This window comes from Dermacentor silvarum, chromosome 8 (genome assembly GCF_013339745.2).
Source record: "Dermacentor silvarum isolate Dsil-2018 chromosome 8, BIME_Dsil_1.4, whole genome shotgun sequence".
NCBI lineage: Eukaryota > Metazoa > Arthropoda > Arachnida > Ixodida > Ixodidae > Dermacentor > Dermacentor silvarum.
In genome coordinates this window covers 130,266,455-130,321,703 of record NC_051161.1, presented here as the reverse complement: position 1 = coordinate 130,321,703, position 55,249 = coordinate 130,266,455, and the positions used below count along the sequence as shown (strand labels likewise).

The 55,249-nt window shown below is 47.8% G+C and overlaps 1 protein-coding gene across 1 annotated transcript; it reads right to left on the bottom strand.

Moving 5' to 3' along the window:
- Window positions 1-14,795: 14,795 nt before the first annotated feature.
- LOC119462419 (uncharacterized) lies at window positions 14,796-41,101 on the bottom strand. The gene is made up of 6 exons (XM_037723766.2): window positions 41,053-41,101; window positions 32,416-32,742; window positions 26,958-27,056; window positions 21,641-21,788; window positions 18,868-19,113; window positions 14,796-15,259 (listed from the first exon to the last, which is right to left on the bottom strand). Exons 2-6 carry the CDS (start codon window positions 32,727-32,729, stop codon window positions 14,921-14,923), a joined length of 1,146 nt encoding a protein of 381 aa, XP_037579694.1. The 5' UTR covers window positions 32,730-32,742; window positions 41,053-41,101; the 3' UTR covers window positions 14,796-14,920.
- Window positions 41,102-55,249: the final 14,148 nt, after the last annotated feature.

Below are 55,249 nucleotides of genomic sequence, written 5' to 3'. Positions count from 1 at the left end.
TAGTGAATTTCTGTTAATTATTTGATTATGCATTTCAATTTTTGCGCAAGTAATGTCCGCCTCTTCGAGTGAACCAGCTCATTAACTAGAATTGGGCTATCTTCCACAGGCAACCTTAAATAAATTTTGAAAGTGTTGGCTGAAACACCTTGTATGTATGTATATATATATATATATATATATATATATATATATATATATATATATGGTATGGGTAGGCTTCCGAAAGCTGGTTGCCCCCCCCCCCCCCCCACGGAGAAATGAACACTTTCCGCTATATGCAGCTTTTGTGCAACGCGTCCTTACACGCTTCACAGTACAAAAGCCTTCTTGCGCAGGGTTCGAGGCTACTGCTGCGTAGCCCGGAAGTCGTCTATAGCGTGTATTATTTTCGCACCTGTCCGCGCCACTGGAGTACTTGAAATAGAGAGTAGGTAACTTCAGGGGGTCAATAATCTGGAACAGCGTGGCATTGCTGGCAGAGTCCGATAGGGCTGCCTCGGCGCACTGTCGTTGTTCGTTCTGACATTCCGTGTTCCGTGTCCGCGGCGGCAAACGTGACCACGTATTCGAGCGAAGGATTAGCGCTGCTCGCTTGATGCAATGTATCTCGCAAGTTAACCGAGGCCAGTTCAACCAGCTCCTGCTGGACTTGAGCAGTTGAAGCCAAGGGATCTCTCGCTCCTTCTACAAAGTCGACGACGCGACCGCCTCCTCCAATGGAGCACTGACACTGCCGTTTTTTTTTTTTGTGTGACATCTTGCTCGTGTGTGGTCTTGCTCATTCGGTTCAGTATTTCCCCCTCCTTTTTCTGTTTGGGACAAACTTTCGAATTGACCTGGCGTCGTCAATCGCTATGTGATCCTTTCGTTTCTTTTGCTGTGCATAAAGATATTTCATGGATGCCTGCACAGTGGAGGCATGCCAACTGGCCTGTGCCAACACCGCTGACATGGCCTAACATTAGGCGTTTGCGACATTGCAGTGCTCGGCACACATAAGGACGCGCCGGGCGCCTGATGTAGCTCACCTTGACATGTTCAGGTAGAGTGCCTCCCTCGAAGAGAAGCTTGACAGTCGTCGAGCGGCCAATCCAAAGAAAGTGGAGAACCTTCACTATTGAAGAAAGGATCCTTTGCGATTCTTCGTCGCTTCATTGTTAATGAACGACATCGGAAATGATGCCTGCCCCGGTGTGACCAGCGTGCACGATGAAAGAGCGGACTTCTTTCTGTATGCCCTATGTACGCGCACGGCTTTGAGTTTTTCCAGGGCGCCCTGCGTCATTACTTCTAGCGTAACGATGTGTTTTTTTATGTTGTTGAGCGGTACTTCGTTCATTCCTACAAGAGCCACGATACCAATATCGGTGTTCGGAATCTGTCTGTGCACCGAGTTTAAATTATTCGGTGCGTCTAGAGGCATACAGGCAATTGTGTAAGTCGGAGTAGGTGGTCCGGTAGGGCCTTGCTCACTCACGTCTTTCGTTGTCCTGCGCTGTATTTAGAACGCAGCTCTTAGGCGCCCGTTAATGCGGCGAGCGTCGGCGTTGTCCCTCGTAACCGAGCGAACAAGCGCAGTGAAAGATGAAAGCGAACGCGGAGCGCAGCGGAAGACAGAAGACGGCGATGGCGAAGATAGCGCGAGAAGACAAGCTGAAGAGGAGGGTATGGCGAAATCGTGAGAAGAAAAGCGTAGTGCTGCGCAAGACGGACTTTGTGGCGACGATGGCCACGAGATGGTGCCGCAGTAGCACGCGTGCTCTGTATGGAAACGAAGCGCTGCATGAGCGGATGTCTGTCTGAGGCGGCTGCTGTGAATCGCACCCACGCGTCCCCCCCGCGCTGCCTCTCGCGATCTCCAAATTAGAGAGGCTGTCGCGCGCCACACTTTGCTCCGCTTGCAAGTGCCGCACTAGACAGATTTTCCGCGCCAGCCAATCTATCGTTAAATGAAAACGCGTATGGAGCTGCGCTTAAAATTTGCATTAGGGAGTATCGTAATCGTCGGGGAATTTTTTCCTTCACTCCTTTGCCTTCCATGACTGTGTTGTCATTGTCGGAGCCCCTGGATTCGCTGTTGGAAAAACAGGAGCCTCACACCTCCGCGTCGACGGTGCGAGCCTTGAATTATAGTACTGAGGTCAGCGAGCGAAGAGACGGGCTCGACGCAAGAAGGTCCTCTGTCATCGCCTCGGACGGCTTCTCGTCCATGAAGCGCAAGTAGGCCTCCAATGTAACAAAAGCTATAGGAGCGAGCCAAGAAGCTACGTTTGCTCACTGTACTTCATCTTCCAGAAAAGGTACATTGGGTTATGAGGGGCACGCTCAGTGGAGGGCTCAGGATCAATTTGGACCACCTGAGAAGCGTTGAGGAGCATCAAAACCACGGTACACTGCCGCTCTTGCATTTCGCCCCCAGTAGAATGAGGCCACCACTGGCGGAATCGAACACCCAACCTTGCGTTCAGCAGGGCAATGCCATAGCGACTGAGCTACAAGGGCGGGTAACTCGTGACGCTTCGATCGCTCAACTACCATGAGAATGAGGGGTAGTCCCTAGGCTTGTCTAAACTCCGTGCCTGGGGCTTCAAACGTGCGTTCTTGTGACGGTATTTTTATTGCGATTTATCTTTCTCAATTCCCAAGCACTTATACTTTTCTCCACACGGCTAGCAATTAGTCTCCGCGCATATGCATAATTAACCCGGAAAGTTGCATTTAAAACGCTACATTTTCCTGGAACTAACCGACTTGCAATGTCATGAAACGGTTTGAAGTCATCAGGACCATCAATATCATTTTCATGATGACTGAACCACTACACTTGCAGCAGCCGAATTTCGCTTTGGGAACTTTTGTAGAAAGGAAATCAATGTTCCCGCGACGGAGATATTAGCCCAGGGCATGTCTTCGAAACTAACATATTTGAAGGATTGTGATGCCGCGTCCCAGCTATAAACTTTTGTTGGCGCTAGGGCTGGTTTGAAGCGCTAACTTTCTGTTTTCATTTGTGTAATGAACATGAGACTACTCGTCATTTCTTTTTTTCTTTTTTGGCTACCGACCATCATCGTTGCTCTTTGTCGATGACTACAGTCTACCGGCTTAAAAATATGGACCGTTCCTACTTGCGTAGACATCAAAGTATTAAAGCCCAAGCACTGCGTACATGCCTTGGTCAGTGGCGCAGCACGTCAATCAATGGCACGATACCTAAAGCACATACTTGCACCATTGAAGTTAATGTGTCATGTGAACCTCTACGCGTAGCTTACGAATGCTTACCTAACGTAGTCACATTTCCTTGTCACTGCTTCCTAACGAGAATACTGTGTTTCTCATCAGCTATGCGACGTCAGGAGAGGCCTTCAAGCTTCGTCTCTGCCAAGAAGAAGTAGTTCATTGATTTGAAAATGTAGGGAGGTCGGCCGGAATATATAGCATCTGGCCTGCTACTCTACGTAAGGGAAGGGGAAGAGGTAAGAAAGAGGGTCACAATGGGGGATCATAATGGGAAGAACTAGGTGAAAGGACACATTGCATAAATGTTATCACAAGCGTGTGTCCAGGCCCGTGTCGCCTAAGAAACGTGAAAAAGCACGCATTGCCTAGATCTATTGTCTGCCAACTCTGTGGCCCTGCGCCTAGGAAGAGGTCCTCCGACAGTGGTCTATTATATATAAATGCCTCAAGGTGGCTGCCAGTGTGAGTCTTTCGCGCGCATACTCAGGCACACCACGTCATCTCTGCCAAGATCTACAGAACGCCTGCATGGGTTTTGCCGAGGCCATGTACAAATACACAGTATTACAAACAAATCGCGTTTTTAATCTCCCGGCTTGAGGGCAGTTCACTTTGTGTCACATATCCACAGTGTACGGTGACACGTTAACCCATAGATATGCTATAGTTGCCATCGTGGAGGCAGTGAGATTCGTTCGTGATGACTTGCTTCGTGCGTGCACAGTGCTCAGCGACTCTAAGCCTGCGTTGCAAATCACTGCATGTCCTTTAAGAAGGGGCCTTTATTGCATTTTGGCCCTCGACATTCCAGAACTTATAGCCACCGCACAACAAAAGGGTAAAGAAATTTAGCTGCAGTGGCTACCTGAGCACTGTGATCTGGAAGGCAATGAACTTGCGGACACCGAGGCAAGAACTGCCTTGCATGATGACCCATTAGTATGCATTGCTTTTTTGAAGATCTGATACAAACTATCTGCTTGCTCACGTGATAGGTAGGTTTTATTGCGATAGCAATTATATATGGACACTCCAAGGTTATTTTAGCCGTCGCCGTTGACATCACTGTTGGCGTTGCCATGAGGCTCCGCATATATTAAGGTACTCACAATATGCTTACAATAATGGTCACAATATGTACACTATGTGCCAGGCTAGATTACATCCTGTATTTTCTGGTTATTTTGCCACACCATTCTATCACTAAAGTGCTTGACAAAATTATTACTCCACATTTTGAGAATGGCAGCCCACAAACATACTTGACAAAACATAACACTGATTTTTTATGCTGTGTTATGCTTTTTATCTTAAATCTTCTCAGACTATTAAATAATAAAAGTGTGAAACGTTATCAGAGCTCAAACCTGAAAGTGGTGTAATTTTACTGGGACGGCTCTTTTTTCGACTGCGCTATCTCTGGGATCGGCCTACGAAAGAGGTTTGAAACCTATCTGATGCGAAAAAGTGCTGGTCAGTCGCTAAGAAAGATTTTGTCTTTAATAAATACGCATAAATTAAATTCTGCGACGTTCTGATTCGAACACAGAACACATTTGCACAACAGCTCGATCCCCTAATCATTAGGCCATGGGCGCGTGCCTCAGTAAACGGAATAGAACATCCTGAATAATTTTCCGCGTGCTTGCCAGCGCATTAGGATGCTTGAAGCGTTTTATGAACACCCCACACGACTTTTCGCCGTCATCAATAATTACTCATAAAAATTTATTTATTTTAATATGTTTTCTGAAGGACATTACTCACGTTAAGAGTACGATTTCCCTTCGTGTCAGAATTTGGAGCCCAAATGGCGAAAGATGTCTAGGCGTATTCGTGTTCCAATCGCAGAGACTGATGCACAGAAGAATCTGTATTCCAAGACCTCAGGTTAGACAACTTTGCTTGCTGGAACGAATTGTAAGACAGCTTACGCAGACTATACAGTTCATGCGGACCCTGTCGGCTTGTGCCATCATTTTCCCTCACGTGGTAGCCAAGGTACGGTAGTTGGAATAGTACCTACCGGTGCGTGGTTTCGGCAGCGAAGCACCGCGTCCCTCACATATGCGCAAACATGCCTTCGCGTGTTGTCAGAGCGCTGGCCAAAAAACTTCAGCGAAACTCTAATCGCGATGAAGCAAGCGCATACGCATACGCGCAAAATTCACTACTCCGTCAGCTTGCATGCACAAACAAGGTTCTGATGCGTGCGCGGCGCACGCTGCAGCTCATTGCCGGAGGCGCCCAGACGTGGCGCTGCGGGAACAGGATGCCGAGCCTAAGCGACAACGCCAACAAAATCCTGGGGCGCTATAACGTAAAATGATCCCAAACTGTTTTGATTCCAATTTCTGCAATCAGCCTTCACGATTGGTCAAAACATTTTCAGGCCACTCCCACCTTCGCCTGTCTGTCAACCGACGTCACGAAAACCGCGATAGCTCCCCATCTGATATAACGTGTACACAGTGATTATGCATGATTAAACCGCACAAAAGAAAAAGAATCATTCCTTATTCGACGCCTTTTCACCATTAGTGCTCTGCTATTGGTCCAATGTTTTCTGGCTACGCGAACTTCGCCTGTCTGCAACGCGACCTCACAAAACCGCGAAAACTCACCTGGAACGTGTCCGCGAAAAAAAATGCATTAATATGCCGAACAAAGCTGACAATTTTTCTGAATAGCCACAGACTGCCCCGTTCCGAAAGTAATACAAGATAGCTGCCCGCCGATGACTCAGGCCCTCGCTACTCGCACCTGCCGGTGAGCATGTATTTATTTGCGCATGATAAACCTTGCGTGGCAGTAAAACGTTATCGAGCCCTTTCGGCATGCATACGACATCGCTCTGCCTACTCTTCCTTGCTGAGGATCCGTTTTAGCGGCATTCTTATCATTCCGTTGCACGCCGCCGCGATTTTCGACCAGCCACCGCAAGCTAAGTAGGGCGAAGCCGACCAATCGGAGAAGCCGGCACCACCCTCTTCATGCGGTTATCTATTTTCACTGTGCTGGCTCAGCGCCATCGAAACCCTCTCCACTAGAAAGTGCTCCTCGCCTCTTGTCAGCCAATTAGATAAGAAAAACCGCTGAGTGTAGACGATGTTATTGGTTTTGAGAGCGAACAAAGGGGACCTCCTATAAACGAGGAGAGTGTTTGATTGGGTTGTTCAGACAACGCTGTAGGTCATCGCCCGATGCTTGCGTCAGTGGTTACGTAAATTTGACGTCAGAGTTTGGAATCAAAACAGTTTGGAATCATTTTACGTTATAGCGCCCCTGCAGTTCAAAAGCGCGAAGAAGATGCACACATCGTGCCCGCCATGAGCATGCCGCAGTACGGGAAGACGAGGTCAACACAGGGTGACAACGCCGACAAGACCCTGTATAGTTCGAACCGATGCTACTCGCAGACATCGAGTTACCTCTGTTCATGTGCCTACAAACGCCGCACCACGCTTGTTTACTTAGTCAGCTTACGTTTACCGCAATTCATACTGCCACTACAGCTACAAGCCTTACACTTCGTGTGATATCCCAACATGTTGCTATCGCATTCACTTCTTCGCCCTTATGGTGAAACTGTGATTTTTTTATACAGTTACTGAGCACAATGAGGTCATTATCACCGATGACTGCAGAAGTTTGACACCGAGATGAAGTTTTGCATGCCACCGGGGCTCAAACACTGTGGCACAAGTTTTGTGAACAAAATTGGACGTGGTGTGGTATTCACACGGCTCTACGTGCATCTCATCGGTCGTGAGAGCAGGCCAAAGTGCAACCACTGCCACGTACCAGAGACATAAGCGCACATTTTCTTCATCAGCCCATACAGATAGATAGATAAACTTTAATCCAAAGATAGTTTTGTCTTGCCCCAATGGAGGCATCGCTAATGGTCGGGGCCCCTAGTCCAGGGCTCCGCTGGCTCTTGCCATCTTCTCTGCTCTCTGGATCAGCTTGAGCTGGTCGTCGAGGGCGACATACATGACCGAGCGACAAAATTTGCCTCTTCACTGGCAACCATCAGTGTAAGGTCATTTTCGCATTAACTTATTCTGGCTCCTTGGTCACACCCGATATGTGGTACACTATACCAGCACGGGCCATGATGCAATTTCCGCACGGTACAGGAGCGTACTCGTGGATGGAGGAAGAAATAACTTTACTGAGTCCTGATGAACACCTCCCCACCCACTCTTGGTTTAGTGGTCGGCAGGGGTCGCGGGCCACACCCACGTTGGGACGGGAAGCCCGAGAGCCTCCACCCTTTCGTGAGCCCTCTGGACGGCCGAAGCTAGGTCTGGTGGTTGTCGCTTCGCTGGGCGTCCTCCCAGTCTTCTTCTTTACTGAACACGGTGCCGCTTAACGCGGAGCATTGCCAGAGCATGTGCGCTAGCGAGCAGTACGATTCGCCAAAATCCGGACATTGCGGCTCTACCTCTGGTGAATAAAGGCTCAGTCTGCCTCTCGGGGCGAACGACCCTGTCTGAAGCATTCTGAATATCGATGACTGTAGTCTATTGAGTCTAGCGTGGGGGAGCGGGAAGGCCCTCCTCGATAGCTGATAGTGCGTTGTTATTTCGTTGAAGGTGAGCAGCGGGTCTCGGTGCTCCCCTCCCTCCCCGACACTTTGCTCGCCACGATCGCCGCGGTGCGTGGGTCCTCGCGCGCGGTCGTGCGCCAGCTCGTTGGCGTTGGGAAAGTCGGGGTGCACATAGGCCCCCATGTGGGCCAGAAACCATTTGACGATGTGATGACCCGCGGCTCCCTCGTTGCCGAGGACGGCCGCCGCTTCCCGCGATATCGAGTCCTAGGCGAATGCTCTGGCCGCTGATCGCGAATCTGTGTACACGTAAGGACGTTCGGGGTCCCTCATTGTCATGGCTATTGCCACCTGTTCGGCCACTTCGGACGTTACCCCCTTGACCGATGCCGCGTTAATGATCGTGCCATCCTAGCGTATTGATACGGCCGCGTACCGGTCGCTGCGCCCGTACTGGGCCGCGTCTACAAATGCCGCCAGTCGCGAGCAGTTGGCGGTCGATCTGAGCAGTGCTCGGGCCCTCGCCTTTCGGCGCCCCTCGTTGAATTGCGGGTGGACGTTTCCAGAAAGCGGTTCTACCTTGAAAGTGCCCCTGACCGCCGCGCTGAGCGCGACCTTGCATGCGTTGCACTCTGCCTCTGCATTTATGCCTGCTTCTTCTAGGATGCGTCTGCCGGTCCTTGTGATCGACAGCCGCACGACCTGCACCTTGGTCTGTGCTTCGATGATTTCTCCTAGCGAGTTGTGGACGCCTAACCGATCGAGCCGTTCTGTGCTTGTAGTGATCGGAAGACCTAGCACCCTTTTGATGCTCTTGCGCATCAGTGTCTCTATCTTGACCACGTCTCTCTTGGTCCATTTTAGCGCCGAGGCTACGTAATTTACGTGACTCATGAGGAATGCGTGGTAAAGTCTGATGAGATTGCTCTCGCTGAGCCCTCCCCTGCGGTTGGTCACCCTGAGGATCAGCCGGAGCATGTTCTCCGTTCTGGACGTGAGTGTCATGACCGTTTGCGTGTTGCCACCTTTAGCCTCAATTAGCAGCCCCAGGATTCTTATAGTGTCCACTCTTGGGATCGGCTGGCCGTCGCTCGTGTGCAATTTGATCAGGATTTGATCAATCAGCGTCAAATTCCTCATGCCCTGTTTCGAGGGCCTGTACAGCAACAGTTCCGATTTGCCGGGTGACAGGCGGAGTCCCGTTTCCTTCAGGTACTCTTCCGTTGTGTCCAGCGCCTCTTCGAGAGCCCGCTCGACTTCTGCGTCGGACCCTCCCATGCACCACACCATAATGTCGTCTGCGTACAGGGCGTGACTGACGTTGGTCACTCTCGTCAGCCAGTCCGAGAGCCCTTTCATTGCTAGATTGAATAATAGTTGGGAGAGCACCGCCCCTTGTGGGGTGCTTTTCGCGCCCAGCGTGTACCAATCGGACATGGCCTGTCCTATTTTGATGGTGGCCTTCCTGTCTCTGAGGAAGGAGCCTATGTAAGAGTGGAATTTCCGGCCGAGCCCCATCACCGAGATCGTTTCCAGTAGAAATCTGTGTTTGACCGTGTCGAACGCTTTCGTTAGGTCCAGGGCCAGTATGTCCCTGATGTCTCTGGTCATGCCGTCGATTATATGCTTCTTGAGTAGTAGCATTACGTCCTATGTGGAGAGGCTCTGTCTGAAGCCCGCCATGTTGTGTGGGAACAGGCCCTCTCTCTATGTACCGCGATACTCGGTTATGTATGGCATGTTCCGCCGTCTTTCCCACGCACGAGATTAGCGATATCGGCCGCATGTTCTCCGGCGCAAGTGGTTTACCGGGTTTTGGTATTAGTATGAGCGACGCCTCTTTCCAGACCTCGGGTACTCGTCCCGTGTCCAATGCTTTGTTGATTTCTTCGGTGAGCTTCTCGACCGACTTTCCGTCTAGATTTCTCAACAGTTTGTTCGAGACCCCATCCAGGCCCGTCGCCGAGCGTCCGTTGAGGCCTTGTAAGGCATCCCAGATTGCCGATTCCATGAAGGACGCGTCGAGTTCTTCGACCTCTGTGCCGGTGTGTTGTGGATAGTCGCCGTCGCCCGACGGGCCCAGTGGCAGATACGTTCTCCGTTGTTCTCCGTTCTCCGCTCTCCGTTTTGCCCTGCTCCTTTTGCTTGTGTAAAATCCTATCGATTGCCAGTCTCTAATTGCCTTTGGACTGCCTGTCGTCTTACAGTTTCTATAGGAGGTTCCATTTGCCTCCGGCTCTCATTAGTCCGTCTACCGACGCGCGCACCTAGTTCCACTGTTGCTTGGAAAGCTCGATTGAGTGCGCTTCGATTTCCCTGTTTAGTGCAGCTACTTTCTTTCGCAGTCTGCGATTAAGTCTCTGCGTTTTCCACCTGGCCGTGAAGGAAGTCTTTGGCTCCTATAGGTGTGCAAATCTCGCGTCCATCCTTTCCACGTTCATCCTTTCCAGCCCGTAATTATCCCGTAGAACTTGAACTTCTAAATATCACCCTTAGCCTGCCTCTTATTTTCAATAAAAATTGTAGCGATGGCTCTTTTATGTCACCGATGACACCAGAGAACCTACTAGGTGCCTCGTGGAAGCTATGAAGTTAGAAAGAAAGCGCGCATTCAGTACTTATAAGCAAAGTTCATAATTATTTCAGAAACATTAATATTAATGTACCTAACCCTTACCATTGCCCCTATTTCGACCTAATGTAATCTCGCCGCCACGTGCAGTTCTCGTATGACTCTGGAAGACATTAAGTATAATGGCCGTATAATGATTTCGAGCTCTTGCTTAAGAAGTTTTTGCAGATCCTGCGATTGCCTGACGCTCTTGAAATTTTGCCACTGATAACCGATGAGATGACCCCTATTCCATAAAAATGACATGATATTTGTGGCACGTTGAATTCTTTCAGGTCATAAGCTAAACTCCCTGCGAGGATCGTAAGCCACGCTGTAATCCCTTCAGCCACACGTTTTTATCCCAAAATCTGACCAAAAATGACCAAAATAGTTTAACACCCCGAATGCCAACATGTTTTACCTTGTCTTGGCTTGTTTCCTAAACTTTGGCGCATACCCACTACGGGGGATTGGCCAAGAAGCAGGCGTTTTCAACTATGCTTATGAGAAATTTAACAAAAGCTTAATCTGCATAGCAGTCGTTAGAAAAATACTATTAAGAATTTTGAGATAAAGCTATTTCCTTAGAAAGAACAATTTCACTTCTACTTCCTCTGTTCTACGGATTTCGTGCTGCCATCTACCAAAATCACGACCAAGCACTCAGACAAAACTAGGCTCGTCCATAGCATTGCTAGAAAGTGCCAAATGCCGGTGACGATCTCAGCTCACCCTTGGACGTTTTTGCCAGAAACGTGAGGACCAACCCAGCTCGTTCAGAAAGGCACCGAATACGTGAAGAAATTTTCTACAAAGGCTATATATAAAGTATTTTTGTGCTGTAAATACCACCTTACATCGGCGTTCTTCCTGTGTATAGGTCTCTGTCTCGTCTAAATTTGCATATTAAAATAATGTTGCATAATACTTATGGCCAACTAACCCACCTTACCTGCTTGAGTGTATGTATAGTTACGCTACAGAATTTATTTATTTCCTTCTTTTTTTGCATTACCCACCACCTACCGCCTTTGTCGCACGAGTCGAAGAAGAGGATTTCGGGCTACAAAAATGGAGCGAGGGTTGAAAGGAAGGGGCGTACGTGTAAATTGGTTCTATCTCAATATTTCCAGTTGCGAAATTTGTTTGAACTTAAGTTCCTCAATATTGATTTCACATTCTTGACCTTTCCAACGACCCTACTTTTGGCCGAACCCCTATAGAGCGGGATGCGTCATTACATTTAAGAGCAACCAATCAGCAATTGGGCTCTCTGAGCTTTGGACTACTTGTGTTGGACTGTGGCCCCCGGCCGGCTCGATAAGTCCAGCAAAGACGACGCAGTGGTCTGGCCCTTCACATTATTCCTGTTGAGCGACGTCCTGTGTACACGTGCGCGTGCTGGCCTCTGTTGAAAACAAAGACGTGAAAGGTCAGTAACGGCACGTACCATCGCAAGTATCCCCTCTACTCTACCTCTGCAATGAGCGGGAATCCAGCGATCACTTTACAAAAAACTGCACAGAACTTCAGCTGCAACTTTGTTTGCCTCGTTTGTTGGCTGAAGGAACAAACAGATTTATTTTTTGATAAAGCGAGTATTCAGGAAAACATGACAAACTCCAGGTACTGAAGCACTACAGCCTCTTCACAAAAATAAGCAGCAAGAACAAACATGTCTTAAATATTTCCTGCCGCCTTTGACGAAGATAGGTTCTCCTACCGAAACGTTGGCCAGCCTTCCGGAGGCACCTTATCCCTGTTTATAAGGCGGCACTCGGCCTGCCAGAAAACATGAGCACTAACCGTCTCAGTAACCTGGGCATGATGAACACATACGAAGAACTCGCCGCAGCCCCACTCATGGCCCAGCGCGAAAGACTAAACGCAACACCCCAGGGGCGCTCCGTGCTAACACGACTACGATACCCTCTAACGCCACAGTTCTGCGGAGACGAGACCATACTTATGCCACCTCATCTACGAACAAGAATTCATGTCAACCCCATCCCACGTCACATGAACCCTCACTACCACGTGAAACGGCGACAAGCCCGAGCAGCCATCCTGCGCAAAAGGCAGGAGGACGCAGACACATACTTTACTGACGCGGGCTTATACCCCAGAGGTGAGACAGCGACTCCTTATGTGGCTGTCGCGACAAACCGGGGGAGACCGATCGTAGCAGCGTCTGTACGCACGACTTCAAGCGCCACGGCGGAATCCGCGGCCATAGCCCTAGCCATCCGAGACCCTGAGGCCAAGCGCCAGTCGGCTTATATACTCACAGACTCGCAAGACGCCTGCCGGCTCTTCCTTCGGGGAGTTCTACCGGCCGGGGTCCTTCGCATACTAGGACCAAGCCTCCAAATGGACCACGGGATAAGCTGGTGTCCCGCGCACACCGGAGTGGAAGGCAACGATCGGGCGGATTGTCTGGCTCGAGGTATAACAGGTCGAGCCGCGATACATACCACTCGAACGGACGCCTCTCTGACACCCGGTAGCACACCGAGAGACATACTTGAGGCTCAACGACTACGAAGACGAACCAAAGCTCCACCTCACCCCAAGCTCAACAGGCGACAGGCAAGGGACTGGCGCCGAATACAGACAAACACCTACCCACATTTACATAGACTGCACAAAATACTTCCTAACAAACACAGCGACAGATGTCCATGGTGCGACTCCACCCCGACACTAGAACACATCACTTACCAATGCACGCAGCGTCCGGCAGATGCTGTCTCGCCGCTACTTAACGATACACTTAGCAATTGGTCGTGGGAGGCGTGACTCTCTGAACTGGACTTGGGAAGCCAACTGGCGACCCTCGACCAGGCCCGGCGCGCCGCAATAGCCAGTGGAGCCCTGGAAGAGGAGCTCCACCCACAGTGACCAAGCACGATCTTATTTAAATAAAGTTGTTTCTCTCTCTCTCCCTGTTTATAACCTTTATATCACGTGTGCTCCTTTTTTTTATTTTGGTCCTCCCTCTTTAGGTTATGTTCATGCAAGATTATAACAAACAAGTAACAGTTGTTCCACTGCAAGCTTGCTGCACTTGACGAATGGACACCGGAAAGGAACAAACACATGCAAAGTCTACAGAGCATGCCCCGCCCTCTGTAGACTACTCAAATAAAGAACAGGTGGGTCGGGGCAATGACGTTTAAGCATAGCACGGTCCGTTACTGCTGCGCGCTACCACAAGCCATCTCGGTCGAGTATGTGCGATTGGCACCTTGGTACCATGATATACCGCAGTGAGGCGCGCGTTACCTTTGCCTGCAAAGTATATAACAAAGCAGCGGTACAGTGTATGACAAGAGGCCACATATTTCTTCACAACCTGCAAATGCCATTTAGTGTCCAATGAAAGAACTGCAAGCTTCCGCAAACAAGTTCAACTTTGGAAGTAAATTTTAACCATGACATTACCGCTTACATTCACTGCTGCTGCCCTGGTCAGCCTTCGCCCGAGCAATATGCAAGCACGATATCTAAGGAGCCGTGGCACCGCTTCGCATGGGATGCCACGTTCACAGTTCGCAATTCCAACGGCGCTCTTGTTTGTTGCCTTTGGTTTGCCAACGGCTGTAAACTGATGCTATTTATTTTACTAGAGTCAAACGCCTATATAATGATGCACTTGCGACTTCACAACGAAGTGACTTTTAGAACGAACGCTGTTCAAAAATCGCACACCGTACCACTCGCAATAAACCGTACCAATGCACCCTACCACTCGGATAAGCAGGTTCAAAAAAAAGTTATTTGACGTGAAGTCAAAAACTGTACAGTGCAACAAGCCGCTAATTATTATCTGCACACTTAATCCTAAAGAATGTAAAACTGCAGCGAACGTTATCGCGTCTAGGTTTACTGCACATTGCGCGGTGAAACTTGGAACGACGCAAGACGAAGCTGCATAGCATCGAATGCCGCGATTTACCAGTGCTGGTAAATCGAAGATGGTTGACTGCATTTGCTCTCTCTAGCCACTCTAGTGCCTGCCACTTGTGAGTGCTCTCCTGCCCGACATACGCATACTTTTGTTTTCTTTTGTGCATTTGGTATGCGAAAAAAAGGGGGGAGTAATATATTTACTACCGAGTATTGACGCTGCCGTGTGGGCTGTTGTATCGCCCCGCTCAGATGAGCGACGGCTGCGGAGAGCAATGCGGCACCGCCACGTACATTCGCTGTAAAGCAATATCAGCCATAGGGGATGCCTTAACTCTGTTAATTGTACCGGCAAATATGTAGCGGTCTTCCCTGTAAAGAGATTACAATACATGTAAAACATAGGAATTCCCTCGGGACACACGCATTCCTTCATTATACAGGTTATTTCATTGTAGAACACTTCGTTTTAAAGGCGTTTATTGTAATAACTCTGTTTAGCACTTCTCATGATAGGCGAGCCCAGCATATGACCTATAACTGGCACGTGTCATGCTGAAACACCTGCCTCGAAGATGGCCAAGACAGCGGCAGGATCAGTTCTTCCAGGCACAAAATGCCTCCAAAGGTCGGGGATCCGCCCTTCTACGGGCGGAGGGGGCGGGGGTGGAGCTGGATGGAGGTTCATCCGGGTGGTCAGTCTCGGTGCTCCTTTGCCAGAAGGCGTTCCTGGCCAGATGCTCCTTGATGCTGGCCCACGGGCCTTGGACTGCAGCCGGGGACATCTGGAGTGGATTCCACGAGGAGCGCAGGCCATCCTTGCGATCTTTTATGCTCGGGTAGTTGATGTGTCGATCAGTTTCCTCGGGTGGCACCGACTGGGACTGCGCCGAATCTTGGCCAGCGGACCTTGCGTAGCCAACGGCGGGCTGCGCCTGCGCATTGTGCACGCATTGCCAGCCATTGATGTCGAGCATCAATTTATTTGCAGCGTATCCGTGCTGTAGATGCGGTACGCAGTACTGGCATTGGCAAGGCCGTGCAATGTAAAGAGTTTGCGTAGTAATAACTTAATTATTGTGTTGCAATTATTGGTGTATCAATGTATGGCAATAACCCAAAACGCGTCCTTAGGAAGTATGGATGGTCAGTTGCTAAGGGTAAAGTGCTATCAATGTGTCCATCGTTAACGAATATCAAGCGCGCCTTCTTCACACCATGGCAGCATGCCACCATCTTACTTGTGATCTAGAACACCGGCGCACATATACCCAAAAGCAACCCAGCCTAGCCTCAACCGAACGCTGGGAACCCTTGTCGGAAAACGAAGACCTTGACAAGTCACTTCACCCGACCTGTGGCACTTTCGACAGGTTTGAGCCGATCTCAGCGCGCCATACGTGTCCAGGCTTATTCACACTGTGAAACACCGCCCTCCGGGGGCTACCTATCTCAGTCATTACATTGAAAGACTGTCTGTCCCCAAGAGGGACCCCTGCGCTTCGGAAAGCCATATTTGACAGCGTGATGTTATACAGTAAAATCACGTTACCTTGAGCCTCGTTAATTCATACTAACCCTCTGCTTGCGGCAAGTGTATGCATTATTTAGGGCTACCAACGTGTCATCAATGCTATTCGACCGCACACCAATTAACTGTGTAATGCCAAGCCCATAAATTATGCCACGCTGAAATGAATACCCCAAAATCTTTAAGCACGGGAGACTTATCGCATAGTTTATACTAGCATTACTGATACACTATAGCGAGTTTTCCAGTTGTGGATAGTTCAACAAACCAATTGCTAAACAAGTATTATACTAATTAAGTTTTTACTCAAGCAAATTTTATTGTTTGCTGAACAAGTTGCTTTCATTTTCTTTAATGTGAAACGGCGTTCGGGCTTTATGGGGTTAATATGTACCCAATGCTTGCTACACCGAGCACTTTTTACATCTCACTCCCGTGGAGATGCGGCCACCAAAGCTGGGAATAGAATCTGTGAGCGTTTTCTCAGTGACATAACCTATATTGAAACGGCACTTTCAGTTCTTGAAAGTAGCTAAAAGAAAAATGTTTTGGAGTGATCTCCGTCTCCACAGACGATAATTTCGCTAAGCCACTACGGCAACTTCATGAGGAGAACCTCCACGCTTTTATTTAAATAAACATTTATGCTGCAGGGGCAAGCTTCATGAAAGGTATAATATAGACCTGACTCACTTGACGGACATCTGTAATGGCAATGACTCATGTGGCCCGTGAATACTGCTGATGACTTCTCTTCAGGAACTACGAATCAGTTGGCTGGTAAAGTACATTTATAAACCACTTTGCTAGAAGCACTTCTACTCAGCGAAACAAGGAACTGACTACTGCCATAAGCGGTCGCAAGAAATGCCGACACTATTTTATTACAGCTGGACGCCTGCTATTAACTAAGCAGCGGATGCTGCACAATCAGAATAGCGCAGAACACCTACGGTCATGTTCGCAGTTCTTGGCAAGGTACTCACATCGTGAAATCACATTCGATGCAATTCAAACTTTCTTTATATCTCAAAGAAAAAGGCGTAGGGCATAAAGCTGCTCCCAGAACACTGTGAGATAAGCGTATAGATGACATCAGCGTACAGCAAAAAAGTGAATAAAGTGGTCGCATAGAAAATAATGACAACACGAGAACATTTCACATACAGCTAACATATACGTACGTCCGTGAAAGCAATACGAAATCGTAAATAGTTTACACATATAAATTGCAGTATAGTATAAATTAATGAGAAGCAGTGAAGAGGTTGTGTGAAGTTACGGAGCCGCCAAAATAACACCCAAAGTAGTTTGACAAAAACTTCTAGCAAAGTAGAGCAAGAGGCGACAATTACAGACTGTGGGGTAGGTCAATTGCAATTGTTGGCAGTGTGCCTAGTGTCATTTTGTCTGTTTGATACTAAAATATAGATTCTTGCGCCTATATGAAAATGTTGCAGAACATAAATGCATTGCATCTTTGCCTTTGCTTGTTGCATGTAGACATGGTGCATAAACTGCAGGCTCAATTCAGCGGTACAATGAACAACAGCATGCTGCGCCAGCATTCAGCGCTCAAATTCGCTAGCGTGTCCGGTTGCAATCGACAAAGAATATGCTTTTATGGAGCAGACTGATATATTACTCTGATCACAGCCCTGCCAAAGAAGGCTAGACATCACCAATACCCACATTATTCTAATAATAATAACTACATGCTAAAGTGCATGTAGGCACCAAAAAAAATCAAGTTTGGTGCTCTAGTCAGCTTTCAGACATCTGAGTACGTCTATGCCATTAATGTAAGCCCAAAGACAAAATTTTTATTGAAAACAACAGACTCATGAGCTAGTTGGCATTGCGTGAGGTGTAGCTCAAATGGCGCACACATGACGACAGAGAAGACAAAGACGCGGTGCCATGTCTTCGTCTTCTTTGTCGTTCTGCAAGCCCTGTTTGCACAACAGTTCTCGTAAAAATGTAATTCATTTGTTTCAATTCTTATATATAAGTTATGGCTGGTGCAAAGCTTAATGTGACAATGCTTGATTGGGTAAACTTAAGAAACTTGAGGGCAGCGTGCTCTATCATGAATACTTGAAAGTGATTAACAGCCGGCGACCGAGGCATATCTCAAAGCTGCAGCCAATGTTTTGATAAAGGGACTAGGTAGGATGCACTGACAAAGACAACTCCCCTTGTTGAAACATTGGCTCCAGCACAAGGGATCCTTTGTGTGACCACTGTTGATCACTTCTCTCAAAACTGACCTTAAAAAATGGTGATGACAGTGCATTTGCCTGTTGGGTCCTGAGCAGCCACCAAAGTTCACCCTTCTAGATGCATCTTCAACTTGCTCAAGCCTTCCTATTGTAGCTCAATCAGAGCGATATCATCGTTACTGCTGCTCAAGAAAGCGCTTCGATGTTTAATGCTAGTAGCGGTGAGGAAGAGACGACATTGCTCTCTATTGACAGGCTCGTGCAAGGAGTACATAACATTGCCCAGAAACCACCCAGCTACCGTAAGAACCGCAAAGTATGCCAAAACTTAAGTGTCACTTAAAGCAAGTTCTCATGTCAATAAGTACACGCTTCTCATCTACTCGTATTTTGAGAGTTTGAAAGGCTGTGAAACAAGCTTTCTAACAGCGGTAGTGGCAGTGGTTGTCCCTTGCTCAACAAGCAGAGGTCAAAAACTGCACTCACGTCTATCAGGATTCATTGAGAAGCTGCAGCCAGTGAGCACACATTCCTTGTTTCCTAGAGCACCGATTAAATGTTTTCCTACCGAAAACTTGAATGATCAAAGAACTTCAAACTAGTCATTTGTGAAGTCCATTTTTGACCAAAAGCTGTTCTTGCGGTTTGTGGTCCCTGCTGCTTGTGCATGACTAAAGCATATTTCTGCCTCGTCTCGTCTGTTTTCTGCCGGTAACCAAGCACAGGAAGTGTGTGCCTGCATGTGTTCGTGTGAGACTGAACGAGGCAATGAGGCTAACGCAGCACTCACCGCAGCCCAGAGGAGAGCCTTCTGCAGCGCCTGCTTTGAAGCGTCCAGGTCAAACGTCCCGATCATGCTGTCAAGGGTCGCCAGCAGACGATGCAGAATCCAGAGCTCACAATCTCCCAGGGCGGCCGGCACGTGGTTCTCCATCAACTCCCGCATCAACTGGTAGAGGTCCTCGAACTGCGGCAACTCTCCAGTGGAATCGTCCGTGGGTTCCGGAAACGGCTGCCGCTCACATGCCGCCACGACCTACACACAGCCATCAGGAGAGAGGAAAGCCCAATGAGTCACGCAGTACCACAGCAACGTGGTGGACACATGCCACGCCACTGTGTGATCCAGTCACCGTGAATTCCCAGCCTTCTAACAGCCAAGGACAGCGCAGGGACCTTAATCGCTTCTGAGGTTGGTTTTAGTGCGAAAGCACTATTAGCTTACCAACGTGGATTTTGCCTCTCTATATGCAGCCTCTGCACACCTCTTAACACGCTGTTTTATGCTGTAAGCAGGAGAGGGCACAGAAATTTACATTTTATATTTTATTCGAAAGCGTCAAGAATAATTTTATCTTAAACACGACACTGCGCGACTAATTAGAAGAATAAAAAATTGTCGCAGTTTCCCCCGAAAGGCGAAGCATCAATTGCGATAGCAAATTAGTAGAGAGCTATACGGAGTAAAGATAGTATTTTTATCAGCTGTATAAACTTGGACATGCAGCAGCACCAGGAACGCACATAACTGTTGTCGACGCCGTCGGCGTCTTGCCCGCGTGCGCACCAAACGCGTGCGGCGTTTTTATATAAATACGCATTTGGTGTCACCGCTAAACGTCGCCTCCCCTCTCTCCCTCCCTCCCTCCCTTCCGTCCCCACAAATCCTTTCGCGCGACGGAAAAAGTCGCGTTTGCTCTCTATATATAGAAAGGAGGAAAGAGACGCTTAATTCTGCAGCCTTTCAGGGAGCACGGCGCAGAGCGCGCGTTTGCTCTCCGCCGTGCGTTCGCTCCCCATGAAAGCGCGTGTCCCTCGCGCCCTTTCACTCGCACATACAGCGTCCGGAGCGCTGCGACCATTTCAGCGCAGTTGACGTCATACGGAACCTCACGGCGACGGCGACGGCAGAAATCCGCTTTAGAGTGCTCATATAATTGTTATCGCAATAAATATGGGGAGCTTCAAACATAGCAATGTAAAACGAAAATAATATCTGACAACAAAAGGTATCTAAAGGGTGCAGACAACAATGAATTAACATAAAAACACTCTGCTTTCATAAATACATGTTAAGGGCATGTGAGAAGAATTTGCTTGTGACCGGTTAGCAAAGGCCTGAATCCACGCGCTTATATGGCTCACCAGGTATTTACCTCCAAGTGCCTACATTCTGAATCTGGATGATAAAAGCTATCACGGCAAAGGTTTAGCACAAATATGGACGCTTCGAAGCATCTCGTCACGTGCCATAAGCTTTAACACTGCCACTGCCTAAGATGGCCATATTTATGTGGATGACTACTGCAGATGTATCACACTAAATTTTGTTAATTGATATTCATGTAAAACAAATGTTCAATAGCCTGGCAAGAGAACAAGAATTCAGGATCGCCAGTCAGTCTCTAGAGTCTATAAAGGGGTACGTTTATCTAGGTCATTTACTCACAGGGAGCCCTAATCATGAAAAAGAAATTTACAGAAGAATAAAATTGGGTTGGAGTGCATACGGGAGGCATTAATAAATCCTGACTGGGAGCTTACCACTGTCGTTGAAAAGGAAAGTCTACAATCATTGCATTCTACCGGTGCTAACATGTGGGGCAGAAACTTGGAGGTTAACAAAGAAGCTGGAGACCAAGTTAACGACCGCACAAAGAGCGATGGAACGAAAAATGTTAGGCTTAACGTAAGAGACCGGAAGAGCGCGGTGTGTATCAGAGAGCAAACTGGGATAGCCGATATTCTAGTTGACATTAAGAGGGAAAAAATGGAGCTGGGCAGGCCATGTAATGCGTAGGATGGTTAACCGGTGGACCATTAGAGTTACAGAATGGATACCAAGAGAAGGGAAGCGCAGTCGAGGACGGCAGAAAACCAGGTGTGGTGATGAAGTTAGGAAATTTGCAGGCGCAAGTTGGAATCAGCTAGCGCAAGATAGGGATAATTGGAGATCACAGGGAGAGGCCTTCGTCCTGCAGTGGACATAAATATAGGATGATGATGATGATGATGATGATGATGATGATGATGATGATGATGATGATTCATGTAAAAATATCAATTGCTATCAGCCCTGTGCGCCAGGGTTTTCATTTATACCTCACCCTGAAAAAAACCTGCGCGTGTGGACAAGTGGGACAGCACTGCGTCAATGACACTAGGACAGGATAAAGGACACTGCGCAGAACCGGTTCGTGAACCAGTTCATTGTTACAACGTTTCGTGAACTAATTTACCATCTTTATCTGAACCGGAACTCAACAGGAACAAATTCAGAGCTGATTGAACCTGAACCCGATCCAGTGTTATTTTTTTTCACTTCTACACCTTTGTCATGACGCAAAACGCAAACAGCCAGATGTCACGAGGTTGTGCGCGTGTCATCCGCTACTGCTGCTACCCCGTTAACGAGCTTCCCGTCGTTTATGTTCGAACATTGCGTTGGAGCTGCGTTTATTGGTTATTCTTTCCTGCTGCATATGCTTTCCGGCAGATCTCCCAAAAAGCTTTTAAAAAATAAAATAGAACAAAACTGAAAAGAACTGCGCAGCTCATCTTACCTGTGGCAGCAATTTCGTGCGGTCGTAGCGACGCCTTACCGCATGCAGCGGCCTCCGCAGGACACGGCATGAGTACGCTGCACGGTCCCCGGCTGGGCCCTGGAGCACGATGCGATCCGTCAAGCGCCGGCGCTCCAACAGGTAGTGGCTGCGAGGATCACAAGAGCTTCACCACTACACACTCTATTGGAGCATTCACAGAAGCGGGAAACAAATGGTTCATTCAGAAATATACACACTACCGTTATACACAAGTCATCACCCACTCCACTACATTTCGCCGGAGATCATGGGTTAGACACAGCCTAAAAAAGCTGCATCAAAAAGGCGGCTGTTGAATGTAAAGATAGTTGAGTACTGAGATATTGCTGCACGTTAAAGAAACACTGTAGGCCAAATTTATATTACAGACCTCCAATACAAGTCTCATTGCTTCTGTTTACCTTCGGGATGGTAGAACCATCAATCAATTTGCCTGATTAGAGGCTGCATTATGTCTCGAGGAAAGAGCAGAAACAACATCAAATTATTGGGCTGCTACTTGGAAAAAGTAAAAAGTCATGCCACTCTTTCCAGAGCCTTTTTAACGGTGAATTTCAATGGCAGATTCAAAAGAGCACTTCCGGTGAAACACTTTTTCTCTATTTGTAGTGAGACTGTACCAATGACAGATCAAGAGCGCTGGCTGCGTGTTCCAAAGCAGACGTAGAGCTGCTTTGGAACATAGATCACTGGGGCTCCACCTACACCGCGTCCGCCAGAATAGACATAGCCGACCGGTGTTCTCTGGATGACGTGCTTCCTTGGAATGCGATATTTCTCTTCCCCACCTCGTCTGGTGGCCGTGCGGAACAGTTGTGGACGACGCATTTGCGTGTAATACTGGCATCCTGCGTGTTTCTCGGTAACCATGGCCATTCCGGTTGAACACACCAATACTGTGCTTTCTTATTACATGCCGCGACACGTTCGGAACACCATTTCTATTGTCGGACACTTGTCGCAATTGTGCGAACCCGCTCACATCTGAAAAAGTTTTGCACAATGAACGGAACAGCGGCATTCTGGCCGCATCTCCATGAAGCCTGTATTAAGGTACGAACACACCAGCGGCAAGCTTCCCGCAATCGTGTACCGGACATCGTCGCGCTGATGTCCTCGAGATGACCACACTATCGTACCCCTCTGCATGCCACTGCAAGATCAGTGCCGACGGCGAAAGTGAGGCAAGATATTCTTGCCTAAGCTGTGAGGTCCAATAAAGGTGAGCTGCCTTACACTGCATGCAAACAGCGTCCACACAGTGATTGCAAGAGTTTTCACCTATTTCGCAGCTCCCCCGTTTATGCTAGAAGTATGACAGTGGTTGTCGCATAACACGAAAGAAAATTCAGACATGGCACATTCACGTTTTCCTAATTTCGCGTGATTAACGTCTCGTAGTTGATGTTTGTGTCCGTTCCAGTGACGTGCTCGGACCCGCCGGCCTTTGCAGTGACGTCATTCAGTGACGTCAGTACACAGCACTGACCCATTCCAACTGGCAAAAAAAATTGCCATTTCGGGGGGAAACTACAGTTTGGCAGCCAGTATTCGGCGAACGGGAACGCGCCGTGCCGAAAGTGCATCACAGTGCCGGGAAACTAGGGAATCACGAGGGACAAAGGCGATGCTGAAACACTTCCAAGCCTGAGCGTTTCGTCGACGGCGCTTGCGCTTATAGACTTGGAGCCTTTGCTGTATTCCAGAACCAAGCGCTCCTTTAGGGTTGGCTAACCACTTCGAACCGGTCAAGTTCACCCTCAAATCACCCTTTCTTGAAGACGATGTATGGGGTTTTGAGGCGCAAGGGCCAACGACGGCCAAAGATCACAAAGAAGTGGTATAATGTAGTGATGCTCCGGTCAATATCAAAGGGTACTTGTCACATGGCTGGCCTAAAAATATTCGCTGTAAATAGCATAAAATATGGTACAGATGTATTAAAACTATGACTTGTGATGCTATGAGCACAAAACGTAAGCTACGAAGGGTGTACACTGAAAGATTAGCACCAGTAGCACTACTGCCTAGCCGCAGCCCCTAACCACACGGGCGGGGAGGCACTTGCTACACCAAGTGGTACTGTCGTAGCAGCAGCCGCTAGTGAGAGGTCGTGCTGCGATCTCACGAGCTGTTCTGTAATTCGCTAACGCCGTATAAAAAGCTTAAAACGGATAAAATGTCAAAAAGTGGGTCTGTACCAAGAAATATGGCTGAGCGAAGAGGAATGTGAGGGCTATACACTAAATGAAAGTATTTTTTACGATCAGGTTCTGCTTCCTGACATTCTATCAAAACATGAAACACCGTCAGCCTCTCACCACAATCCATTACGAGTTGGAGGATCAACACCAGTCAGCAATGTTACATCTCAACCTGGCAACGTGCATTCTTTAGGCGTTGTTCCCGAGGCAGCCCCTTTCATCAGCACCGTCCAGACGGCGACAGTGCCCGACACTGACCATGACAAGCTGATCATCACGGAGATGCCACTGATTGATGCGACGGGCCAACTTCGTGGAATTACAACCGTGAGAACGGCGACGATGTCGGTTTCCCAGATGGCCACGCAGTTGCGGCAAATGCAAAGGCGAGGGTGCAACATTGGAGGCGGAGTGCTGTGAACGATGCGACCCCTCTGATTGGCCTCACCAAGGTCATCAGATTCCCTAGTCGTGTCAACTAGGAAAGACGACTGTTTTATACGCGTACACCTTGGGTGCAGTGGTGTGTCCTGACGTGTTCTAATGTGTGCTCAGACATGTAGTCAGCTGAGACATTCAAAGTGCTCCCCCATATGGAGTGGGTTTCCATAGCTGGAGCCACTGTAAACATGTATAATATACCCTTTTAACACGAAAGTGTTTTATACCGGGTTTCACGACTGATTTTCGGCAACGGATGTAACGGATGTGATAGTCGCCATCTAGGAGCGGTGAAGCGAAGCACCGCATTGTGACACTAACGAGTGCCGACAGAGAGCGCTTCGGTAGTCACAGCACAGCGGAGGGTCCATCGCGGTGTAGCCATCGAATAAACCAAGTATAACCTCGTGCAAAGTTTCATACAATAATTATACAATAAAAAACATTAATATTGCCCGACGACAGGATTCGAACACAGGAACTCTGAAAGAGAAAGCCCAATGTTGAAACCATTACACCACGGACGAACGCTTCGACAAGCGACATAAAAACGCCCTATTGACTTTATCACGGGCAAACCAGTGCATTGAGACGCCCGGTGCGTTTCGATTCGGCCACCTCGCTAAGCTGAACCGTTGTAATTAGTAGCGATTTTGTGTGTTCGCAGGATCCTCTCAACTTCGAAAAGTATACATTGCTCAGAAATTTACGACAATAAAGGCATATGAAGCGCAATAAACAAAGTCACAAGAACGTCTAAATCCACAAACCCGAAGATCAGACAAATCCATGTACTTCTGTGGCCTCGTGTGGGCAGTTAGCGTCGGATTGGCCTGTGGCGCCTGGTCACCTGCGGATTGCGGCTTCAACGAGCAGCAGCAGTGCATCGCCTACTGCTTCGCTTGCGATGGCACCACCTAAGACAAGTGCTGCGCTAAAAGGCGTAGAAAGGCAACGACGTCGCCGGGCGAATCTCGCTTTGCTCCGGTGAGAGACACGCTAGCGCGAAGCAGAACGCCTTCGCGCGTTCGTCGTCTCGCAGTGCAAACTCTGCCAATGGCATTCTTGCAGCTATGCGCGTCGCAGCTCTACTGGCTGTTGTAGTCCACTACGGAGCCGGACCGGAATGCTTGCACCTTCGCCGAAGACACTCGCCAGCAGGACGGCGCTCGCCAACAGGTCGCCGCGCGCTAAGCCTACTTGCAACATGGTCACCAAACCGCAAATTCTGCGCCTTTCGCTGCAGTGGACCGTGAGTTCACGAATGAAAAATGCAACAGCTCCTGTGAAGACACGTTTCACTTTCTTCTTCTACCGATTTCTATGAAAGAGCGATCAACCATAACTTTTTTCTCTCGCTCTTACTCCCGGCCGTACTCATCCCTGTGGCTGGAAGGACCCCCGGCCTAAACGCTAACCCCGAAGTCCCAACAGCAAGCAATTCTGAGTGACATATGTATGCCCTATCCCGAGTGGGCAGAATAGGTCTTCGGTTTGTCGAAGCTTACTTGTGGAGGGCCAAAACTCATCCTTTCCTACAAAGCGCCCCGTGTTAGGCATTTATAGCCAACACATTCTGCCTCTCTTCTAGAACAGGGCTTTGAAAGAAAGCAAAAAAAAAACAGGACATATTTCATTCGGTAACATTCCCGGACCTGTTTCCTTCACAAATTAGGAATTACGCCAGACATGTGAAAAATAATTTTTACCGCGAGAACTTCTACCTGCTTTCCAAATCACTATAGGCAATGCCACAAAAGTGGCACGACGCCAAATCATCGCACCGTGCAGTTTCTTTAAACCATATCTTGTAGGTGCGAAGCTCCTTAGAGTGGGGGTCTATCCCTCCTCTGTAGTATGTAGTAGTAGTAGGCAGCCACGTCTACTTTTATGAAAAAAAAAAATTCCGAAAGTTGTGTCCGTAGCGCGGAATCGAACCAGGGACCCCTCGCGTCCAAACGCGTGGCGCTAACCACTACGCCACGAAGCGCACATGGACACACGCACCACGATGGCAATAAATACCCAACATTAACAAAAGACTGCGAGTTTCTAACGCGTTTGTGCTAGCGCGTTACGGCCCGTGTAAGGAGCTGGTGTAAGACGCTGTGGCCTCTCCGCCTTGCCCCCGCATTCATAAACGCTCCTCGACTTGAACTTGACTTGCCACCGCCTTGGGCAGCGCGTTCGAAACGCGTTGAAGGCGGTGGCAAATCAAGTTCAAGTCGAGGAGCGTTTATGAATACGTGGGTTTATACTCTCTCAGCAGTCATGTGATGGCGTCGGCAAACACGGTGCACGTTCCGGCATGTGTAAGCGGCTGCGTAAGACGCTGTGGCCTCTTCCCCTTACTAGAGAGTACTGCACGTTTCTAACGCGTTTGTGCTAGCGTCCCCTTAAGCGAGAGATGGTGCAATTATAATGAAAAGCGCTGTTATAAAATAGGAATGACGTCACATATGGCGCGTGTCATTGGTGGAAGTCAATCGTTCGATTTAGTGCGGCGAGACTGGGCGAATTACACGGAAGATTCACGGTTTACCGATGATTCCCTCCGGAGCTTCGCCCACTGATCATCATTCACCCCGTGGATATGCGGTGTTTTTTTTAGAGATCTATGGTCCACTCACTTGACTGCAGCAACACTCCGTGTGGGGACCGCTTCAGCCAGCTTGCTGACGTCGCTGCTTCCGTGTTGCTTCAGCGCGTTCAGCAGCTGCCTCCGTTCACTGCGGAGTAAGTCAGGTGGCGTCATTATGCAGTTCGTAAGCAACAGGATGAATACAGAACGTGTTTAGGGGCTGTCATCACTGCCACAAGGTGAAAAATAATTTGAGAAAATACTACCTTTAAAAAGGCCAAGAACGCTTTGTTGCAGGCAGTTGGTTTATACTAAACGGATAGCATAGTTTGCAAAAACACATGGAGGGAGGAAAGAGACAGGAGAGAACGCACTGTCAGCGTTCTGTCTCGTCATTATTTCCACTCCTGTTCGTGTATTTTGTACAGTATGTTACCCGTTCCGTTTAAAACGCCCATTGCAACAAAATTTGAGACCACGTCAACCACCTTGTTTCAGATATTGTAGACAGAGCAGATACTGAGCAGACAGAGATACAGAGCAGACAAAGCAGATATTGTAGACAGAGCTCCGTACAAAATTTTACGCTTAAAGTAAAAGTGGGTACACCACGAAGAAAGCGGCAGAACTCATAATGCGTTAGCATTGAATCAACGTATCCGCACAACGTATTGCCACCATCTAAATGAGTTATGTATAAGGCGTCTACTACCACGGGACTCCTCTTTCGCACTTCTCGTCCAGTTACTTTTCTACTTCAATGCATGATGAGCGTTTTCTTGAAGTCGAAGAACAGTCCTTATTTACGGCAATTTTGATGGTGCATATCTCCTAACTGGCGCCATTGTGCAAATTAATTCCAAGCGGATGCGCCTTGCAAACTCACTAGCTATAATTCGTAAATTGCAATATGTGCCGTGAAGTAATCAATGTAAGGTAATTGGTGGCTTTTTACTAAGTAGTTGAATATGTGTTTTGATTCTCCTGCAAGAAATGTCCGCCTCTCTGAATAATCCAGCTCAAGGACTAGAATTGTGTTATCTGCAACAGGCTATTTTCAATTCCACGAAACTTAAAAATTATCACCCTGGATATTTCCAAAGCTTTATAAACCCTATCGCACAGTTCTGGCACATAGGGCCATATTGCTTAGCAAAGAATAGAGGATTTCGTTTACTTTTTGTAATCTACGCTGCTCACATTTTTAAAGTCATAATGTGTGTACCGATGTCCCATTGTTGCTGTACGCATGTGTTGTGAGTGAAGACGGAGTGCAAACACATGATGAGAAGAGAACGACGACGAAGTTTGGTGGCGGGGTCTACCGTAATTAGACGACGTGTGCTGGTGACGTCAAATGAGCATTGGCCTCGTGGTACTCAGAAGGTGTGTGTGCTGTACTTGGGTCACGTGTGCAGCGCGGGGGCTCAATAAACGTGGCTTGAGACTCATCATCATCATGAGCCTATATTTATGTCCACTGCAAGATGAAGGCCTTTCCCTGCGATCTCTAATTGTCCCTGCCTTGCGCTAGCTGATTCCAACTTGCGCCTGCAAATTTCCTAACTTCATCATCCCATCTGGTTTTCTGCCGACCTCGACTGCGCTTCCCTTCTCTTGGTATCCATTCTGTAACCCTAATGGTCCACCAGTTATCCATCGTACGCATTACATGGCCTGCCCAGCTCCATTTTTTCCGCCTAATGTCAATTAGAATATCGGCTATCCACGTTTGCTCTCGGATCCACACCGCCCTCTTCCTGTCCCTTGACGTTAGGCCTAATATTTTTCGTTCCATTGCTCCTTGTGCGGTCCTTAACTTGTTTTCGAGCTTCTTTGTTAACCTCCAAGTTTCTGCCCCATTTATTCGCACCGGTAGAATGCAATGATTGTACACTTCTTTTCGACGACAATGGTAAGCTCCCAATCAGGATTTAGTAATTTCTGCCGTATGCACTCCAACCCGATTTTATTCTTCTGTAAATTTTCTTCTCATGATCAGGGTCCCCTGTGAGTAATTGAGCTAGATAAACCTAGACCTAGTATAATTTTGGCGTTCTTCCAACTCTCTGGTACTTCAAGTGTACCAGAGTGATGTAAAAACGCCAACATTATACTAATCCATAAGTAGGGAGACGTTAAAGAATTGAATAATTATAGACCCAGTAGCTAGCTTTCAGTATTCGATAAAATATTCAGGAAGATAATTTCCAATAGAATCCGGGCAACACGACTTAAGTTGAGCGAAGGTATGAAGTAACAGCGCGTAATGAACAAAGACGAGAAAGGAACGAAGACCACAGGACAAGCGCTGTACTGCCAAGAATGTTTATTACAGCGCTTGTCCTGTGGTCTTCGTTCCTTTCTCGTCTTTGTTCATTACCCGCTGTTACTTCATACCTTCGCTCAACTATGAACCAACTAGCCCTCATCAAGTTGTTACTAATGCCTTCAGTCAACCAAGAGAACAGGGTGGCTTCAGGAAGGGATATTCTACGATGGATCATATTCAGGTCATCAATCAGGTAATCAAGAAATCTGCGGAGTACAATCAACCTCTCTATATGGCTTTCATAGATTATGAAAAGGCATTCGATTCAGTAGAGATACCAGCAGTCATAGAGGCATTGCGTAATCAAGGAGTAGAGGAGGCATACGTGATTATCTTAGCAAATATCTACAAGGATTCGACAGCTACCTTGGTTCTCCACAAGAAAAGTAGAAAGTTGCCTATAAAGAAAGGGGTTAGACAAGGAGACACAATCTCTCCAATGCTATTCACGGCATGCTTAGAAGAAGTATTCAAGCTCTTAGACTGGGAAGGCTTAGGAGTGAGGATCAATGGCGAATACCTCAGCAACCTTCGGTTTGCAGATGGCATTGTCCTATTCAGCAACAATGGAGACGAATTACAGCAAATGATTGAGGACCTCAATCGAGAAAGTGTAAGAGTGGGGTTAAAGATTAATATGCAGAAGACAAAGGTAATGTTGAATAGCCTGGCAAGCGAACAAGAATTCAGGTTCGCCAGTCAGCCAGCCTCTAGAGTCTGTAAAGGAGTACGTTTATCTAGGCTTGAGAATATAGACGTGAAAAAGAGACCACGGTCAGCATCCGATATCCAAATCAGACGCACCGCACCTTAGCAAGAGACTAACCTGCGCTATACAAACCTATACAGCATGACGCTCTGCTATACTTTTTCAACTGGTTAGTTGGTCTCACATGCTGGCCTACTTGCAGGATGTTACCGCGAGCCACACCAACATAACAGTTCATTGCAACTGTTATATTGTGAATGGTCGCTGTAAATTACCCGCCGTGGTGGCTCAGTGGCTATGGTGTTGGGCTGCTGAGCAAGAGGTCGCAGGATCGAATCCCGGCCATGGCGGCCGCATTTCGATGGGGGCTAAATGCGAAAACACCCCTGTACTTAGACTTAGGTGCACGTTAAAGAACCCCAGGTAGTTCAAGTTTCCGGAGTCCCCCACTACGGCTTGCCTCATAATCAGATCGTGGTTTCGGCACATAAAATTCCATAATTTTTTGGTAGCTGTAAATTTGAGAGCACGTTTTCAGTAACTGAAGTACATCCAAGGCCTGAGAAGTCTAGGATCGACACAAATTCTCAAAAATCACATGTTAATGTACGTCAAGGGCTTGTGAGATAAGAAAAAAAAAACATCACTCATCTTTCGAAGCATGGCCTTGTCCACGACTTGTCCTTTTTTTTTCTTCTTGTAAGTGCAGAGAACAAAGTAAACACGGGACCGTATAATTTTTTGTTTCTTTAAAAACTAAATACGGCCTGCCGATGACGATTGGCAAGCTGTGCCACGAGAACATCGATAAGATGCGAAAGCTGCACTGATTTTCGATGGAGTGGTGGCAGCGCATACTCCGATGAACGGGACAATAATAGACAAGCGTAGAAGGGTTGCATGTTAGACTAAGTTGACAGCAAGAAGCAGTAGACTGCATGATAATAAAGGAAGTAATAGCCGCATTTCTTTGTAGCAAATTGGTCACAGCGCTGCTGCAAATGTTCTGCTATTCTGCCAAGTCTCGAGCACATAATACACCAGCCATACATCTTTAGCTTTACCCGAAGCTGCAGCTTTGTGGCCTGAAGATGATACAACCGCCAGAATTTCTCTGCTGGCAATGGTAATGGCTGTCAGATAAACCGAACAAGTGCACACCTATCCCGTCAGGGCATCCTGTAAAGCTGCTTACCTTGCCTGGCACAGAGATGCTCTTCTAAGCGCACTCGGTTTCCTTCTGAATCCTTTCAGTATTTTGCTCGCCCAGAGATAAGCGCAATTGGCATGGCACGCCGAGAAACTCTTTTCCAACATATTCCCAGTGAAAAATACATTAAAATGTAAATAAAAAATCTTGAACAAGTAAACTTGTAAACAATATTGTCCTTAGACCCCATTGTTTTTGTTGAAGTCTGAGCGTAGGTGCTTACAAAACGCTCTGTTTTCAGCGTTCCGTGCAGAACAGCAGTGTGGCAGATTCAGTGCCAGGAATATCACCAGCTATTTCTTTAATGCTTGTGGACGTTAACAAAGGTCACCACTCTACATTACGTACTTTTGCATGACTTAGGAAAAAAATAAAAATTGTGCAGATCTTGGAATCTAAAGCAGTTATTCATATGCTACGAATCTGGTCAATTCATTCCTGCATTTTGCGCGTAAAACAAACTAGGGTGCGCGCGCGTGTGCTTCCGTGCACCTGTACTACGGAATGGGACACACGTGGAGGGCATCTCAAAGACATAATTGACGCTGGCACAGTGCAAGTATGCGTGCGATTCTGGCCTGTTCGCTACAGAATCAAGCTGTTGTGCTGAGAGACCAAGCTTCGATCCTACCATCGGAGAGGTAATTCATTTTTTTTAAGCGTGAGCTATTCACCAAGGGAACAGCATCACCTACCAGCAACGGTCTCGAAAGTTCAAAAGCGTTCGCAGAGAAAGATTCGCTTTATAAAAATCTACCTTGCTAAAAGTCTGGCCACTGTCGCTGATTAAGTGAATAAGCTTGATTACCAGTATCGCATGCAGTAAAGCGTCTCGCTCATGACAGCCGTTATTGATCAATGCTTGTCTTTATATGTAATGGACACTTTTAAGCTACACCAATCAGCTTGTTGTGACAACTTCAGTAATTATTTTTGCTCATTGTAACTAGCCCTGCCAATTCCTGAAACAAACCCTTGAGTACGTCCGCACAGTACACTATCTGCAGAAACTGTCAACATGCCAGCATAATTTCTCTATAGAAAACATTCGAAACCATGGGTCCCTCTGGTGGCGTACAAACGCAACACAAAAGGCGGAAAAAATTACTGCTACTGATGCAGTAAAAAACACTGGCCACGACACATCCACCCATATGTATGTACGTGTTCTGCCATTGTTACTCTAGTGCGAATGCTGGCCGCTTAGGAATTTCGAAAAAGAGTGACCAAACCAAGTGTTGCGACTGTTCGCTCACGTGTTCGTCCAAGGCTTGTCGTCGTCCTTGAACCCCTCGCTCTTGAACCGGACGGGGAACTTCAGGTCCCGGCCACGGCTTGAACGCAGCGTCGGCATCGCGGGTCGGTTCTTGCCTTTCTTCCTGCGTTGTTTGGGCTGCGGTGCAGGCGGCTCTGCAGCAGATGGGCCGGGTGCATCGGGAGTGGCCTCATTCGGTGGCATGTCAAAGGACAAGTCAAGCAAGTCGGCTGGAAGATCGAAGAGCACATGGTCTGCACTTTCTGGTGCCACAGAGGCTGACGACGTGCTGGGCACATTGGTGGGGTCGGCCATCGCTTCACCAGATCTGCAAAATCGGGCACGCCATCACTAACCATCGTCATCAACAGCAACATATTTCTTGTCCACTATATGACAATGGCGGATCCTAACAATCTTCAATTACCCTCTATCTTGCGCTAGCACACTACAGCCTATGCCTGCAAACATCCTGGTCACATCACATCACCGACTTTTGTGTCAACCTGGACACCAGTATATGTTTTTTGCGGTCACTGTTACACTAATAGGACGAACTGTTAAGTGTTCCTATGCATAGATAACTACAAATCATCTACACGTGCACTGCACACCAAAACCAAAGAAAAAAGTGCATTATCCGATTGTGCTGTATACTTGGATTCAGTGCAAGTGGCACAGGGGCAAGTGCATCAGGAAATGCTCAGCAAGCTCAGTAGCATATCTGTTTAACAAGTTACGGACATTGAAGCAAACAGACAATAAAGCTAGGGAACGCATGGGGAGAAATTAACATATTTTATTGGAATGTACAAATAATAAGGCAAAGGGAAATTAAACAACTAGCCATGGACATATGCCACATTACGCTTACAGTACTTTACTAATTGGACTACCATGGCAGCCATCCTCCAATAAGCTTGGTCATTTGGCCATTTGTGTATGGGTGCGAGATAAACACTGGGAGTGTTATAGCCAGTGCCACTCGCGGCCATGGGGGCAAATGTGGAAAGTGCTCTCAACCGCAGGCATCATCTAATAATGGGTGAAAAGTAGACTGGAGGACAGGTGCCACACAGTAGCTTAATCATAGCACAGCAAGCGTAAGCAAGATGTGCGTTAAGCCCCCGCCGGCGACAAGTTGTCTTATCGTGCATTTTTATTTTTCTATTTCTAAATTTTAATTACAGGGAAGCTGTATATGACTAGGATCCAGAGATTTTTCTCTCGTCCGTCGAGAGAAAACTATCATCACCCCCGTAAGCAAGCAAAAAATAGAATTCCTCGTAGCCCCGTAAGGCAGTGGTAAAAGCATTCGGCAAAGTGAAGCGAACAGTGCATACATTCTTTGGAATGACGTCTACAAAGACAGAACAGCATACGTTTCAATAAAGAACAAGCTCAAAACAAGCATCCGAACCACATAATAAGGCTCTCCTGATAGCAATGCGAAGCACATAGCTCTTCCCGCATGCGTTTCCCGGTAAAGATTACTGTTGTGCAAATGACGCCAACAGTAATCAGTACGCGATGCAACAGTACGCGATGACGCCAACTTGCGACGTAGGGTGTGACGTCCCTAGCCTTTCGTATATAAACTAACAACTGATTTCAATCTTGTTGCAACACCGCAATGTGCAGCTGCGTGCTGCCAAAATTAACATTACTCCCATTCCTACCATTACTCTAAAGTAGCACCTACTACCATTACTCGAAAGTAGTACTACGACCATTACTCGAAAGTAGTACTTCTACCATTGCTAGAAAGTAGTACTACTACCATTTCTCGAAAGTAGTACAACTCCCATTCCTACCATTACTCTAAAGTAGCACCTACTACCATTATACTCGAAAGTAGTACTATTACCATTGCTAGAAAGTAGTACTACTACCATTTCTCGAAAGTAGTAAAACTCCCATTCCTACCATTACTCTAAAGTAGAACCTACTACCATTACTCTAAAGTAGTACTTCTACCATTGCTAGAAAGTAGTACTACTACCATTTCTCGAAAGTATTACAACTCCCATTCCTACCATTACTCTAAAGTAGCACCTACTACCATTACTCGAAAGTAGTACTACGACCATTACTCGAAAGTAGTACTACGACCATTACTCGAAAGTAGTACTACGACCATTACTCGAAAGTAGTGCTACTACCATTGCTAGAAAGTAGTACTACTACCATTTCTCGAAAGTAGTACAACTCCCATTCCTACCATTACTCTAAAGTAGCACCTACTACCATTACTCGAAAGTAGTACTACGACCATTACTCGAAAGTAGTACTACTACCATTGCTAGAAAGTAGTACTACTACCATTTCTCGAAAGTAGTACTACTCCCATTCCTACGGACTACTACCATTTCTCTAAAGTAGTACTATTCCCATTCCTACCATTACTCTAAAGTACAACCTACTACCATTACTCTAAAGTACAACCTACTACCATTACTCGAAAGCCATAACTCATTGCATACCCCCCTTCAGCATTTCTAGTGGTGATTTTCAACAGCTTCGCTGGACACCCATTTTCGCAAGGGCGGAATGGCGATTTTTTTTTACATTTCATTTATCTTACGTTTTCCCTGGCTTCATTGTCTGTTTTTGCATATAGTTGATAACTAACACAAAAATCGAACCCTTTGGTTCTTGTCCTTGTTTACTGTATAACACACGTGTTAGATGTATTTAATACAACGGTAGTATACACTGAGACACTATGTCACGAAGCTACGTCACCGTGTTAAAGGTAAGGTAACTACGTAGGAGTCATCAGGGTAAATGAGGCCGTTTGTACACGAAGAACAAAAACAATGCATTTCAAGAACGCAACGAAAGATTGCGCGTAAAGAGCAAGTGCAAAACATGAAAAAACAAAACATATAGCGAGCCTAGAGGTCATAAAGATTGAATAAGGTATTGCATTTAAGAAACGAAGAAGGCGAGCACCCCGTGAAAACAACACACATTGCGTGTGCGCAGCTGAGAAGGAAAAAAACACCGCCCAAGCACTCCGTACAGATGGTTAACCAGCGAAGCTGAAACGTACGGCCCCGGTGTTTAGCAGTAGGTTAATCCCGACGCTGTATTGAAGCGTTTCTCAATTATTGTTACATGTTTGTGTTTCTAGTGGAACGCGAGCGCCAATGGCGGGCGGATGCTGCTAATCACGACGCCAAGCTAACTTCAGATATCGAACGCATGCGACAACGTCGTAGGGATGGTAATGTCGATGAACGGTTAATCGATTAATCGACTAAAAGTATGCCGCAACACTAATAATCGTCATTGATCTCTACTTTTAATTTAATCGTTTTAATCGATTAAACCAGTTCGATTAATCGCTTTCCAGAGAGTGACTAAAGTGGCGCGAAAATTTTGAAATCGTACTATAGAATGCGGAGTACGAGCAACGACAGCGCGGCTGCGAAGACCGACAGCGACTGACTGTTTTCCCGAGTCCTGCCGAGCTGGCCAAGTGCTTCCCCGCTTTACGCACACGTCACGCAGGCTGCCTGGGACCGGAGAGAGGCCGCCCCCGTGGAGGAAGAAATAAACTAGGAGAGAGAATTGCGTGAGGCAGCAAGTCTTGGCAAGCGAACTCACTGTCAGGCCATTTCCTTCGCTTTTTACCTCGCAGTATAGGGTCAACACCTGACTCTGAGAAACAACGTATTGGCCGATAATGTTTGGGTCGCAGTATAGTTTCAATTCGGTGCGCCTCCGTTCAGCTGCGCTGCTTCCCGACACCAAGCAGAGAGGCAGCATTAAACCTACCGCGCGCTCTGGTGTGGTGATCACGTGTTGGGCCGTTAATTGTTGATGTCACTTGTGCTGCGATGCTCTCCCCTAATTTCTCCTTCCTCCATGCCCACCCTCCTCAGTAACTGCCATTTTTAACATACAGGGTGTTCATTTTTAAGTTTTACAGAATTTTTTAGAAATCGCCTGTGGCAGGTAGCGTAATTCTTCTCATTGAGCTGGGTTATTCGATGAGGCGGACATTAGTAGCACGAGAAATCAAAACACATATTCAACTAATAAACAAAAGATCACTTATTAACTTCTTAGTTTACGACACATATTTCAATTCAGGAATTGTAGCCGGTGAGCTCGTTAGGCGTATCCACTATAGAAATAATTTCCAGAATGACACCAGTTTGGGGATATGCGCCATCAAACTAGCCGTAAAAATGCACTGTTGTTCCACTTTCTTTACCAAAATTCATTGAAGCACAAGAGTAACTGGAGCGCCCATGTATTTCGTCCCACACTTTGAGAAATATCTCGAAACTGGTACGTGTCATCCTGGAAATCCATTTCAACTTGTATGCGTCTTGCAAAATCACCGGCTACAATTCGTATATTGCAATATGTGTCGTAAAGTAATCAACTAAAATGATCACTAGTCATTTTTTGTTAATTAGTTGAATACGTCTTGCGATGTCTCGTGCAAATTATGTTACCCGCCACAGGCGAGTTTTTAAAAATTCCTTAAAACTTAAATATGAGCACCCTGTATATTGTTTATTCCTTCACTAGTGGCAATTATATAGTTGACCTTTAACAAAATAAACAATATTCTTTATCAAAGTTTATACGCGTGTATTTCTTATCCTGGTTCAACCTTTCAAACGTTAAAATAGGTACACATGTGAGTAGATAACTGTGCGTTCAGCCTTTTTAAAGGGCCCGAAAAAGAAGTCAATTAATCGATTAATCGACGAAAAACCACGCATCGAAAGCGATTAATCGATTATAGGCTAAACCAACGAACGATTAATCATTCGTTAATCGTTCGCAGGTCGATTAAAAAATTTAATCGACCATCCCTAGACGGCGAGCCGAGGAGACGGCGTTTCGGGCAAAGCAGCGCCAACGTAGCAATGGCGGGAAATGAAATGAAAATGAATGAAATTATGGGGTTTTACGTGTCAAAACCACGATATGATTATGAGGCACGCCGTAGTGGGAGGGGGCTCCGGAAATTTGGACCACCTGGGGTTCTTTAACGTGCACCTAAATCTAAGTACACGGGTGTTTTCCCATTTCGCCCTCATCGAAATGCGGCCGCCGTGGCCAGGATTCGATCCCGCGAACTCGTGCTCAGCAGCCCAACACCATAGCCACTGAGCAACCATGGCGAGTTGGCAATGGCGGGAACGCATTCGCTAACGACGTCACTAGCAGCGCTGCCAATGGCGCGCGCGCTTGGGTGCGACATAGAGAACGACGTAACTGACGGCGCAGTCAATGGAAACGTTTAGCGAAACTTGGGACGAACGGTTTTTTTCGTTTCGCCTAGCCATATACCACGTTCGCTGTAAAAGTAAAGAGTTTAATAGTGTCATGGAGCAATTTCACGGTCACTGGCACACGGGCTGAAGTACGGACGGCTGCAGACGTTGATGGCGCAGCACCAACATATCACTCTGCAAGCCGGAACAATCTACGCCGCGATCACAGCTGTGACGAATACGCCGGTGAAACGCAAGCCGGACACCCTTTCGGCGTTCGCCAGCCGTAGCTTCGGCTACGGTGTTCTTGGGCACAGTGCTGGAGACGCTGGGTTGGCCGCCTTTGCGATGTTCGCCAACCCCAAGCTATACGGGCCGGAGCTTGGTGTGACGACCGTACCAATTTGGGAGCCTGCACCGACCTTGGGCTTAATTCTGGGGTTTTACGTGCCAAAACCACCGTTTGATTATGAGGCACGCCGTATAGTGGTGCACGCCGGATCAATTTTGACCACCTGGGAATCTTTAACGTGCTTCCAATGCACGAGACACAGGCGTTTTCGCATTTCGCCGCCATTTAAATGCAGCCTCCAAAGCCGGGATTCGATCCCGCGACCTCGTGCGTAGAAGCGCAACACCATAGCCAGCGACCTTGGCCTAGGAACTCGGCAAGCCGTTACTTTCGCGTCCTGAGCACCATCTCCGTATCGCCCCGTTTACCACGCTTGCAGTCTTCCGAACAACCCCGACCCACCGTCTCTCTCGTGCTGCGCCACCAAACAGAAGCCTCTTCTCCACACGCGCTAAGCCGCCATTTCATTGTGTTTTCTTCAGTTCCCTCGCATACGGCAATCCGTTTCCGCGCCAATGACACTACCAGCAATAAAACCTACGTGGTGCATCGATGCTGGGGACGAACGTGACAAGAGCATTAACGCTTCACTTGATCAGCCAGTGACAGTGTCATCGCATTTCCGTCCATGTTGTTCACGATAATATCCGCGTCATCACAACCTTACGATTTAAATACATGTCTAGGAGAAAGACTTTCTGGAGATCTGCATTCCCCAAATGCCCCTGTGTGGTGCCACTTAACTGCACGCTGCCTGAAAATTACCTAATGTGATCACACGGTTTATAATACCCTGCCATCCTCTAGTGTGTTTCTCGTCCTTTAAGGGCCCGTTCTGTTACTGGATATCTACAAATTCGGGAAAATAACACCCTCGAATGTAGATTGCATATCCAAACACTTTTAGCGGCGAAGCTCCTTATAGCGGCACCCGTTCGTCCCCGTCGTAGTATGTAGCCACGTCTAGTTTTATGAATTGCTCAATAGATGGCGTTGTGTGTCCCTATATGTATGTATACCCATATATACATATATATGTATATGTATAGTATAACCGGAAGCCGACTTCCGCTTCCGGTTCCACTTCCGGTTCCGCTTCCGTTTCCACTTCCGGTTCCGGTTCCGGTTCCGGTTCCGGAAGCCAGCTTCCGGCTTCCGGAGAACGCTTCCGGCGTTTTAGGGTTTTACCGATGATTACTTCCAGGAGCTTCGCCCAATCTCATCATCATTCACCTCGTGGATCTGCTGTAATTTTTCTCTCTACACCTACATTTCTTGAATATTTCGCTTCAGTTAGCAGATCACCCTTAGGGTGCAAAAATGTTATGTGCCAAACATACAACTTAATTAAAGAATTTAAGGGTGCTTTGGCGCATCAACGATTCAAGCAAGTAAGATGCCGTACGGGCTTCTTTACCAGCGATTTTGGCTAAGTCATGTTCGATCACGTGATGGTCCCAGTAGGCTGCGGACTTCATCCTGCTACTTCATTTATATGGCGTCCCCAGTGGTAAAGTGGAGAGACAGGGTCCGCGGACAGTTTTTTTTTTCCCTTTTATTTGCTATGCTACCGTTTCTTTTTTTTCTTCTATTTTTCCTTTTTTTTTGCAATGGCCTCGTTTAAATACTTTCAGGATAGCGTTGTTTGCACGCGACAGCGTTAAGGGCCCCCGTGTCGCAGCATGTACGGTGTCCGCGCACACCATCATAGACGAAAACTTATTCCGAACCACAGCCACGCAAGCCCTCCATGGAAACTAAATGCGTCTTTTACGACTAAAGTTGCTCACGCTTTGTCTTACATTCTTTACAACGTTACTCCTCGGAATTTTGAGAATGACCGTCTACAAACAAATGTCATGAAACAAAGTACCGACAGCGCATGCCTTTTATGGTAAATCTTCTCAGACTGAAATAATAAGTGCAACACAATAACATAGGATCGGCCCACGCAAAAGGGCGCGTTTCTACCCGAAGAGCGCCTTCGTGCATAGCGTTCACTGCCAGCGTTTCCCGGTAAACATTACGGTTGCATAAGCTGCAGCTGCCAGGCAGCGTGGGAAGCAGTAGGCTCCCTACAGTCAAGGATCATTGAATGCTATTCGCGTTCCACTCTTAAAAGGCGAAGCTTAAGCGTCCTACAAATTGTTCATGCATTATGGGTTGGAGCAACATTCGCAGGTAGCCTACGTGCAAGATTTCTACTACTGATAAGAACACAACTTATTGTGGAGGTGACTCGCCCTGGTCGTAAAGCGCGGAGACCTATTATTTTCTCTAACATATCCTGCCTTTCAAATTTTACGGCTAGCTTCGCTTGAATTGTTTCACCTTGGTGCTACTTGTAGATAAACTAAGAGTATGACGTCAATCTATCATAACAGCTAGAGGCACCACTGTGCTCTTTAGGTACTTTATTAGTCTCTGGACAAGCTTCGGCAGAGTAGCCGAGAAGGTACACCTCCGACTGGCATCTGTATATAGTACCCAGTCTTAATCCACGCTGCACGATTATATATATTTATATATATGTGCATCGATGGACATCCAAAAAACTACGTACCGGTATAATAACAGGTGTCGCCGTAAACATAAAATGTAGTGCGCATTCCGGCCGCACACACATTTGGGGAAAGCGTGCACTTCCGAAACATCACCCTTTCATACGGTGTATTAGTTCACTAAAACACCCGCTTCTAAGCGTGTAAGCGGGTGAGATATAGATATGGCTCGGCCCGTTTTCGTTTAAATCCGAAAAACTTCGAAAAGCACTCGCCAGTAAAATCTTTCCCAATTCGGTTTTATCCGAAAAACTCAGTTGTTGAGGGTGCCTAGCCCTGAAGCACTTTGTTTTAGGGCTACGTTCATCCGACTTCCCGATGCATTTCGCTGGAAACACCACAATACACTACATCTTCAGGGAAAGCCACATGCCATAGCGCGACAAACTGCGCTGTATATGCAAAAATGTTTTGTTGCTAAGAAAATGTTCGATTAGTGCAAGTACACTGGGGAAAAGGATTACAGACAAAGTACTACTCACCGCGCTGCACTCGTTCGGCGGTGCTACCAGCACGTTCCTCTGTCAGAACACGATGAGCACGCGCTCACTTCTCCTGGATGAATGCTAGGAGCGTCTCCTTTTGTAGTAGGGTGATGGCTTGCGCCACCGAGATTAATCTTTTTGTTATTCTGTCAAATTCTGCAGCTATCTAAACCTAATTACTATCAAATGGAGCGATGGATTGAAACCGAAGTCGAGCTTGCTATGTTCTCAGGTTTTTCAAGCGAAGCTTGTTATAAGGTACATATTTATGCAGCTTGTTATCAGGTACATTATAAGGTACGCAAAAAACTATCATCAGCATTGGTTCGAGCGTCTTCTTCCGCAGCGGGCTCGTTGGCGCCCCTCGGGTTGCGCTCGTGCTCGGCACGCGCTCGCGCCACTGCTCCCGCGTTCGTCATCGTCGTCTGCTTCCACAGCTGGCTGCGTTGCCTCTAATCATTCCAGCGTAGAATTTCATTTATCTTCTGTCATCGTAATGGGGAGGCCACGTTTAGGGGTTATGAGCCATTGCTTAAGGGGGTATGAACCATTTACTGTCTTACCGTAACGGACAGATTTAATTTTGAAACAATTGAATTTCGAAGAATCGCAAGTGAGTGAGTGAGTGAATAAACTTTATTGTAAAATTAATTATTGAGCTGGCCTCATGTGAGGCTTATCTATGGTCGAGGCTCCTATTTCAGGGCTCCACTGGCTTCTGCAAGCCTGTTAGCTCTTCTGACGAGGAGGATCTGGTCCTCTAGGTCTGCGCTGGCCAGCAGTGCCTCCCACTGATCTCTATTTGGATTTGGTATGTGATATTCTATGTTGTGTGATGTACACTCATGGCGCTCTTCGGCCATACCTGGCCCTAGCGCCACTAAACTCCAACAATCATCATCATCATCATGTTATGTGGTACAGGGTTGGTGTTGACCCGCACCATGGGCATATGTCTCTAAAGGCTGAGGGGTGTATATTGTGTAGTTTATGTAAGCTTACGAAGGTGCCTGTCTGTAGCCTACGCAGATCGGTGGCCTCTTCAGTCTTTAGTTTTCTGTGAGGGGGTGGGTAGAGCATACGATTCCCTTTATAGTAGTTTAATATACGTAGTAGAGTAATCGGGATCGATGGGCGTTAGGTCCTCTACCGCAGATGTGTTGAGGGCCCGGCAGTAAGCGCGTCCTCGGGCCGCTCTATCCGCATGTAGATTTTCTGTCATCCCTTCAGGTCCCGGTACCCATGTTATCTGCACGTTAAAGAACCCCAGGTGGTCGAAATTCATCCGGATCCCTCCACTACGGCGTGCCTCATAATCAGAACTGATTTTGGCGCGTAAAACCCCAGAAAGAAGAAGAAGACCCATGTGATTGTTTGGATTATTAATTAGTTGTTGTTTTTTCTCCTCCTCTCACAAAATCTTACTTTCTAAGCGCCAGTGATCTAATCGTTAATTCCCTTGTTTTTATACAACCACCCGATTCATGGTCAATCCACCACTGTGGGTATGCGCCACAATCACTCAGGTCAACAACAACTCTCTTTGGCATTATTCTTTGAGTTTTGTGAGAAATCGGTGTGCATTCGTACCAACCCTTCCTCTTTCGAAATTCCTGCATGCTGTTTGCAAATCTGTTAGGATTGTCAGCGATTCCATTGATTTCCTTCCCTCTTGAATTGCCAGTGCGATGGCGACTTCCTCCGCTTCCGTGATGGAGCTGGGGAATATCGACCCGATGGGGGTATGCGCCACAATCATTCAGGTCAACAACAACTCTCTTTGGCATTATTCTTTGAGTTTTGTGAGAATTCGGTGTGCATTCGTACCAACCCTTCCTCTTTCGAAATTCCTGCATGCTGTTTGCAAATCTGTTAGGATTGTCAGCGATTCCATTGATTTCCTTCCCTCTTGAATTGCCAGTGCGATGGCGACTTCCTCCGCTTCCGTGATGGAGCTGGGGAATATCGACCCGATGGGGGTATGCGCCACAATCATTCAGGTCAACAACAACTCTCTTTGGCATTATTCTTTGAGTTTTGTGAGAATTCGGTGTGCATTCGTACCAACCCTTCCTCTTTCGAAATTCCTGCATGCTGTTTGCAAATCTGTTAGGATTGTCAGCGATTCCATTGATTTCCTTCCCTCTTGAATTGCCAGTGCGATGGCGACTTCCTCCGCTTCCGTGATGGAGCTGGGGAATATCGACCCGATGGGGGTATGCGCCACAATCATTCAGGTCAACAACAACTCTCTTTGGTATTATTCTTTGAGTTTTGTGAGAATTCGGTGTGCATTCGTACCAACCCTTCCTCTTTCGAAATTCCTGCATGCTGTTTGCAAATCTGTTAGGATTGTCAGCGATTCCATTGATTTCCTTCCCTCTTGAATAGCGAGTGCGATGGCGACTTCCTCCGCTTCCGTGATGGAGCTGGGTAATATCGACCCGATGGGGGTATGCGCCACAATCATTCAGGTCAACAACAACTCTCTTTGGCATTATTCTTTGAGTTTTGTGAGAATTCGGTGTGCATTCGTACCAACCCTTCCTCTTTCGAAATTCCTGCATGCTGTTTGCAAATCTGTTAGGATTGTCAGCGATTCCATTGATTTCCTTCCCTCTTGAATTGCCAGTGCGATGGCGACTTCCTCCGCTTCCGTGATAGAGCTGGGGAATATCGACCCGATGGGGGTATGCGCCACAATCATTCAGGTCAACAACAACTCTCTTTGGCATTATTCTTTGAGTTTTGTGAGAAATCGGTGTGCATTCGTACCAACCCTTCCTCTTTCGAAATTCCTGCATGCTGTTTGCAAATCTGTTAGGATTGTCAGCGATTCCATTGATTTCTTTCCCTCTTGAATTGCCAGTGCGATGGCGACTTCCTCCGCTTCCGTGATGGAGCTGGGGAATATCGACCCGATGGGGGTATGCGCCACAATCATTCAGGTCAACAACAACTCTCTTTGGCATTATTCTTTGAGTTTTGTGAGAATTCGGTGTGCATTCGTACCAACCCTTCCTCTTTCGAAATTCCTGCATGCTGTTTGCAAATCTGTTAGGATTGTCAGCGATTCCATTGATTTCCTTCCCTCTTGAATAGCGAGTGCGATGGCGACTTCCTCCGCTTCCGTGATGGAGCTGGGGAATATCGACCCGCTGGGGGTTATTGGTCATCTTCACTCGGTCACCACTACTACTGCTTTTTTAGCGTTGCCTGTGTAGAGTGCAGCGTTGGTAAATCGGGCTGCATTCATAAAGCCGAATTTCCTTTCGATGTATTGGGTCTGTCTCCTACCGGGGTGGAGATTCGGGTCCATGTTTTTGTGAAGCGGGGTTACCTGGTACCAGCTTCTGATGGTGCGTGGTATTTATTGCGTTTGTCGGCTTGGAGTTGGGCGTTGTAAACAAGTCCCTCAAGTACGTTCCTGCTGTGGGTGCTTGGAGGAGCCGGTTTTTCTGCGAGATGAGTTGAACTTCGGCTAGTTCTTCAAAGGTGTTATGAAGTCCTAGGGCCAGAAGTTTCTCGTTTGAAGTGTTCTTTGGTAGGCGTACGGCAGTTTTGCACGCCGTTTTTACGATTACATTTGATTTTTCCTTCTCCGCTTTGGTTAGGTTGTAGTAGGGCAGGCTGTATTTCATTGCCCTCCTTCATTTCCCTTCTCTTTGTGACTCGCGCTATCATTCGGGATATTTGTTGGGCCGTTGCTTTGAGGAGGGCGAGGGCATGTTGACTTCTGTGATTGGATTGGAGCCACATCCCTGAATCCGTATACAGTCGTTTTCTCGGGTATATTGCCTCCACCGATTTTGACTTCTATGCGTAGGTTAGGGTCCGTGAGTACCGCTCACTTTCCTTTCCCTTTTCATATTCTTATGATTTCGGATTCGTCGGGTGAGCACTGGAGTCCTCTTTGGTGGGCATATTCTTCTATTGTAGTGGCTGTTCATTCTTTTTGGCCAGGGAGCCTTTGGTTGTCCATATTGTGACGTCTTGGTTGGAACGACGTTTATTAGGCCCGGGAGCTCGTCAGCGAACCAGCGCAGCACACAGGCGATGATGATGAACACATATACAGGCGAAGAGGAGGATAGGTAAAGGTGTGAGGATGATGATGATAACATACAGATGAGGAAGATGTGCGTAATAAACGCCCACACTAATTTCCCCCCGACGTGAAAGCGGCCATCCTGGCCGGCCGTCAAGGTGTCGAGGCACGCCGCGTGAAGGGCTTCATATGGGAGACGTGGACAACCTCGGTATTGCGGCAACGGCGGTCTGTGGGGGCGTCAAGAGTAGTAACGCGATAGTTGACAGGCGGAGTCTGTCCAAGGACTATGTACGGCCCGATAAACCGTGGCTGGAATTTTTCGCATAAACCAGGGGTGCGAACAGGAGTCAGGAGCAGGACCTCGTCACCAGGTCGAAAAGATACAACGCGATGGCATTCGTTGTAAATATTTTTCCGGTCTTGTTGTCTGGCCTCTGTGTTCAGGTGAGCAAGCTGGCGACAGTGGTCGAGTCGGGAAATGTACTCTTCGCACGATGATAGAGATGTATTAGCCTTGGAGTTGAAGAATGAAACGTCCAGAAAGAAAGTAGGGGAGCGTCCATAAACGAGGTAAAATGGCGAGTAGCCAGTTGTGCGCTGCAAGGCCGTGTTATAGGCGAAAGTGACGAATGGTAAAAGAACATCCCAGTTTTTGTGGTCTGGTTGAATATAAGCGGCGATCATGTCGGCAAGGGTGCGATGAAACCGCTCGGTCAGGCCGTTAGTCTGGGGGTGATAGCTAGAAGCTGTCTTGTGGGCTGTGCCGGAGGCTTGAAGAACTTCGTTTAGCAGTTGGGAAAGGAACGCCTTTCCACGGTCACTGAGCAGTACACGAGGAGCACCATGGCGTAGAATAATGGCTTCAAGAACGAAGTGAGCAACTTCCGAAGCAGAGCCAGTAAGCACAGAAGCTGTCTCAACGTAGCGCGTCAGATGGTCGACGGCAGTCACTATCCATCGATTGCCAGCAGTAGTGACCGGAAGGGGCCCGTAAAGGTCGATCCCAACAACCTCGAACGGGGCTGCAGGGCACGGAAGCGGCTGTAATTGGCCGACAGGAGCAGATGTTGGGAGCTTGCGACGCTGGCAGGGAGAGCAGGAACCGACGTATCTGGCGACGCTAGCAGAAAGGCCAGGCCAATAGAAACGACTTCGAATGCGGTCATAGGTTTTATGGAACCCAAGGTGGCCAGCTGTCAAATCATCGTGAAAGGCGTTGAGGACACGAAGTCGGAGAGAGCGTGGTAGAACTGGCACCCAGCGTTGCCCGTCAGGATGGTAAATACGGCGATACAGCACGCCATCGTCCAGCTTAAAGTGCGCGAGCTGGCGACGGAGGCGCGCGTTAGGTGGACGAGAAGCCCCAGAGAGGGGATCAATGAAGCGTTGACAGTACGGGTCAGCCAGCTGACGAGAGGCGAGTGGCTGATCATCGTCGAAAGGCAGTTGGTACATAGAGGCCAGGGAGGAAACCGTAGCAGTGTCGGTCGAACTGGTGACGTGCGAAGCGACTGCAGAGGCGTCGAGCGGGGCCGTAGGAAGCGGGCAGCGAGAAAGAGCGTCGGCGTCTTGGTGTTTCTTCCCGGACTTGTATATGATTTCGAAATCATACTCTTGGAGGCGTAAAATCCAGCGACCCAGGCGTCCAGACAAGTTCTTGAGCGTGGAAAGCCAGCATAAAGCGTGGTGGTCCGTAACGATGGTGAAATGGCGGCCGTGGAGATAAGGGCGAAACTTCTGTATCGACCAAACAATAGCCAGGCACTCTTGCTCAGTGATCGTATAGTTCTTTTCGGAAGCGCTGAGTACACGGCTGGCGTATGCAATGACTCTCTCTCGCGAAGAGTTGTCGCGTTGCAGAAGAACAGCACCTATACCGCGGCCGCTAGCGTCTGTGTGTAGGAGAGTCGGTGCGGCCTCATCAAAATGGCAAAGCACAGGTGCAGAGGTGAGGGCGTCCTTCAAGCGTGCAAATGCCAATTCGCATTCCTCAGACCACAGAAAGGGTACACCGGAAGCTAGTAGCTTGTGTAATGGAGCTGCGATGGAGGTAAAGTTCTGGATAAAGCAACGGAAATAAGAGGCGAGGCCAAGGAAACTGCGCAAGTCTTTGGGTCTGTCAGGACGAGGAAAGCGAAGAACTGCAGCAGTCTTATCAGGGTCCGGCTGAATGCCATCCCTGCTCACGACATGACCCAGGATCTTAATGGCTTTGCTGGCGAAACGGCATTTCTTGGTGTTCAGCTGAAGACCAGCGCGGGCGAGGCACGTCAAAACTTCATCCAAGCGTTGTAGGTGCTGATTAAATGTGGATGAAAAAATGACAATGTCGTCCAGATAACACAGGCAGGTCTTCCACTTCAGGCCACGCAACACGGTGTCAATCATGCGCTCAAAAGTCGCAGGCGCGTTGCAGAGCCCGAAAGGCATTACGTTGAACTCGTACAGTCCATCGGGGGTTGCGAACGCCGTTTTTTCTTTATCGTCTTCGTGCATGGGGATTTGCCAATAGCCGGAACGCAGATCCAGGCTGGAAAAGTATTCCGCACCTTGGAGGGAATCAAGGGCGTCATCAATGCGCGGCATAGGGTAGACGTCTTTTCGAGTTATCTTGTTGAGCGCCCGGTAATCGACGCAAAAGCGCACGGAGCCATCTTTTTTGCGGACCAAGACAACAGGAGACGACCAAGAACTAGCCGAGGGGCGAATTACCTTGCGTTCCAGCATGTCTGCGACGTTGTCTTCGATGATTTTTCGCTCGGCTAGAGACACACGGTATGGGCGGCGCCGTACGATAGATGTTTTGTCTGTCAGAATGCGGTGCTCTGCAACGGTTGTTTGGCCCAACGTTGACGAATACACGTCGAAAGAATTGGCGTGCTTTTTCAACAAAGCCAGCAGCTGTTGCGTCTGCGCGGGTTTCAAGTCAGTGCTGATGACTGCTGTAAGGGCGGCGGCCGAAGAAGAATCACCAGAAGATGGGTCCCCAGAAGAGACTGGTGTAAGTGGCAATACGCAGACAGGCTCCAGATCGGCGACGTATGCAACGGTTGTGCCTTGCGGAAGGAGGATTTTTTCTGGAGTTGCGTTCGTGGCAGTGACCATTGCAGATCCATTGTGGAATCGAACAACTCCTGATGTAAATGTTATGCCTTTAGTAAGGCAACGTGAAGAAGGGAACACCAAGACGTCACCATGGTCAATGTTGTCGGATAGGAGAGTAACTAGTTGGATTTGTCCTGGGAGTAGTTCCGTATCTTCCGCAGCGGTCAGGTGAAGTGGCGTGTGGGTTTCTTCGCCAAGCAAGTGTTCGGTGTCGGTAAGGTGTATCACACGCTGCCCACAACAAATAGCAGCAGAGGCAGAAGATAGAAAATCCCATCCCAAAATCAGCTGGTGAGAGCACGGGTATAGCACAGCAAACTGTATGTGATGGAGAATGTCATCGATAAGTACACGCGCAGTACAGAAGGCAGCAGGTCGAATAGTGTTCCCTTCGGCTGCAACCAGCGTGGGACCATCGTAAGGCGTCATAACTTTCTTCAGACGGGAACACAAATGAACATTCATAACCGACAAAGCCGCACCAGTATCCACTAAAGCATCCACGGGCACCCCTTCAACGTACACACGAATCATATTGGATGGGCGCGCTGGAGGAATTTCAGTCTTGTGTGTGTATGCAGTTTTTCCTCCGGAAACTGCATCGCTTAGTTTTCCGCGCGAACGGTAGAGGTAAGGGAGGCAGGCCTAAGTGGTGACGATGAGCGGCGGTAGGGTGATGGAGAACGGCGTCTGGCCGAACGGTAAGCGCCTCGTGCATCAGGTGATGCAGGCGGAGATGGAGAGCGCTGCGAAGGTGAAGAGTAACGCCGCCCTTGGTAAGAGGCCCCACTGTAAAAATCGCGCTCACACATATCGTAGCCCCGACGCTCGTCTTGCTGGCGCTTGCGGCAAAAGCGTGATATGTGGCCGCGATAGCCACAATAATAGCACGTAGGACGAGACGGACGCCAAGGGGGGTAGTAGGGGGTGTTCGGTGTACCGTGTGACAGGGAGATCAGATGGGCCGATGAAGGCTCTGGCGGTGATGACGGGAAGTGAACCGTGGGCGCAAGCGGCGACCTGAACGAAGCTCCAGGAGGCAGACCGGACGGCCAGAGGACGTAGGACTGAAGAGCACACTCCACCACTTGTGACGTCTCGGTTGGAACGACGTTTATTAGGCCCGGGAGCTCGTCAGCGAACCAGCGCAGCACACAGGCGATGATGATGAACACATATACAGGCGAAGAGGAGGATAGGTAAAAGTGTGAGGATGATGATGATAACATACAGATGAGGAAGATGTGCGTAATAAACGCCCACAATATCGTGATATCATCAGCATAAAAAGCATGTCTGATACCCTGGATGTTTCGGATTTTTCTTGCGAGGCCGATCATGGCGATATTGAAAAGAGTGGGTGAGACTACCGCTCCCTGAGTGGTTCCTTTGTTCGCGGGGTGGAAGGCTGCAGTTTCCATCAATCCCAGCTTTAGCTCTGCTGTCATTTGGCTTAGGAAGCTTCGTGCGTAATTGTATGTTCGCTCCCCGCAGTTGGTGTTTGCTAGTCCTTCCAAGATTTCTGGGTGGCTCACGTTGTCAAAAGCCCCTTTGATATCTATGGCTAAGACAACGTGTTCGCCTGCATTTGGAATGTTAGTGAGTACCTCTTTCTTTAGTTGGAGGAGGATGCCTTGGGTGGAGTGCTTTGCTCGGAAACAGTACATGGTATCCGGCATCTGTCCACTCTCTTCCAGGTGTTGTTGTAGTCTGCCGTTTCCTACTCGCTCAAAGATTTTTCCTAAGCAGGATGTAAGCGAGATTGGTCTCAAGTTTTCTATCGCCAGTTTCTTCCCGGGCTTGGGTATCATGATTTCCTTGGCATGCTTCCATTCTGCCGGTACGGTACCCTTGGACCAGTGGTCATTCATGAATTTTGTTAGAGGGACTACGGCTGCGTCGCTCATGTTTCTGATGACGGCATTAGTTATACGATCCACCCCGACTGCCGTATTGCGTGTGGAGCTTGCTATAGTCGCTCTGACTTCTGCAACCATGATGGCCTCGTGTAGCTCTGGGTTTGGGGTTCCATTGTAATTTTCTTCATATGGGGTTATAGGGGTAAAGTCCCCGTAACATTTGAGACGTGGAGCCTTAATGATGTCATCGTTTGTTCCTGGGAGGGTGTGTAGTATCCTTTCCAAGGAACTTTGGCATCCGCCTTTGTTTTTTGTGGGTCTCTAATTGCCCTGAGGATTCGCACGTTTTGGCTGTGCCCAGGGTACCATCAAGGGGTCACAGAATTTCTTCCAGTTTGTTGTCCCTAGCTGCTTCGCGTAATCCTCGGCTGTATCTCTGCAATTTTAAGTTTAAGTTTCCGATTATGCTTCTGTTTCTTCCATCTTTTCGTGAGGCTCCTTCTAGCTTCCGACAGGTGGAGTAAGTGTGCGTCTACTTCGGGGGTCTCATTAGTTCTTGTGGTTTCATTGGTGAATTTCTGTTTCTGATTACGGATCTTTTCGCACCACTTATTTAAGTCGGTAATTTAGTTGCAAGTGGAAGTTTGTGCTTCTCGAAACCCGTGCCAATCGTATTTTTCCCGTTTCAATGTGCCGCCGTATCTTCTCAGTTGGGATGACGGTGCTCACGATAAAGTGATCACTGCCTAGATTGTTGAGTGTATTTGTCCATTCTACCCTGTCACAGTTCTTGACTATGGTAAGATCCGGGGTTGTGTCTATTTACACTATTACCATCCGTGTAGGTATGGCTGGGTCAGTTATTAGCCTCATGTCTAGTTGATCGATCTGGTCTAGGATATTCTTGCCCTTAATGACTTCTTTAGGGTATCCCCAGCTAGGATCTTTGGCATTGGAGTCGCCTACAATCACTAGCAGGCTACCCTTAGCGAAGTGGACGGTCTCCATTAGTAGTTTACTGAAATCAGCTTTCCTTTGGCTAGGGGGACTATAGATATTTAGTACGAAGGCGCTCTTCTTTCTGTTGCCTTAGCATATGAGTTCCACGATGAGATGGGAGATCTTTACTTCAGTGCCGAATTGCAGTGATTGTCTTTTCTACGAGTGTAGCTACTTTCTAATCGTTGTCGTGTGTGGTGTAAACTTCGCATCCTTGAACCTCTTGAAGGGCTTTTATTCCCGGCGGGGTTTGTTGAGCGGCCACCAGTTGTGCTAATAGTCCCTTTTTGCGGCGGTACCCCCAGCAGTTTCATTGCCCTATTTCAAAGTTCTCTTTGTTCGCATCCTTGTGTCTAGCCATATTTGCTTTAATTCTTGGGACATAGCCGCGAGCCCCGGTCTACTGTATGGCTTCTCGGATCATTTTCTGATTGTGCTTCCTGTGGTTCGTTTGCGGATCGTCTTATATCGATCTGGTAAGCCTGTAGTTTTTGATCGAACCTAGTTTCTAGGTCTTGCATTTGTTTTGTCAGTTGTGTTGTGACTTGCTCTGTGATACGTACTGGTTTTTGGATGAGCATCTCCTGAATTTGATTCTTTTGGATTTCCGTTAGTTCATGTTCCTCCTCCTGCGGTCTAGCACGTTTAGGTGGAGCTGCTCGCTGCTGTTGTGGGCTTTGTGGGTTGGGATTGCTGCTTCTTTAGCTGTGCATTCTCCCTTTCCAAATTGCCTAGTCTTATTCGCATGAGCTCAAGCTCTCGCTCTATCTTAGTGAATTGTGTTATGTTTGGTTGCGGTTTATGGTGGGAGGCTACTGGCTGCCCAGCTCACCTCGTTACTGTTGGCTTCTTTCTTATTTTGTTGTTGTGGCTTGGTCTCGGGTTGCTTGTTGCCTCAGGAGCCGGACCTCGTCCTGGACCCGGACTTAGAGCGGGCACGGGATCTCTCTGGCGATGAGGAGCCGTCGCGGTCAGAGATCAGCCCCCGCTTCTTCGGGGTGCTTTCCGTCCTGGGGCGGCTTTGATGTTTGGTGGTCTTCCTTGTCGGTTGAGTAGGTGGTCGGCCTCGTGGCGGCACACGCTTAAGTTTGTTGCGACACTCGGCAGCGGCGGTCACATGTGGTCACAGGTGGTTTTACGAAATCGTTGTCGGAGCGTCCCCTATAGTTCTCGTGCGCATGCGCGCCGCGCCTCGCCATGCTGACAGAGGACGCCATGTTTTCTTTTTCTACGCCTTGTCGCTGCCCTAACTGTCCCTCGTCGCTCAGGTTTTTCTCTTCGTCAGCGATTTGGGCGTCTCGCGCCTGCCTCTTGAGCTGCTTTCGCGCTCTTAACGATAGAGCGAATTTCCACTGATCTTCTTTCGCGTTCGTCTCGGCGTCGGTGGCGGATTCCCCTTTTATCGCCCCGTCAGGCGATAGGAAGTCCTCTTCGACGCCCGAAGCAGCCTCCATTTGGTCTTCGTGTTCGTGAGCCGTGTCCATTTCGATCACTGGGTGGTCCGGGCTTTTGTCCGATGGTTTTTCTCTTCACCTCGTAGTGGTTAGACAGCGTACGGGCTCCCGGGGCCCCGCGTTCCCCTCCGGCCGGAAGTGCCGGCGTGGCGGTTCAGCGTTGTCGGGCGAAAGACTAAAATTTTGGGAAAACCGGGACTTTCCTTGCCAAAATTTTGGTATCAGCGAGTTTCTGGCGTCTTCCGGTGCCTCTGGCTCAAATTCCGTGGTGGTCAGATGATTTTGGCCGCTGTGGTGGTCATTCGAAGACGGAGCAGATGCGAGTGCGTCCGCTCACAGCGTCCTCCCGAAGAACTGTAAGCTGCAATGGCGGACGAATGCTGCGAACCACGAAAAGTCGAGACACCCAACGCAAACGACAACGGCGGACTGCGGGAATACCGTCAGTGACGTCATCGCAGCGTCGCATTATGGTTAGTTTAGGCGCACCCAGGACAAGCTTCACTTACTCACATTTTCCGCTAGGGGAAGGGTAGGTTTGTCCTAGAGGTGGGCGAATATCACCTTTCCCGAATACGAATGGAATACACATAGTATGTACCAAATAACAAATTGAATATCAAATTGAATGTCGAATAGCCAAACGCAGACCGATATATTTACTGCAGGGATATTTCTTTCGGTAGAATTAGGTAGCACGCCAGTACTCACTGGTGCAAGAAAGGCAGCTAACTATTATGGCCAATGCATAAGTTTTGAACACGAGGTCACTAACTCATTTAAAAACTGCCCGAATAGCACCTCAACATTTTTCGAGCCTGGTTGCAAAAAATCTCTCCCAGATTGAACGGTTCTTGAATAAATTGCTTTCAAAGAACGCTAGAGAAATGGTTGAAGAAAGCAAAACATCAGGAATTAAAACAACTGCTTAAGGACTTCTGTGCCGTAGACCCATGTAAAAGGGCCTCTTGGAAGAAAAACACTAGTTGTAGCGTAAAAATAAAACTCCTACATGACTAGACTGACAAAAACAATAAATCACAGACTACAAGCAAGAGATCATAGTTTGCCAGTTAGAATTTCGCTGCGAAACGGTAAACAAATCGTCCATTACTCATTTTGTTTGTGCATTGCTTCAAATATTTTTGTCGTCGCACTTTTAACAATTTGCTATACTTTGATTAGCAGGCGCGCAGAATACTAAACAGACTTTCATGGTTGCTGTGAGACATACTTGGTTAGTTTCCATCTTCGAAAACACCACATGGTTCATTTTCGAATACAAATAATAAGCGTGTACTACTCGATTTAGATTATTCGGCCACGAATACTTTTTACGTGTCTGCATTATGTTTAAGCCACCAATCATACAACCGCTTTTTAATTGGTTTTTAATGCGCGTTACGAGAGAGTTGGCATCTGGCGGATGCTACCTGACATTAACGCTTTGCAGGATCAGGCATATGATGTGAAAGAAATTGTTCAGCCGATGGAGTTCTGCCGCATGCATGCCCACGACTGGTCTGTGCTTTCCCGTTGTGCATTGTACTACTTCCTAGCCTTCCCAGTTGCGCATGCGAATATTGGAAAGCACATGCTTGTATATACCACTTGTTTCAGCGAACACTTTCAAAAACTTTGAAAGGTTGCCTGTGGCAAATAGCACAATTCTAGATCATGAGCTCGTCTACACGAAGACGCGTACGTTACTTGCACAAGTAATGTCCATAAGTACATTACTTGCACAAGTAACGTTTTTAACTAATCACCTTATGACCCATATTGCAATTTACAAAAAAAATAATGGGGTTTTACGTGCCAAAACCACCATCTGATTATGACGTACGCCGTAGTGCAGGGGCACTCCGGAAATTTACACCACCTGGGGTTCTCTAACGTGCACCTAAATCTAAGTACAGGGGTGTTTTCGCACTTCGCCCCCTTCGAAATGCGGCCGCTGTGGCCGGGATTTGCAATTTACAAATTCTAGCCGGGGAGTTCGCAAGGCGGACCCACATTAGAACGAATTCTCAGGGTGGCATGAGTTTCGAGATATTTCTCGAACTTTGCGCAGAAATGCACTGGCATTCAAGTTACTTTAACGAGACATCGTTTTATGCATTGAAGCACAAAAGCAAATGGAACGCCGAACCGGAGTAACTGGAATTCGCGCAAGTTGGAATCAGCTAGCGCAAGACAGGGGTAATTGAAGATCGGGGAGAGGCCTTCGTCCTGCAGTGGACGTAAGTGCAGGCTGATGTTGATGATAATGATTCCGTAATTGCGGTAAAGAGCCTCAATTTCTCGAGAGCGCCACAAATATTTATTTGCCGCATCTTCTATGCAATCGGCTAAAAAAAACGAGCGTACTGCGCGGCGCGGCTTCGGACGTGATAAAGGAGTCGCAATCACGTCAACAAAATAGGAGGTACTTAAATTACAAATTAGTTAAGAGCCCGCCAGTCAGTCCAGTGTGGTGTTTCAAGGCCTCAGGATGACCGCGTCGCCGAAAGCTGTCAAAACGGCATTTCCAATCGTGCGCTCTTCTTGGAAACGCAGGGGGACACGCTCTCCCCTCTGGTCCCACAGAGTGCTGAATGGACTGCTTTCCGTATCGTGGCCATAGTGCTTGCGCACGCGCCAGTGGTGCCTGGTACCACGTCACTGCCACAACAGCTTTCGATGATGTGGCGGGTCTTTTTTCCCGTCCGAAGCCGTGCAGCTGT

Excerpts from the sequence above, each read along its gene's own strand:
- LOC119462419 (XM_037723766.2), bottom strand. The coding sequence starts at position 32,729 with ATGGCCGACCCCACCAATGTGCCCAGCACGTCGTCAGCCTCTGTGGCA. Across the intron at positions 27,057-32,415 it reads GACAAGCCTTGGACGAACAC|TGAACGGAGGCAGCTGCTGA; the intron begins GTGAGCGAACAG and ends CTTACTCCGCAG. Across the intron at positions 21,789-26,957 it reads CGGAGTGTTGCTGCAGTCAA|CCACTACCTGTTGGAGCGCC; the intron begins GTGAGTGGACCA and ends TGATCCTCGCAG.